General features: G+C 50.5%; 3 protein-coding genes across 3 annotated transcripts in view; 1 reads left to right on the forward strand and 2 right to left on the reverse strand.

Moving 5' to 3' along the window:
• Window positions 1–415: 415 nt before the first annotated feature.
• LOC145339290 (uncharacterized) lies at window positions 416–13,661 on the reverse strand. The gene is made up of 5 exons (XM_080183711.1): window positions 13,553–13,661; window positions 10,910–11,010; window positions 7,645–7,764; window positions 3,557–3,738; window positions 416–1,338 (listed from the first exon to the last, which is right to left on the reverse strand). Exons 1-4 carry the CDS (start codon window positions 13,602–13,604, stop codon window positions 3,565–3,567), a joined length of 447 nt encoding a protein of 148 aa, XP_080039837.1. The 5' UTR covers window positions 13,605–13,661; the 3' UTR covers window positions 416–1,338; window positions 3,557–3,564.
• Window positions 13,662–36,267: 22,606 nt separating this feature from the next.
• On the reverse strand, window positions 36,268–58,461 carry prdx5 (peroxiredoxin 5). The gene is made up of 6 exons (XM_080183709.1): window positions 58,304–58,461; window positions 42,256–42,390; window positions 41,257–41,388; window positions 39,368–39,406; window positions 38,131–38,195; window positions 36,268–36,486 (listed from the first exon to the last, which is right to left on the reverse strand). Exons 1-6 carry the CDS (start codon window positions 58,394–58,396, stop codon window positions 36,381–36,383), a joined length of 570 nt encoding a protein of 189 aa, XP_080039835.1. The 5' UTR covers window positions 58,397–58,461; the 3' UTR covers window positions 36,268–36,380.
• Window positions 58,462–63,826: 5,365 nt separating this feature from the next.
• The window catches only part of trmt112 (tRNA methyltransferase activator subunit 11-2), a 7,080-nt gene continuing 123 nt past the window's right edge, over window positions 63,827–70,783 (forward strand). Inside the window, exons 1-4 of the mRNA XM_080183710.1 lie at window positions 63,827–63,932; window positions 66,283–66,384; window positions 69,487–69,579; window positions 70,674–70,783. The exon at window positions 70,674–70,783 is cut by the window's right edge and continues 123 nt beyond it. Of these exons, the coding sequence (XP_080039836.1) occupies window positions 63,858–63,932; window positions 66,283–66,384; window positions 69,487–69,579; window positions 70,674–70,775 (372 nt within the window). The 5' untranslated portion in view covers window positions 63,827–63,857 and the 3' untranslated portion in view covers window positions 70,776–70,783. The remainder of the gene's footprint in view (window positions 63,933–66,282; window positions 66,385–69,486; window positions 69,580–70,673) is intronic.

The raw sequence follows: 70,783 nt of genomic DNA on the forward strand, positions 1-70,783 counted from the left end.
CTTTCGGACTTGAATAGCAGATTAGCTGTGAAGTCTCACATTCTGATCAGTATTCTGTCAACCGTGTGTGCCTTTATATGTCCTTCTCTGACCAGAACCTTACACTCAAGGAGTGCTCCGAATGCTAGCGGCGTTTACTACCAAATAAACCTGTTGGACTTTAACCTGGTGTTGGGAGACTTCTCACTGTCCTTCCCCGAAGCCACGGAAAGGACCTCCCCTCACAGTGGGGGTGCTGGGAGAGACACAGACCCAAGCCGGGGTTGGTGGGGAGGTAGTGTTAAACAAACTCAAAGTACACGGGGGGGGCCATCAGTCGATCTAATTTGATGGAGCCTGGGCTGGAACTGTAGCCAATGATATGTAATGAAAACATTATCTCCATATTGTAAGAAAAGAATTCGTAACCCTAAGACAGATTGGCTTTGCTTTTATTTTATTGATGCAATTGAAAGCAGTCAGTACAGTACCCCGAATTAAATACCTCTGAGGATATGATAAAGGCTAAACAACAACATTAAATAGTAGCACGCTCTGGGATTTTCAGCTCTGGTTTGTGACGACGTGGGAATTTATCTCCAATGTTTATTCCAAAGTTGTTGGAGGCTCTGCAGGGAAAACCCAGCCCAACTTTTGAGATAACCTGCCAGACTGAAAGATCTTATATTCTCACTGCTCTGCCCATAGTCCCAGACTGCTTTGACAAGCTGCTTCAGAGGAAGCCAGGCATCAGAGATTAGCCCTGGTCGTCAGGAGAGAGTTAATTGTGGTACGCTGGAGGTCGAAGGCTTCCTTGAGGAACTAATTGGGGTGAAGAGGGGTTACGGGAAGAAGTATTTCTATTCCTAGTCCCCGTGGGACACTGTAAAAGGTTAGAGCTGGCAGCCCTGATCCAAGAATGTTAAAATGTTCCTGGTCTAGCCTGTTATTCAACAGAGCAAATCAAAGGGGGCATAGGCATCTATCTGGTTGGGGCACATTCTCTATAGATCTCCCTTCCCGTAGTGGGAGGTGAGGTTGGGTTCATCTCAAGGCCAACAAGTGGCCAGAGGCAGAGAGCTTCAATACATTTCCGTCAACATCTGGCCGTGTAGACCTGCACAGCTCCGTGGCTGATCTCCTGAGAACTCAGACCATGAAGGATTAGATCAGAAAGAAGGGCCATTCTTTAAAAAGGAATAACGGACACTTCACACCAGCTTACAGAACCCAGAGTACATTAGCTATTGAGGAGTAAAATCGTTCCACAGAAGCAAGATTGAGAAATAACATGAAGTTTTGCAGAATTTTATCCTTGGTTCCGATCCATTTGCCATCCTTCCAATTTTCTTGTTAATCCTGAAATTAACAGATGGAATAATATTAATTTTTCCAACATTCTGAAGGTTAGACATTCCCAGTGCAGTTCCTATTGGAAATGTAATCTAGTGATAAATAACAGTGGAACTTTCAATTGCCTCAGGTATTCCTGAGGTGAGCACCATCGACTGGTCTATTCTGGGTGTGCCTCCTCTTCCTTTCCTGATTGGAAAATGTTCGGACACATCCTTTTACGAGAATTTACTCGGTATTTCTTATAAGCACTGAGCCAACAAGATAAAACCTTCTCTGCGACAAGCTGCACGGTGTTTGCGAGCTGCTGTCCACAATTGGGTGCGTTCTCTTCCGAGTGAAAGTGAACGCAAATATTCCAGCGCACCGTATGTTCCCCTAACCCGAGACCAGAGATCAGCAGAACAATATGGAAACAGAGAAGATCGGAGCAGGAGGAGGCCATTTGGCCCTTCGAGCCTGCTCTGCCATTCAATAGGGTGATGGGAAGTAGTCTCAACACCAGGTAAGTGCCTGGTGAAGGAGCAACGCTCCGAAAGCTCGTACTACCAAATAAACCTGTTGGATTTTAACCTGGTGCCGTGAGATTTCTTACTGTGCCGACCCCAATCCAACAACTCCACAACACTCATTTCGATCATGGCTGATTGTCCAACTCAACAGCCTAATCCTGCTTTCTCCCCGTCACCTTTAATCCCATTCGCACCAAGTGCTATATCCAGCTGCCTCTGGAATACATTCAATGTTTCGGCATCAACTACTTCCCGTGGGAATGAATTCCACCGGGCGAAGAAATGTCTCCTCACCTCCGTCCTAAATGGTCTACCCCCAATCCTCAGACCCCCTGGTTCTGGACTCTCCCCACCATCGGGAACATCCTCCCTGCATCTACCCTGTCTAGTCCTGTTACAATTTTATAAATCTCTATGAGATTCCCTCCCTCATTCATCTGAACTCTAGTGAAAGTAATCCTGACCTCGTCAATCTCTCCTCGTCCATCAGTCCCGGGGAATCAGCCTGGTAAACCTTCGCTGTACTCCCTCCAGACCAAGAACACCCTTCATCAGAACAGGAGACCAAAACTGCTCACGATACTCTAGGTGTGGCCTCCCCTGTATAATTACAACACAACCCTGCTCCTGGTCTCGAAACCTCTCGCTATGAAGGCCAACACACCATTTGCCTCTTTACTGCCCGCTGTACCTGCGCGCTTACCCTCAGCGACTTGAGCACCCAGATCCCTCTACTCACATCCCCCTCTCCCAGTTTACAGCCATTCAGGTAGTAATCTGCCCCCTTGTTTTTGCTTCCAAAGTGAATAACCTCACATTTATCCAAATTGTACTGCATCTGCCATGGATTTGCCCACTAACCCAACCTGTCCAGATCATTCTAAAGGATCTCTGCATCCTCATCACAGTTCACCTTCCCACCCAAATTGGTATCATCTGCAAACTTTGAGATGTTACATTTGGTTCCCTCATCCAAATCATTCATAAATATTGTGAATAGCTGGGGTCCCAGCACCGATCCCAGTGGCACCCCACTAATTACTGCCTGCCAATTCAAAAAGCACCCATTAATCCCTACTAGAGTCATAGAGGTTTACAGCATGGAAACAGGCCCTCTGGCCCTAAGCTAATCCCAATTGCCTGGGGGGGGTAGGGTGGGGGGAGCGGGCGCTCCTGAAAGCAGATTTCCCAGTCGGATCTGGGTTGCGTCAGTACTTTGAATCAGAATGGTAATATCAGGACCCCTGAGGTTCTCATCAAAGATGTCATTCTCCCTTCCACAGTCAGGAGTCTCACAACACCAGGTTAAAGTCCAACAGGTTTATTTGGTAGCAAAAGCCACGAGCTTTCAGAGTGCTGCTCCTTCATCAAGTGAGTGGGCAGTTCTGTTCACAATCGGGGTGTATAAAAACACAAACTCAATTTACAAAATAATGGTTGGAATGCGAGTCTTTGCAGGTAATCAAGTCTTAAAGGTACAGTCTTAAAGTGTGAGTGGAGAGAGCATTAAGTACGGGTTAAGGAGATGTGTATTGTCCCCATGATGTGGAGATGCCAGTGTTGGACTGGGGTAAACACAGTTAGAGGTCTCGCAACCTTAAGATGTCTTAAATCTGTTGGACTTCAACCTGTGAGACTTCTTACTGTGTTTACCCCCAGCCCAATGCCGGCATCTCTGCATCATTTCTCCCAGGGAGAATTAGTGATCCTACCTCCTTGTTCAGGATGAACCTCCTCCGGCTGAAGACAGATCACTGGTGCTGTTGCTAGCTGAATCTGCTAACGGTATCAGCATGTTACTGATAGGTGATAATACCTCAGGGCAGCCAGTGATCTCAACCTTGTTGAGCACACAGTTTTCGTACTTCATCATACATGTACAAGTGTCGATTATCTATGGAAATAAAATGTGACAAGGAATAAGCTAACTGCAGTCAAACTTTTCGTCGCATGTTCTTTTGAGATTTTAGAGATGGTGATAGACCTTAGCTACGACATTCCCCTTTGGAAGCAAATTGTCTCTCGGACGGGAAGTCCGAAACTTGTTCTAGAGTGACACAATGAACTCCAGGCATCTTTGTATATTTGGCTTTCCAAGATGTTCCTCAGAGTAAAAGGGATACTTCCGAGAGCATTAGATGTTAGCTGACACTTAAAAGGGAATTCAGTTCCATGATATTGAGAAGACCTTCACGAGAATATAGGGGGCATGGTTAGTAAGTTTGCAGATGGCAACAAGATTGGTGGCAGAGCGGACAGTGGAGAAAGTTATCTCCAATTGCAACGGGATCTTGAACAATTGGGTCAGTGGGCTGACGAATGGCGGACGGAGTTTAATTTAGACAAATGCGAGGTGATGCATTTTGGTCGATTGAACCAGGGCAGGACTTACTCAGTTAATGGTAGGGTGTTGGGGGAGAGTTACAGAACAAAGGGATCTAGGGGTACATGTTCATAGCTCCTTGAAAGTGGACAGAGTGGTGAAGAAGGCATTCAGCATGCTTGGTTTCATTGGTCAGAACATTGAATACAGGAGTTGGGACGTCTTGTTGAAGTTGTACAAGACATTGGTAAGGCCACACTTGGAATACTGTGTACAGTTCTGGTCACCCTATTATAGAAAGGATATTATTAAACTAGAAAGAGTGCAGAAAAGATTTACTAGGATGCTACCAGGACTTGATGGATTGAGTTATAAGGAGAGGCTGGATAGACTGGGACTTTTTTCTCTGGAGTGTAGGAGGCTGAGGGGTGATCTTATAGAGGTCTATAAAATAATGAGGGGCACAGATCAGCTAGATAGTCAATATCTTTTCCCAAAGGTAGGGGAGTCTAAAACTAGAGGGCGTAGGTTTAAAGTGAGAGGGGAGAGATAAAAAAGTGTCCAGAGGGGCAATTTTTTCACACAGAGGGTGCTGAGTGTCTGGAACGAGCTGCTAGAGGTAGTAGTAGAGGCGGGTACAATTTTGTCTTTTAAAAAGCGTTTGGACAGTTACATGGGTAAGATGGGTATAGAGGGGTATGGGCCAAACGCGGGCAATTGGGATTAGCTTAGCAATTAAAATGAAAAGGGCGGCATGGACAAGTTGGGCCGAAGGGCCTGTTTTCATGATGTAAACCCTCTGTGACTCTATAACTTAGCATTCATCAATCGAGGGATTGAGTTTAGCAGTCAGGAGAAAATGTTGCAGCTTTATAAGACCCTAGTCAGACCTCTCTTGGAATACGGTGCTCAGTTCTGATCACCTCATTACAGGAAGGACGTGGAAGCTATTGAAAGGGTGCAGAAGAGATTTACAAGGATGTTGCCTGGATTGGGTGGCATGCCTTCTGAGGATAGGTTGAGGGAGCTCGGTCTCTTCTCCTTAGAGAGATGAAGGATGAGAGATGACCTGATAGAAGTGTAGAAGATGTTGGGGAGGTATAGATCGGGTGGATTCTCAGAGGCTTTTTCCCAGGGCTGGAATGGTTGCTACGAGAGGGACACAGGTTTAAGGTGCTGGGGAGTAGGTACAGAGGAGATATCAGGGGTAGGTTTTTCACTCAGAGGGTAGTGGGTGAGTGGAATCGGGTGGTGGTGGAGGCAAATTCAATAAGGTCTTTCAAGAGACTTCTGGATGAGTACATGGGACTTAATAGGATTGAGGGTTATAGGTAAACCTAGTAGGTGTGGATATCATCGGCGCAACTTGTGGGCCGAAGGGCCTGTTTGTGCTGTAGTTTTTCTATGTTTCGAACCTCATGCCATTCATTTCCAGTAACTGGATATTGAAGAAGCTTATATTACAGCAATTCTCCAGACCCGCTGCTCTACTAGACTAGTGCAGCAGACTGAGCGGGGTGGATGCTGAGTGCACTGGCGTCCAGCTGATTGTGACTCTTCCGGATCCTTTTTTTGTTAAGCCCAATCGGCTCACGCTGACTCCTGGCTCGAGGCTGATCACAACACGGAAATTTTTATCACCGTCTCCCCAGCGCACCCGGAATTGTAGCGTTTTCCCCACCCTGCTGGGAGACCGAGGGTCAAAGCCGGTCCCGTAAGCAGGGACCCAGACGTGGTCACCTGGCTGGTGGGGACAGAGGTCGCCGAGCCCTCCCTACACCACGAGGTAGGGGCACAGCGCTCCCCTTGGGGTGCCTAGCACTTCCCAGGCAAGCGGCGGGGGGGGGGGGGGGGGACCCCACTGCATACTCTGCAATAAGGAGGAATTAGGAAGTGGGGTGGGGGAGGGGGGGTGCAATCGGAGCTGGGAATAAGAGAGAGGGTGACACAGACGGCAGTGCACATGTGCCAATCTCCTACTGACAGATTGGTGGCTCGCTCAGCACACTGACGCCAGCCCCTGCACTCCCCCTGCTGGTGTGAATCGAGTGACCCGAGCCGGGAATCGAACCCAGATCCCTGGGGCTGTGAAGCAGCAGTGCTAACCACTGTGCTACTGTGTAGATAGACCGTTGATAGACAGATAGATAGACAGAAAGGTAGACATATAGATACATAGATAGATAGATAGATAGAAAGATGGACAGATAGACGAACAGACGGATAGACAGATAGATAGATAGGTAGATAGATAGATAGATAGATAGATAGGTAGATAGATAGATAGATAGATAGATAGATAGATAGATAGATAGATGGATACATAGGTAGATAGATGGATAGATGGACCAATGGATGGATAGATGGATAGACAAATAGACGGATAGACAGACAAAGGTAGATAGATAGATAGATGGGTAGATAGATAGATGGATAGATAGATAGATAGATAGATGGGTAGATAGATAGATGGATAGATAGATAGATAGATACATGGATAGATAGTTAGATAGATAGATAGATGGATAGATAGATAGGTAGATAGATAGATAGATGGATAGATAGGTAGATAGATAGATAGATAGATGGATAGATAGGTAGATAGATAGATAGATAGATAGGTGGATAGATAGATAGATGGATAGATAGATAGATAGATAGATGGATAGATAGGTAGATAGATAGATAGATAGATGGATAGATAGGTAGATAGATAGATAGATAGATGGATAGATAGGTAGATAGATAGATAGATGGGTAGATAGGTAGATAGATAGGTAGATAGTTGGATAGATAGATAGATAGACAAGGGGATCAAGGATTAAGGAGAGAAGGCAGGAGAATGGGAATGAGAATCATATCAGCCATGTTTGAATGGTGGAGCAGGCTCGATGGGCCGAATGGCCTAATTCTACTCCTATATCTTATGATCTATCTACTGCCAGGTGAGTCGAAATATCCTTTCTGACCCATTCAATAGTGATTTGAACAGTAGTGCAGTTTGGGTGTACACCTGTACCCTGTTACATTAGTACGAAGTCAGAGCTTTGAGCACCATGTTTCCATCAGGAGGAACCTTGTTACAGGAGCTAACTACACGGTATAACTATAAGGTGGGAGATATAGGAGGGATGTCCGAGGTAGATTCTTTACTCAGAGAGTGGTTGGGGTGTGGAATGGACTGCCTGCTGTGATAGCGGAGTCGGACACTTTAGGAACTTTCAGGCGGTTATTGGATAGGCTCATGGAGCACTCCAGAATGATAGGGAGTGAGATAGCTTGATCTTGGGTTCGGACATAGCTCGGCACAACATCGAGGGCCGAAGGGCCTGTACTGTGCTGTACTGTTCTATGTTTCTGTGTAGGAGCTCATTGTAATTCCCACCACGCTTACCTTGAATGTAAACAGGAGAAAAGATTGAATCGTGTTAATGTAAGCCTTACTTGTGGTGGAGAAACTTTAAATACAATACTTACCGCAACATTTGATGGTTTCAACGTACAGTCTGAAAAAAGGCCAGCAGAATCTTTAGTGCAGATAGTTTCCTGGACGTTCAGTTTTAATGTGACATTCAAGCCTTGCTTAGTAAGAATAACCTGTGTAAAAATAATAGAAGGGAATAGGCAACGCTAAGTATGAATTTGAACAGGAACAATGTGAGATTCAGATTCTAATCAGCGGCAGCATTTATGAAATGATGGTGTGAATAATGTGATTGGAGGGATTGATAGATCCTTGTCTTAATCTGTAATAAAAAAAGGATCATTTGTACATAACTTAAGAAATAGGAGCAGGAGTAGGCCATCTAGCCCTTCGAGCCTGCCCCGCCATTCAATAAGATCATGGCTGATCTGAAGTGGATCAGTTCCACTTTCCCGCTTTCTCCCCTGTCTGTCAGAAACCTATCTACCCGTGACTTAAATATATTCAGCGAGGCAGCCTCCTCCACTTCAACGGGCAGAGAATTCCAGAGATTCACCACCCTTTGAGTGAAGAAGTTCCTCCTCAACTCCGATCTAAACTGCCTCCCCCTTTTATCTTGAGGCTGTGCCCTCTAGTCCTGCTGTCCTTTCTAAGCGGGAAGAATCTCTCTACCTCTACCCTATCCATCCCCTTCATTATCTTATACGCCTCTATAAGATCCCCCCCCCTCATCCTTCTAAACTCCAACGAGTACAGACCCAGTCTATTCAGTCTCTCTTCATAGTCCAACCCCCTCATCTCCGGTATCAGCCTAGTGAACCTCCTCTGCACTCCCTCTAATATATTGTAGTTTAGGCCAACCCTTCAAACCCTCATGCGTGTTCAGCTGGAGGGCAGTTTCCGACTGATGTGTGAATGGAAGGAAAAGCAAAATAGAACGAAAGATTCTCACGCCCTCTCTGATACGTGCTAAAGACCGTTCAGCCCAGATTACAACCACAAATTTGGATTTACTGTTTGGAAAGGTTTTGCGGGAGCAGGGAAATCTCCGGGTGAAGCAACAATCCAACTTAAAATTATTTCTCCTCTTTACGAGCAAAGTAACAAAATACCTTGAGATTCTTAACTTCTAGAGATCTTTGTAATGCATTAACCTGTCACGGTGGGTGGTGGAGATTGGACAAAAGATTAAATAACTACACCAACAGTGCAGTTTTGGCCCCCTTCTCTAAGAGAGGATACACTTGCCACAAAGAGTGCAGTGAATGTTCACCAGAATGATGGCAAGATTGGCCGATGAGGAGAGATTTGGCCTGAATTCTCATTTGGAAGAATGAGAAGGAGAAATCTAATTGAAACAGAATTTTGACAGGGCTGGACAGACTGGATACAGAGCAAAGAACAAAAACATCCCGGGAAACAGGCCCTTTGACCCAACGAGCCCACGCTGCCATTTTAACATTACCAGTCCCCTCCTCCACCCATGACCCTTATCTAATGTTTTATGGCCATCCACATTGAGGGAAAACTAATTTAGGGACAATTTATTACCTCCAGTCAGCCTAAGAGCACACCTTTGGGGTGTGGGAGGAAACCGGAGCACACCCACGTAGACACGGGGAGAATGCGCAAACTCCCACAGACACCGGCCCCAAATCCATGTATCTGCACAGCAATCAGTGATAGTCACTGAGCTGTCGTGTTGCCCAGTATCTGGTCCAGTTTAAGCGCACACACTAACGACATGAAGCACTAGGCCATTCTCGAACATCCAAGAGCAGCCCCAGTACGACCCATCGCGTGTATGCCCCTCGTTGGACAACCAGGCGGACCCACTTAAAACCTGTGAATGCGGTTCACAGAATGCAGAGGTGCGGTTGCTTTTGGCTGGAGGGTCTGGAACGAGGGTGGGTGGGAGGGGAGGGGGGTCATAGTCTCAGGATGTGGGGTCAGGACACAGACGAGGACAAAACACCTTCACTCAGAGGATGGCGAATCTACAGAGTTCTCCAACTCATTGAATCTATTCAGGAAAGAACTAGGTAGATTTCCAGACACTAAATGCAGAAGTTTGATGTTGAGGTAGAACATGATCATATTGACTGGCAGAACAGATCTGAATAACTGCTCCCACTTTACAAAAGATTTTCTAACCGCTAAGTTCTGCGGAGATTACAGCCATGTGTACTTGCGTGTGCTAACTCATACAGCCAGATTACAAGTGCGTTAACCAGTTGTTGCAACATGTAGAAAGGAAATTTGTTTTATAATGACTCAATCCTTCTGGAAGAAGCCAAGTTAAAGTCTCTTTGATTCGGGCAACGAGCTGTGAGGTTGAACAATTTTAGTGAGTAAAGTTTTAAACTCATACTATGAGCAGACACGCTAAACGGTGGCACAGCGGGTTAGCGCTGCTGCTCCACAGCTCCAGGGTCCTGGGTTCGATTCCCGGCTCGGGGTCACTGTCTGTGCGGAGTCTGCACATTCTCCCTGTGTCTGCGTGGGTTTCCTCCGGGTGCTCCGGTTTCCTCCCACAGTCCAAAGGTGCGCGGGTTAGGTGGATTGGCTGCGCTAAGAAATTGCCCCTTAGTGTACTGTGATGTGTAGGTTAGAGGGATTAGTGGGTATGATAGGGGGGTAGGGCCTGGGTGGGACTGTGTTCGGTGCAGACTCGATGGGCTGAAGGGCCTCTCCCTGCACTGTAGGGTTTCTATGATTCTAAATAATCCACACACTCATTCCACCGTGATCAGAATTACTGTACAAAGTCTGAGAACACCAGATTTTATCAAATAAACTGGTTGGACTTAAACCTGGTGTTGTCAGGCTTTGTATTGTGTTTACCCCAGTCCAACGCTGATCTCCACATCAGAATTACTGGTCATATCTGCTTGTTAACTTTCTACAATTTATGCACAAAGAGACCCAAATGTCTCTGAACATTAATTCTTCAATTTGAAAAATATTTTACTTTCCATTCTTACGACCAGGTGAATAACCTCACACGTGTCCACACCGTACACTATTAGCCATTTCCTTACTCAATACCCCTTGGCTATTTCTTTGCATCCTGCTTGTCTCGTATTACCGTGTAACCCTTGGTGTCGCCGGCGAACCTTACCCTGAGATTCCTCGGCTAAGCCTGGACTGTAACGAGTTATGAAATTGCGTTTTAAAAATTATCGCTAGACAGGACATGTCGGTCGCTCCGAAATCAGAGAATGTTGAAACGATCTAAAGTGTTGGAAGATTGAGTTTCGCCGGTTGAGAGAATGGAAGGTGGAATCTCATTGTGGTTTTGGCGGGGGGGTGACAAACCTTTGTTTGTTCCGATCCGGTCACAGAGACGAGATTATCGATGGTGGATTCTTCATTCAGCTGATCGATTGCATCGTCTAAGACTTGCGTGAGAGATTGCCCTGGATGGAGGAGAGAAGTGGAGCCCGGTTAGTACATTCCAGTCAAAAGCAGGGATCCTGTTTCCCCATCCCCGCAACCCTCCAAACTCCGGGCACAGTCGTTCCATAAGAAATAGGAGCAGGAGTAGGCCACCTAGCCCTTCGAGCCTGCCCCGCCATTCAATAAGATCATGGCTGATCTGTCGTGGCTCAGTTCCACATTCCCGCCCTCTCCCCATAACCCTTAATCCCCTCTCTTATCAAAAACCCATCAACCCGCTTCTTAAAAATATTTAGCGAGGCAGCCTCCACCACTTCAACGGGCAGAGAATTCCAGAGATTCCCCACCCTTTTGAGTGAAGAAGTTCCTCCTCAACTCCGATCTAAACTGCCCCCCCTTTATCTTGAGGAAACAGTCCAGATTCAGCCGAGGAATCTCAGGGTAAGGTTCGCCAGCAACACCAAAGGTTACACGGTGATACGAGACAAGCAGGATGCAAAGAAATAGCCAAGGGGTATTGAGTAAGGAAATGGCTAATAGTGTACGGTGTGGACACGTGTGAGGTTATTCACCTGGTCGTAAGAGTGGAAAGTAACATATTTTTCAAATTGAAGAATTAATGTTCAGAGACATTTGGGTCTCCTTGTGCAGTTTTGGTCCCCTTGTGCAAGGATATTTTGGCCTTGGGGGGAGTGCAGAGGAGGTTCACTAGGCTGATACCGGAGATGAGGGGGTTTGGACTATGGAGAGAGACTGAATAGACTGGGTCTGTACTCGTTGGAGTTTAGAAGGATGAGGGGGGATCTTATAGAGACGTATAAGATAATGAAGGGGATGGATAGGGTAGAGGTAGAGAGATTCTTCCCGCTTAGAAGGGACAGCAGGACTAGAGGGCACAGCCTCAAGATAAGGGGGGGCAGTTTAGAACAGAGTTGAGGAGGAACTTCTTCACTCAAAGGGTGGTGAATCTCTGGAATTCTCTGCCCGTTGAAGTGGTGGAGGCTACCTCGCTAAATATATTTAAGTCACGGGTAGATGGGTTTCTGATAGACAGGGGAGAAAGCGGGAAAGTGGAACTGATCCACTTCAGATCAGCCATGATCTTATTGAATGGCGGGGCAGGCTCGAGGGGCTAGATGGCCTACTCCTGCTCCTATTTCTTATGTTCTTATGTTACGTTCTTGTACACAAATTGTAGAAAGTTAACAAACGGAGATGACCAGTAATTCTGATCACGGTGGACAGAGTGTGTGGATTATTTAGCGTACCTACTTGTAGTATTAGTTTAAAATGTTATTTTTCTCACTAAATTTTTCCCCGTTGCGAAGTTTCCCTCCTCCATTTTACCCTTCATCAGTTCTGTGGCAAGTGATGCCCAGCAGACCACCTCCCTGCCCAGTTTCCCGCAGGTTATCGCCCCTATTTTAGCAAAACTAAGCAGAATTAGAGGGGAAACTCCGCAGTGAAGAGACACAACGAATACAGGGTTCTTCCTCTTTCAGAACTTCTGCCCATCAGTCTGACGCCGTGCTGGCCCTCAACAGCATTGCCTATGAACGATGGAATAAATTGGAGGAGGCTTAAATAATCTTTGGGGGTTGAAAACCAAAACCACACAACCCTACTGGGTGGGAGAGGCGAAAAACTGGGGGGGAGAAAGAGCCAATAAGGAAATCATTTTCCAAACCCCCAAAGATTGTGAAGCTTCCTCCAAGACACAATACAACTTCCAGGAAGTCACCTACCTGAGGAAGTCATCGGTCCACCTTGTTGTCTAACGAGGGGCGTGCACACGGTGGGTTGTGCGTGGGCTGCTCTTGGATGTTTCGAGAGTGGCCTAGTACTTTGCGTCGTTAGTGTGCGCTTAAAACTGGACCAGCAGATGGGCACCACGACAGCTCAGTGACTATCACTGTCTGCTGTGCAGACACACGGATTTGGGCCGGTGTCTGTGTGGGAGTTTGCGCATTCTCCCCGTGCCTGCGTGGGTTTTCTCCGGGTGCTCCGGTTTCCTCCCACACCCCAAAGATGTGCTCTTAGGCTGATTGGAGGGAATAAATTGTCCCTAAATTATTCTCCCCTGAATCTGGTTTCCAATGGGGGTACCATAAGCATAGACATGGGTCAAGGGTGGAGGAGGAAAAGCACATTGTCAAGATGGCTCGTTGGGCCAAAGGGCCTGTTTCCCGCGCTGTGTTGTTCTTTGTTATTAGCTTTTGAATCAGTTCTTTAGCCGTGTTTTCACCGATTATTGAAGGTCAACCTCTGAGTGAAGAAGTTACTCCTGATATCGAACTTCATTCCTCCCATTGACTTTTCATCTAAGATCCCCACCTCGTCTACTTAACTCGAACCTTGGGCTGAATCGCAACGCTTTTTTTTGGATTTTAAAGACCGCAATTTAAGCCGTTTGCGTTCGACACTTTGCTAAGCGACATCCAAGAGCAGCCCTCGTCCGACCCACCCCGTGTGTGTCTCCCCCTGTTGGACAACGAGGCGGACTGTTGGGTGTTTCTAGGTGTCATCGAAAATGAGCTTGGACGGACGCGTATCAGTGCTTACCAGAAACCTGGAGAATCAGCAACGCGGAGAGGATGGCGATGAAAGACTTCATTCTGTCTGCGTACAATGGTAGACTATGCTGCTCCACAGGTCCACCTGTATAATCTGGTGGGCCGTGCTTGGGGTTTATATAGATCAGAAGACCAGAGCAATGTGGGTTATTGAGCAACTGTTCAGTCTAATTAATGCAGCTAAATATTAGTTGGGATAACTTATTTATTTCCAGTTGTGTCTTTTGCAACAACTGACATGCGTTGGCAGGCTTTAGTTTCACAACGTGTTAGAGAGGTGACTCACTCTACATTTTAAAAAAAATATTGCTCCTGGTGAGCTTAATCTCCCGCTGAGTCTTCACCAACTTTCCAAACAGCTGGCAGTTGCAAAATCTCTAGTTTTAGCTTGACTGTGGTTTGATTTAATTTGTTCTTCAGCGTTTTCTGCTAGAAGGCATTTGAATTAAAAAAAAAGTATCATTGGGATTCTTTTAACCTGCCTGCCACCTGGTACTTTCCCCGGCAGTCTCCCATCCAAGTCCTGAGTCCGATCGAACTTCCGAGATCAGGTGGAACGGCAAATTGTGCGGAGGGTGTGGAGAGTCTGCAGAAGGATCTAGATAGGCTGGGCGAATGGGCCAGGAAATGGCAAATGGAATTTAATGTTGGCAAGTGCGAGGTGGTCCACTTTGGCAGGAATAATGGTAGGAAGGACTATTACTTACGTGGCGAAAAACTGCAGCAGGTGACGGTGCAGAGGGACCTCGGGGTCCTTGTGCATGGGTCGCAAAAACCCAGCCTGCAGGTGCAGCAGGTGGTCAGGAAGGTGAATGGGATGCTGGCCTTCATAGCGAGGGGGATTGAATATAAAAGTAGGGAGGTCTTGCTGCAGCTGTATAGGGCATTGGTGAGGCCGCAGCTGGAGTACTGTGTGCAGTTTTGGTCGCCGCACTTACGCAAGGATATTTTGGCCTTGGAGGGAGTGCAGAGGAGGTTTACTAGGCTGATACCGGAGTTGAGGGGGTTGAGCTATGAGGAGAGGCTGAATAAACTAGGTTTGTACTCGTTAGAGTTTAGAAGAATGAGGGGAGATCTCATTGAGACGTATAAGATGATGAATGGGATGGATAGGATAGAGGTGGAGAGACTCTTCCCGCTCAGAAAGGACAGTAGGACTAGGGGGCACAGCCTCAAGATAAAGGGGGGGGGCGGTTTAGAACGGAGTTGAGGAGGAACTTCTTCACTCAAAGGGTGGTGAATCTCTGGAATTCTCTGCCCGTTGAAGTGGTGGAGGCTGCCTCGCTAAATATTTTTAAGACGCGGGTTGATGGGTTTTTGATTAGAGAGGGGATTAAGGGTTATGGGGAGAGGGCGGGAAAGTGGAACTGAGCCACGACAGATCAGCCATGATCTTATTGAATGGCGGGGCAGGCTCGAAGGGCTGGATGGCCTACTCCTGCTCCTATTTCTTATGTTCTTATGTTCTTATGAGATCAGGGCGTTTAGGGACTGGATTTAGGCCAGTCTCACTGAGTTATGGAAACCCTACCGTGTGGAAACGGGCCATTCGGCCCATCAAGTCTGCACCGACCACGATCCCACGTATCCCTACATACCTTACCCGCTCATCCCTCTAACCTACACATCTCGGAACACTAAGGGGCAATGGTAGCACGGCCAGTCCACCTAACCTGCACATCTTTCGGACTGTGGGAGGGAACCGGAGGAGAACCCACGCAGACACGGGGAGAATGTGCAAACTCTGCACAGACAGCGACCCGAGCATGGACAAGTTGGGCTGAAGGGCCTGTTTCCATGCTGTATGACTCTAACTCCCGCACTTATGAGGACGGCATTAACCGGGATCTTGGGTTCATGTCACACCATCTATAATCCCCACAATTTCCCTGGGCTTGTAAAGTCTCACCAACGCCTAGTGAGTTGCTAGTTAAAGGTTCAATCTCATGGGATCCAGGGTGAGCTATCTAAATGGATGAATAATCGGCTTCTTGACTGAAGCCAGAGGGTGGTTGTAGAGAGTCGTTTCTCAAACTGGAGGCCTGTGACCAGCGGTGTGCCTCAGGGATCAGTGCTGGGCCCACTGTTATTAGTCATTTATATTAATGATCTGAATGAGAATATAGGAGACAGGTGGTGATGGAGGGATACAGGAGACTGTTTTAAATAAGGATCAGGAGCCTTGGGACGTCCCTGGGAATCAATGATTCCTACGGAGCTCCCAACATATTTTCTGCCTCACTTGTCTTACTTCTGAGCTTCTGGGGATTCCCCTGAATGTTTGCGTAAGATGTTATTGATGTTTTTCTCTTTTAATCCACAGGTGATTCGATCCGCCTTGTTGTCCAACGAGGGGCGTACACGCGATGGGTCGTACTGGGGCTGCTGTTGGTTGTTTCGAGATTGGCCTAGTGCTTCACACCGTTAGTGTGTGCGCTTAAACTGGCCCAGATACTGGGCAAGACGACAGCTCAGTGACTATCACTGTTTGCTGTGCAGATACATGGATTTGGGCCGGTGTCTGTGGGAGTTTGCGCATTCTCCCCGTGCCTGCGTGGGTTTTCTCCGGGTGCTCCGGTTTCCTCCCACACCCCAAAGATGTGCTATTAGGCTGATTGGTCTAACAAATTGCCCCTAAATTAGTCTCCCCTCAATCTGGTTTCCGATGTGGAGTGCCATAAGCGTAGACATGGGTCATGGGTGGAAGAGGGGACTCACAATGTTGAAACGGCGGCGCGGGCTCGTTGGGCCGAAGGGCCTGTCTCCCGGGCTGTTTTTGTTCTTTGTTCTTTATTCTTTGTTCCATTACATCCACTGGGAAACGTGCAGAGGGGGGTGGCCACATCTACGGGAACGAAAGGTTTATGCTTCTGTTGCTGCGATTAAACCCAAAGTGCGAACTTGCCTCCCATGGACAGCACGATGGCACAGTGGGTTAGCACTGCTGCTTCACAGCTCCAGGGTCCTGGGTTCGATTCCCGGCTCGGGTCCCTGTCTGTGCGGAGTTTGCACATTCTCCCCGTGTCTGCGTGGGTTTCCTCTGGGTGCTCCGGTTTCCTCCCACAGTCCAAAGATGTGCGGGTTAGGTTTGATTGGCCGCACTAAGAAATTGCCCCTTAGTGTCCAGGGATGTGGAGGTTAGAGGGATTAGTGGGTATAATATATGGGGGTAGAGCCTGGGTGGGATTGTGTTCAGTACAGACTCGATGGGCTGAAGGGCCTCTGCACTGTAGGCTTCCTACGATTCTCTCTCACAATCTCACCAGCTCGCTCTGCCCATTGACCTCAGGAACAGTGCTATGGAAGCGATTAACTCCTGGAAACAGGAAGGGAGTTCCCATCCTGTCCGTGAAAACCCTCAGGAGATGGTGAGAACACGTTGACGTTGCCAACAAGCTGGGATTAAGTGTTGCAAGAAGGTTCACCACCTCGCACCAGCGGTCAACGTCCAAGAGTCCAACTCCAAATCTCATACGGGTCCAGAAAGAAACTCTTTGGGTGCAGGCAAAGGGAAATGAGTGTCAGCTCCTTCAGAATCACTGCAGTGCCAGGGGGGTACCTCTCTGCTTTCTAACAGAGGCAGAACTAATCTGAGCCTGGCTTCACTGGGGGCTGGGTAAAGTGCTCCTCTTCAGAAAAACCCTTCTGCTGAGGTCTTCTCCCCATCATCTCCCACCCCAAGTACAGCCTGAGGAGGAGCTGATGCTTGAACCCACTCTTGTGTGTTTGGGATTCTCGTTTGCCAGTAAATTTCTCCATTTGGCAAAAGCAAGGTTCTTGTAAGCCTCTTTTCTGGTAAAGGTGGCCCATTTCTCTGTCTGCTTCCGCACTCTGAATCAATGATATGTGGAGATGTCGGCGTCGGAACTGGGGTAAACACAGCAAGGGGTCTCACAGGGTTAAAGTTCAGCAGGTTTATTTGTAGCAACGAGCTTTCGCAACCGAAAATTCTTTGGAAACCAAAAGCTAGTTGGCTACAGATAAACCTGTTGGACTTTAACCTGATGTCGTGAGACTTCTTCTTGTATCCTAACTCAATTCCGAGGCGAAATCTGTCTTTTCAGCTACATTTAAAGTGTTGTCGAGGCGCGTGACATTACTGGGGTGTAGATGATCCTTGATTGGAGATGAACTGTCCGATAGGATTCCAATCTGCTTTTCCTGACCCCGATATAGTATCCGGGTAACCCCGAAAGGGATTGCAAAGGTTTCATGATGAAAATCCACCTTCCTAAGGGTAACGAGAGACGGACGGTGAATGCTGGTTTTGGAAAAAGTGCCCACGTTGTCAGAAACCAGATCAAAAAACGCAATTGGTGCTTAAGTCTTGTTGTTGCTACATGCGATCCTGCTGTAAGCCCTTCTGTGGAATCTTATAATGACCCAGTAATGATAGCTTCATTCCATGGGTGTGCAGACAAACTCACTTACACAATATTGCGCCACTGGATTATTATCAGGCCCCCAGATTCCTCTCCGCATTTTTCGAATTGTGATTGGGAAATCTTTGAACAGCTATAGGATGTGCAAGGCTGGGCGGAGGAGTGGCTGATGGAATTCAACCCGGATAAACGTATACTGGTCCATTTTGGCAGGTCCAATGGGATGAAGGAGTATAATATCAAGGGTAAGACTCTTAGCAGTATAGAGGATCAGAAGGACCTTGGGGGTCCGGGTCCATAGGGCTCTTAAATTGGCCTCACAGGTAGAGGATGTGGTTAAGAAGGCGTATGGTGTACTGGCCTTCATCAATCGAGGGATTGAGTTTAGCAGTCGGGAGAAAATGTTGCAGCTTTATAAGACCCTAGTCAGACCTCTCTTGGAATACGGTGCTCAGTTCTGATCACCTCATTACAGGAAGGACGTGGAAGCTATTGAAAGGGTGCAGAAGAGATTTACAAGGATGTTGCCTGGATTGGGTGGCATGCCTTATGAGGATAGGTTGAGGGAGCTCTGTCTTTTCTCCTTAGAGAGATGAAGGATGAGAGATGACCTGATAGAAGTGTAGAAGATGTTGGGGAGGTATAGATCGGGTGGATTCTCAGAGGCTTTTTCCCAGGGCTGGAATGGTTGCTACGAGAGGGACACAGGTTTAAGGTGCTGGGGAGTAGGTACAGAGGAGATATCAGGGGTACATTTTTCACTCAGAGGGTAGTGGGTGAGTGGAATTGGGTGGTGGTGGAGGCAAATTCAATAGGGTCTTTCAAGAGACTTCTGGATGAGTACATGGGACTTAATAGAATTGAGGGTTACAGGTAAGCCTCATGGGTAGGGATATCATTGGTGCAACTTGTGGGCTGAAGGGCCTGTTTGTGCTGCAGTTTTTCTATGTTCTTTCAACATCCTATTGAATTATAAGGGATAGGATTTATAATCATCTAGAGAGAAATAAATTGATTAGGGATAGTCAACACGGTTTTGTGACGGGTAGGTCGTGCCTCACAAACCTTATCGAGTTTTTTGAAAAGGTGACCAAAGAGGTGGATAAGGGTAAGGCAGTTGACGTGGCGTATGTGGATTTTAGCAAAGCGTTTGATAAGGTTCCCCATTACTGCAGAAAATGTGGATGCATGGGATTGAGGGGGATTTAGTGATTTGGATCAGGAATTGGCGAGCTGATGGAGGACAGAGGGTGGTGGTTGACAGGAAATATTCAACCTGGAGTTCAGTTACTAGCGGGGTACCTGAGGAATCTGTTTTGGGGCCACTGCTGTTTGTCATTTTTATAAATGACCTAGATGAGGGTGTAGAAGGATGGGTTAGTAAATTTGTTGACGACACCAAAGTTGGAGGAGTTGTAGACGGTGAGGATGGATGTTACAGTTTGCAGAGGGACAGAGATAAGCTGCAGAGCTGGGCCGAGAGGTGGCAGATGGAGTTTAATACGGAAAAGTGTGCATAAACTGGACCAGATACTGGGCACCACGACAGCTCAGTGACTATCACTGATTGCTGTGCAGACACATGGATTTGGGCCGGTGTCTGTGGGAGTTTGCGCATTCTCCCCGTGCCTGTGTGGGTTTTCTCCGGGTGCTCCGGTTTCCTCCCACACCCCAAAGATGCGCTGTTAGGCTGATTGGAGGTAATAAATTGTCCCTAAATTAGTTTCCCTCAATGTGGATTGCCATAAAACATTAGATAAGGGTCATGGATGGAGGAGGGGACTGGTAATGTTAAAATGGCGGCGCGGGCTCGTTGGGCCGAAGGGCCTGTTTCCCGGGATGTTTTTGTTCTTTATTCTTTGTTCACTCTGACCTCCCTATCCCCCTCTGACCCTCCCTATCCCCCTCTGACCTCCCTATCCCCCTCTGACCTCCCTATCCCCCTCTGACCTCCCTATCCCCCTCTGGCCCTCCCTATCCCCCTCTGACCTCCCTATCCCCCTCTGACCTCCCTATCCCCCTCTGACCTCCCTATCCCCCCTGACCCTCCCTATCCCCCTCTGACCCCCCTATCCCCCTCTGACCTCCCTATCCCCCTCTGACCCTCCCTATCCCACTCTGACCCTCCCTATCCCCCTCTGACCTCCCTATCTCCCTCTGACCTCCCTATCCCCTCTGACCTCCCTATCCCCCTCTGACCTCCCTATCCCCCTCTGACCCTCCCTATCCCACTCTGACCCTCCCTATCCCCCTCTGACCTCCCTATCCCCCTCTGACCTCCCTATCCCCCTCTGACCCTCCCTATCCCACTCTGACCCTCCCTATCCCCCTCTGACCTCCCTATCCCCCTCTGACCCTCCCTATCCCACTCTGACCCTCCCTATCCCCCTCTGACCTCCCTATCCCCCTCTGACCTCCCTATCCCCCTCTGACCTCCCTATCCCCCCTGACCCTCCCGATCCCCCTCTGACCCCCCTATCCCCCTCTGACCTCCCTATCTCCCTCTGACCTCCCTATCCCCCTCTGACCTCCCTATCTCCCTCTGACCTCCCTATCCCCTCTGACCTCCCTATCCCCCTCTGACCTCCCTATCCCCCTCTGACCCTCCCTATCCCACTCTGACCCTCCCTATCCCCCTCTGACCTCCCTATCCCCCTCTGACCCTCCCTATCCCACTCTGACCCTCCCTATCCCCCTCTGACCTCCCTATCCCCCTCTGACCCTCCCTATCCCACTCTGACCCTCCCTATCCCCCTCTGACCTCCCTATCCCCCTCTGACCCTCCCTATCCCACTCTGACCCTCCCTATCCCCCTCTGACCTCCCTATCCCCCTCTGACCTCCCTATTCCCCTATGACCCTCCCTATCCCACTCTGACCCTCCCTATCCCCCTCTGACCTCCCTATCTCCCTCTGACCTCCCTATCCCCCTCTGACCTCCGTATCTCCCTCTGACCTCCCTATCTCCCTCTGACCTCCCTATCCCCCTCTGACCTCCCTATCCCCCTCTGACCTCCCTATCCCCCTCTGACCTCCCTATCCCCCTCTGGCCCTCCCTATCCCCCTCTGACCTCCCTATCCCCCTCTGACCTCCCTATCCCCCTCTGACCTCCCTATCCCCCCTGACCCTCCCTATCCCCCTCTGACCCCCCTATCCCCCTCTGACCTCCCTATCCCCCTCTGACCCTCCCTATCCCACTCTGACCCTCCCTATCCCCCTCTGACCTCCCTATCTCCCTCTGACCTCCCTATCCCCTCTGACCTCCCTATCCCCCTCTGACCTCCCTATCCCCCTCTGACCCTCCCTATCCCACTCTGACCCTCCCTATCTCCCTCTGACCTCCCTATCCCCCTCTGACCTCCCTATCCCCCTCTGACCCTCCCTATCCCACTCTGACCCTCCCTATCCCCCTCTGACCTCCCTATCCCCCTCTGACCCTCCCTATCCCACTCTGACCCTCCCTATCCCCCTCTGACCTCCCTATCCCCCTCTGACCTCCCTATCCCCCTCTGACCTCCCTATCCCCCCTGACCCTCCCGATCCCCCTCTGACCCCCCTATCCCCCTCTGACCTCCCTATCTCCCTCTGACCTCCCTATCCCCCTCTGACCTCCCTATCTCCCTCTGACCTCCCTATCCCCTCTGACCTCCCTATCCCCCTCTGACCTCCCTATCCCCCTCTGACCCTCCCTATCCCACTCTGACCCTCCCTATCCCCCTCTGACCTCCCTATCCCCCTCTGACCCTCCCTATCCCACTCTGACCCTCCCTATCCCCCTCTGACCTCCCTATCCCCCTCTGACCCTCCCTATCCCACTCTGACCCTCCCTATCCCCCTCTGACCTCCCTATCCCCCTCTGACCCTCCCTATCCCACTCTGACCCTCCCTATCCCCCTCTGACCTCCCTATCCCCCTCTGACCTCCCTATTCCCCTATGACCCTCCCTATCCCACTCTGACCCTCCCTATCCCCCTCTGACCTCCCTATCTCCCTCTGACCTCCCTATCCCCCTCTGACCTCCGTATCTCCCTCTGACCTCCCTATCTCCCTCTGACCTCCCTATCCCCCTCTGACCTCCCTATCCCCCTCTGACCTCCCTATCCCACTCTGACCTCTCTAATCCTCTGGGTCCACGTTGTCAGAAACCAGATCAAAAAACACAATTGATTCTGAAATCTTGTTGTTGCCACATGCGATCCTGCTGTTAGTCCTCCTGTGGAATCTTATAATGACCCAGTAATGATAGCTTCACTCCATGGGTGTGCAGACAAACCCACTTACACAATATTTGCCACTGGATTATTATCAAACCCCCAGATTCTTCTCCACTTTTTTCGAATTGTGATTGGGAAATCTTTGAACAACTTTCAACATCCTATGGATATGGCGTTGCCTCGGCTGGGAACTCCTTGCTGTTAGAACATAGAACATAGAAAACTACAGCACAAACAGGCCCTTCGGCCCACAAGTTGCGCCTATCGTATCCATACCTACTAGACTTACCTATAACCCTCAATCCCATTAAATCCCACATACTCATCCAGAAGCCTCTTGGAAGACCCTATCGAATTAGCCTCCACCACCACTGCCGATTCCACTCACCCACCGCCCTCTGAACAATGGGAAAATCCCCCTTTCTGTAGCTTTTACAATCCTCATGGTCACGTGTGGTCTGATACAATGTAGCTAATCACGAGACGCCCTTCGTTCTAGTCAGGTTAACCATATCTAAGGTCGTAATATCGTTACGTTGAAGGAAAGAGAACTGTTAAAGGATAAATCCGTTAGTCACAGATGTCTTAAGCTTGTCATTTTGAAATCAACTTAAAAGTTCTTAGTTGCGTGTGATGTTAACCCCTTAATACCTCACCCCAATCTTGTGGCCCCACTTGCCTTAGTCCCCTCGCCAGTGGAGGTGCTCACCGGTGAGTGCGCAGGTGGCGCCCTCCAGTGGGGACCAAATGTCTCACCAGCCCTTAGAACACAGAACAGTACAGGCCCTTCGGCCCTCAATGTTGTGCCACTCCCTATCATTCTGGAGTGCTCCATGTGCCTATCCAATAACCGCCTGAAAGTTCCTAAAGTGTCCGACTCCACTATCACAACAAGCAGTCCATTCCACACCCCAACCACTCTCTGAGTGAAGAACCTACCTCGGACATCCCTCCTATATCTCCCACCTTATAGTTACGCCCTCTAGTAACAGCTACATCCACCCGAGGAAATAGTCTCTGAACGTCCACTCTATCTGTCCCCCTCATCATCTTATAAACCTCTATTAAGTCGCCTCTCATCCTCCTCCGCTCTAAAGAAAAAAGCCCCAGCTCCCTCAACCTTTCCTCATACCCTCCAAACCAGGCAGCATCCTGGTAAATCTCCTCTGCACTCTCTCCAATGCTTCCACATCCTTCTTATAGTGAGGTGACCAGAACTGAACACAATATTCCACATGTGGTCTCACCAAGGTCTGGTATAGTTGCAGCATAACCCCATGGCTCTTAAACTCAAACCCCCTGTTAATAAACACTAACACACTATAGGCCTTCTATCCACTTGAGTGGCAACCTTCAGAGATCTGTGGATATGAACCCCAAGATCCCTCTGTTCCTCCATGTGCCCCAGAACCCTGCCGTTGACCCTGTAATCCGCATTCAAGTTTGTCCTACCAAAATGAATCGCCTTGCACTTACAGCCATTGAAGCTCTCCAGGTGGTTGGGGCAAGGCCAGGCATTTCGCACGGGCAGTGCTGGCCTGGTATTGCCAGTCTGGCACCCTGGCACTGCCAAGTGGGTGGAGGAGTGACAGATCTCCCACTACGCACAGTGTACTGGGAGATTGGTGTGCAGTGGAACTTCTACAGTTCAGCAACCACCTTCTCAGGCAAACTGAGGGTCCATCCCCTGTTCCCCTTCCCATTAAGAAGTCTCACCACACCAGGTTAAAGTCCAACAGGTTTATTTGACAGTAAAGGCCACTAGCTTTCGGAACGCTATTCCTTTGTCAGGTGAGTGGGGAGTTCAGGGCAGATAACGGCCCACACAGTTTACAGAATACTGACTAGACTGTGAGCGGAGAAGCTATGACATCTCCTCATTGATGAAGACGAACATCTCCCCACACCCCCACTTCTCGCCGTCAAACAACCGCACAACCTCAAACAGACCACTGTCCGCAGCAAACTCTCCAGCCTTCAGGAGAACAGCGACCACCACACAACCCTGCCACAGCAACCTCTGTGAGACGTGCCGGATCATCGACACGGATGCCATCACCTCACCGGAGAACACCATCCCCCAGGTACACGGTACACACACTTGCAACTCGGGCCAACGTTGTCTACCCGATACGCTGCAGGATAGGATTTAGCCGGCTAACCTGCCTGACACTGGGGGGGAGAACTGGAAAACTTGGAGGGCAAGAGGGCTTTGGTGGGGCGGGAGGGACGGTTATTTAGCCAGTTCTACCAACAGACTGTGGGGTAACAGGTCATTTTTGAGGAGAGAGAGAGACAGATGGGGAGATTTAGGGAGGGAATTCCAGCGGATTCCCCTCCCAGACAGCTAAAGGCCCGGATGCCAATGGCGGAGCGATGGGAATCATTGGGGGATTTTTTTATTCATTCCTGGGACATGGGTGTCGCTGGCTGGGTCAGCATTTATTGCCCAGTTGCCCCCTTGGAGGGGCAGTTGAGAGTCGACCACATTGTCTGTGTCTCTGGGAGTCACATGTAGACCAGACCGGGGTGAGGACGGCAGATTTCCTCCCCTAAAGATGGGTTTTTCCCACAATGGGACATCAGTAGATTCTTAATCCCAGATTTTTTAGATTGAATTTTGTACAATTTTATCTTTTAAAAAGCATTTAGAGAGTTACGTGGGTACGATGGGTGTAGAGGGATATGGGCCAAATGCGGGTAATTGGGATGAACTTTGAGGTTTAAAAAAATTGGGGCTAGCATGGACAAGTTGGGCCAAAGGGCCTATTTCCATGCTGTAAATCAGATAACACCATCCGCCGTGGTGGGATTCAAACCCAGGTCCCCCAGAACATTAGCTGAGTTTCTGGATTAATATCTGAGTGAAACCATGAGGCCATCACCTCCTCTCAGGCTCAAGAGCCAATCAGCACAGTGAAGAAGAGGCCCTTCAGCCCATCGAGTCTGTACTGAATCATGAAACACCCTGGCCTGCCCACCTAACCCCACTTACCGGCACTTGGCCCACGGCCAATGGGGGAGATTTACTGCCTTGAAAGGTTTAATAAAGATTTTGTTACAGGGCGATGTGTGAATCCGCTGCCATTTTCCCCACTAGGTGTCAGACTGAGCCCTGGGATTACACCAGCCCATCGCCTTATTCAATTCTCAGGTCTTCAGAATCTACAGAGACAGGCCATTCTGCCCAAACTGGCCCATGCTGACCATATAACCCATCTAAGCTAACCCCATTTGGCCCGTATCCCCCTAAACCTTTCCTATCCATGTATCTGCCCAAATGCCTTTTAAATGTTCTCCATGTCCCTGCCTCAATCCCTCCCCCCGGCAGCTCACACATACCACCCTCGAGTCGCTCCTCGGGTTCCCGTTAACTCTTTCCCCTCAATCCTCTGCCCCCTAATTCCCGATTCCCCAAATCCCCGGGATAAAGACTGAGTGTGTCCACCCTATCCGTGCCCCTCATGGTCTTATACACCTCGGTAAGATCTCCCCTCGGTCTCCTAGAGAAAAAGGTCCGAATCCAATCTCTCCCTATGAGCTAGGGGAGGTGATGGCCTAGTGGTTTATCACTGCGCTGTTAACCCAGAAACTCAGCTAACGTTCTGGGGGACCAGGGTTCGAATCCCACCACGGCAGATGGTGGAATTTGTATTCGATTAAAAAATATCTGAAATTACCCATCTGGTTTACTACTGTCCCTTATGGAAGGAAATGTGAGGTCCTTACTGATTCCCTGCAGTGTGGAAGGAGGCCATTCAGCCCATTGTGCCTGCACTGACCCCAGTCCTATCCCTTTAACCCTATGGATTCCCCCTGCTAATCACCCTGACACTAAGAGGAGAACTAGAGGAATAATTGAAGGGGGAAAATCTGGGGGCAAGGGGGTGTTTTAGTCAAACAGATCTTGGGGAAAGAAATCATTTTCGAGGAGAGAGAGAGGTGGAGAGATTTAGGGAGGGAATTTCTTAGCTTAGGGCCCACGTTGGATATTTAGTGTCTTAAAGATCCGGAGATGAGGGGGTTGGACTATGAAGAGAGACTAAATAGACTGGGTCTGTACTCGTTGGAGTTTAGAAGGATGAGGGGGGATCTTATAGAGACGTATAAGATAATGAAGGGGATGGATAGGGTCGAGGTAGAGAGATTCTTCCCGCTCAGAAAGGACAGTAGGACTAGAGGGCACAGCCTCAAGATAAGGGGGGGGGCAGTTTAGATCGGAGTTGAGGAGGAACTTCTTCACTCAAAGGGTGGTGAATCTCTGGAATTCTCTGCCCGTTGAAGTGGTGGGGGCTGCCTCGCTGAATATATTTAAGTCACGGGTAGATGGGTTTCTGATAGACAGGGGAGAGAGCGGGAAAGTGGAACTGATCCACTTCAGATCAGCCATGATCTTATTGAATGGCGGGGCAGGCTCGAAGGGCTAGATGGCCGACTCCTGCTCCTATTTCTGATGTTCTTATAAAGATTTTGTTACAGGGCGATGTGTGAATCCGCTGCCATTTTCCCCACTAGGTGTCAGACTGAGCCCTGGGATTACACCAGCCCATCGCCTTACTCAATCCTCAGGTCTTCAGAATCTACAGAGACAGGCCATTCGGCCCAAACTGGCCCATGCTGACCACATAACCCATCTAAGCTAACCCCATTTGGCCCGTATCCCCCTAAACCTTTCCTATCCATGTATCTGTCCAAATGCCTTTTAAATGTTCTCCATGTCCCTGCCTCAATCCCTCCCCCCGGCAGCTCACACATACCACCCTCGAGTCGCTCCTCGGGTTCCCGTTAACTCTTTCCCCTCAATCCTCTGCCCCCTAATTCCCGATTCCCCAAATCCCCGGGAAAAAGACTGAGTGCGTCCACCCTATCCGTGCCCCTCATGGTCTTATACACCTCGGTAAGATCTCCCCTCAGTCTCCTACGCTCCAGAGAGAAAAACATCCTCGTCTGTCCAATCTCTCCTTATAACCCAGGGGAGGTGAGTGGTATTATCGCTCAGACTGTTAGTCCAGAATCTCAGCTAATGATCCGGGGGACCCCGGGTTCGAATCCCATCACGACCCTTTAGTAGTTCCTTGTGGTCTTGGGCAGAGCAGGAGCCCAGACCGAGCTGTGATACAACCAGAAAGGATGCTTTCTATGGGGCATCTGTAAAAGTTGGTGAGAGTCGTAGCGGACATGCCAAATTTCCTTAGTCTCCTGAGAAAGTAGAGGCGTTGGTGGGGCTTTCTTAACTATAGTGTCAGCATGGGGGGGGGGATCCAGGACAGGTTGTTGGTGATCTAGATACCTAAAAACCTGAAGCTCTCGACCCTTTCTACTTCATCCCCGTTGATGTAGACAGGGGCATGTTCTCCTTTACACTTCCTGAAGTCGATGACAATCTCCTTCACTTTGCTGACATTGAGGTCATTGGTGTTTACGGGATCTTACTGTGCAGGTGTTGGTGGCCACGTTAGCTACCTGCTTACTTCCGCTGGAGATCAGAACAGTCAGAGGCAGCCTCAATGAAACAAGAACTTATAGTCATCTAACACCTTTAACTTAATAAAACCTTAAGACCATAAGATTTTGGAGCAGAATTAGGCCATTCAGCCTATCCAGTCTGTGCTGTCATGGCTGATAGCTTTCTCAACCCCATTCTCCCGCCTTTTCCCCATAACCTTTGATCCGCTTACCAATCAAGAACCTATCAATCTCTGTCGTGGGTGGCACAGTGGGGTTAGCACTGCTGCCTCACAGCGCCAGGGACCCGGGTTCGATTCCCGGCTCGGGTCACTGTCTGTGTGGAGTCTGCACATTCTCCCCATGTCTGTGTGGGTTTCCTCCGGGTGCTCCGGTTTCCTCCCACAGTCCAAATATGTGCTGGGTTAGGGTGCTAAATTCTCCCTCGGTGTAACCCAAACAGGCGCCAGAGGGTGGGCGACTAGGGGATTTTCACAGTAACTTCATTGCGGTGTTAATGTAAGCCTACTTGTGACACTAATAAATAAACTTTAAATAACTCCCACAGTGCTTTTCAGGAGCATTTAAACGAAATACGTGGACAAGAAACTACAGAATATAGCCCAGTCCATCACGCACGCTATACAGACAAAGCATACCGCTCATAGAGTACATAGGAGAAAAGGGAAGGAGAGGGTACAGAATGTAGTGTTACAGTCACAGTTAGGGTATAGAGAAAGATCAGCTCAATATTTGATTTGATTTATTGTTGTCATATGTATCGGGATACAGTGAAAAGTATTGTTTCTTGTGCGCTATACAGACAAAGCATACCATTCATAGAGAAGGAAAGGAGAGGGTGCAGAATGTAGTGGTACAGTCACAGCGAGGGTGTAGAGAAAGATCAGCTTAATGCAAGGTAGGTCCATTCAAAAGTCTGACAGCAGCAGGGAAGAAGCTGTTCTTGAGTCGGTCGGTACGGGACCTCAGACTTTTGTATCTTTTTCCCGACGGAAGAAGGTGGAAGAGAGAATGTCCGGGGGGGGGGGGGGGGGGTCCTTGATTATGCCGGCTGCTTTTCCCCGAGGCAGTGGGAAGTGTAGACGGAGTCAATGGATGGGAGGCTGGTTTGTGTGATGGGACTGGGCTACATTCACAACCCTTGGCATTTAATCTACCCACCTGTAGCAAGTTCCGCTGTAACTCAGTAAATTGCGTGTGTTTATTCTCCCTAATCTGTCGCGATAAGACTCACCTCCCTAATCTTACGGCGGTCCCTGCCCTGGGCATACAAATCCCTTTGCTTTAGTGAGTCTCCCTCCGCCTCCCCCCACCTTTCCCAGACTGTTATCTCACTTGCTAATCGCAGTCTCCACTAGCTGTGTGCAGAAGGGGTAGATTCAGATAAAAGGGCCTTGAGCAAACTGCTCCCTGCCATGGGGGAGATCAGGAGGAGATTATAGGCCGCCCTGTGTGTACCCACAGGTTAATGAGTGACCCAGAGGCAGGAGCCCCAGAGAAACAGCTCCATTCAAAGAAAATTCCAGCATAGGAACAGGTCCTTCAGTCCCTGCTGCACTGACCATGCTGCCCCACCGAACTAAAACCCCCTACCCTTCCGGGGACCGTATCCCTCTATTCCCATCCTATTCACGGATTTGTCAGGATGCCCCTAAAAACTCACTCCGTATCTGCTTCCACTCCCTCCCCCGGCAGTGAGTTCCAGACACCCACCACCCTCTGTGTAAAAAAACTTGCCTCGTACATCTCCTTTAAACCTTGCCCCTCGCACCTTAACCCTGTGCCCCCCCGCGTAATTGACTCTTCCACCCTGGGAAAAAGCTTCTGACTATCCACTCTGTCCATGCCCCTGTCTATATCAACGGGGACAAAGTGGAAAGGGTCGAGAGCTTCAGGTTTTTAGGTATCCAGATCACCAACAACCTGTCCTGGTCCCCCCCCCATTGCTGACACTATAGTTAAGAAAGCCCCACCAACGCCTCTACTTTCTCAGAAGACTAAGGAAATTTGGCATGTCCGCTACAACTCTCACCAACGTTTACAGATGCCCCATAGAAAGCATTCTTTCTGGTTGTATCACAGCTCAGTCTGGGCTCCTGCTCTGCCCAAGACCGCAAGGAACTACGAAAGGGTGGTGAATGTAGCCCAATCCATCACACAAACCAGCCTCCCATCCATTGACTCTGTCTACACTTCCCGCTGCCTCGGGGAAAAGCAGCCGGCATAATCAAGGACCCCACACACCCCGGACATTCTCTCTTCCACCTTCTTCCATTGGGAAAAAGATACAAAAGTCTGAGGTCCCGTACCGACCGACTCAAGAACAGCTTCTTCCCTGCTGCTGTCAGACTTTTGAATGGACCTACCTCGCGTTAAGTTGATCTTTCTCTACACCCTAGCTGTGACTGTAACACTACATTCTGCACCCTCTCCTTTCCTTCTTTATGAACGGTATGCTTTGTCTGTATAGCACTCAAGAAACAATACTTCTTGCTGAATGTTGATACATGTGACAATAATAAATCAAATCAAAATCAAATCAAAATCCACTCTGTCCATGCCCCTCATAATCTTGTGGACTTCTATCAGGTCTCCCCTCAATCTCCAGTGAGAACAAACCAAGTTTCTCCAACCTCTCCTCATAGCTAATGCCCTCCATACCAGGGCAACATCCTGGTAAATCTTTTCTGTACCCTCTCCAAAGATTGGGAAGCGGTGGAGATACCCTCTTTGGAGAAAATATGGGACTTCTGAAATGGACCAATAACTGGATCTTGATCAATTGGGCCAGTGAGCTGACGAATGGCAGATGCAGTTTAATTTAGACAAACGCGAGGTGATGCATTTTGGTCGATTGAACCAGGGCAGGACTTACTCAGTTAATGGTAGGGCGTTGGGGAGAGTTCCAGAACAGAGATCTAGGGGTAAACATTCATAGCTCCTTGAAAGTGGAGTCACAGGTGGACAGAGTGGTGAAGAAGGCATTCAGCATGCTTGGTTTCATCGGTCAGAACATTGAATACAGGAGCTGGGACATCTTGTTGAAGTTGTACAAGACATTGGTAAGGCCACACTTGGAATACTGTGTACAGTTCTGGTCACCCTATTATAGAAAGGATATTATTAAACTAGAAAGAGTGCAGAAAAGATTTACTAGGATGCTACCGGACTTGATGGATTGAGTTATAAGGAGACGCTGGATAGACTGGGACTTTTTTCTCTGGAGTGTAGAGGGGTGATCTTATAGAGGTCTATAAAATAATGAGGGGCACATCAGCTAGATAGTCAATATCTTTTCCCAAAGGTAGGGGAGTCTAAAACTAGAGGGCATAGGTTTAAGGTGAGAGATACAAAGGTGTCCAGAGGGGCAATTTTTTCCACACAGAGGGTGGTGAGTGTCTGGAACAAGCTGCCAGAGGCAGTAGGTACAATTTTGTCTTTTAAAAAGCGTTTAGACAGTTACATGGGTGCAGAGGGACATGGGCCAAACGCGGGCAATTGGGACTAGTTTAGTGGTTAAGAAAAAGGGGCAGCATGGACAAGTTGGGCTGAAGGGCCTGTTTCCATGCTGTAAACCTCTGCAACTCTAACTGTTCATCTCCTCTGCCCTCAGGCTCATTTTAACCCAGTAGGGAGTTTGAGGAGTGTGTGCATCGAAGGATATACATCAGTACAGTTAAGGGGTTGCAAAACCTCTCATTATTCCATGTTCCACCTTCAATTCAAAGTTAATCCCATTCATTCCCCCATAACTGCAAACAATCTTCATAAATCCCCTCCCTTACTTGAGAAAGGATAGACTGGCACTGGAGGGGGTGCAGAGGAGATTCATGAGGTTGATTCCGGAGTTGAGAGGGTTGGCTTATGAGGAGAGACTGAGTAGACTGGGGCTATACTGATTGGAATTCAGAAGGATGAGGGGAGATCTTATAGAAACATATAAGATTGTGAAGGGAATCGATAAGATAGAAGCAGGGAGGCTGTTTCCACTGGTGGGTGAAACTGGAACTAGGGGGGATGGCCTCAAAATAAGGGGGAGCAGATTTAGGACTGAGTTGAGGAGGAACTTCTTCACCCAAAGGGTTGTGAATCTGTGGAATTCCCTGCCCAGTTGAGGCTCCCTCGCGATGTTTTTAAGGCAAGGATAGATAGATTTTTGAACAGTAAAGGAATTAAGGGGAGTGGTGAGCGGGCGGGTAAGTGGAGCTGAGTCCACAGAAAGATCTTATTGAATGGCGGGGCAGGATCGAGGGGACAGATGGTCTACTCCTAATCCTTATCTTGGTACGTAGGGGGTGGGAGGGCATGAGGTCCATATAGGTGACTTGAGAGATCTAATGTTCTCCTCCCCCTAGCACAGTGATTAGCACTGCTGCCTCACAGCGCCAGGGACCTGGGTTCGAATCCCAGCTTGGACCACTGTCTGAGTGGAGACTGCGTGCTCTCCCCATGTCTGCATGGGTTTCCTCTGGGTTCGCTGGTTTCCTCCCACACTCCAAAAGGTCTGCAGGTTAGGTGGATTGGCCATGCTAAATTGTCCCTTAGTGTCCAAAGATGTGTGGGTTAGGTGGATTGGCCATGCTAAATTGCCCCTTAGTGTCCAAAGATGTGTGGGTTAGGGTGGATTGGCCATGCTAAATTGTCCCTTAGTGTCCAAAGATGTGCAGGTTAGGTGGATTGGCCATGCTAAATTGCCCCTTAGTGTCCAAAGATGTGCGGGTTAGGGTGGATTGGCCATGCTAAATTGTCCCTTAGTGTCCAAAGATGTGTAGGTTAGGTGGATTGGCCATGCTAAATTGCCCCTTAGTGTCCAAAGATGTGTAGGTTAGGGGGATTGGCCATGCTAAATTGCCCCTTAGTGTCCAAAGATGTGTAGGTTAGGTGGATTGGCCATGCTAAATTACCCCTTAGTGTCCAAAGATGTGCGGGTTAGGTGGATTGGCCATGCTAAATTACCCCTTAGTGTCTAAAGATGTGCAGGATAGGTGGATTGGCCATGCTAAATTGTCCCTTAGTGTCCAAAGATGTGTAGGTTAGGTGGATTGGCCATGCTAAATTGCCCCCTTAGTGTCCAAAGATGTGCAGGTTAGGTGGATTGGCCATGCTAAATTGCCCCTTAGTGTCCAAAGATGTGCGGGTTAGGTGGATTGGGCCATGCTAAATTGCCCCTCAGTGTCAGGGGGACTGGCTAGGGTAAATACATGGGGTTATGGGGATAGGACCTGGGTGGGATTGTGGTTGGTACAGACTCGATGGGCTGAATAGCCTCCTTCTGCGCTGTAGGATTTTATAATAATCTCTCCCTGGTCTCAAATCCACCTCCCAATCTGTTCCCCATATCTCTTTAACCCTTCTTTGAAATATATCTGTCTCCTTCTCGAAACTGTTTAATGATATGGGGCAGTGAGTTCCACAAACTCACCATCCTCTGTGAGAAGTAGCTCCTTCCTCATTCGCAGTTTTAAATCTACTGCTGGTACCCTCTGACCTCTTGTCCTAGGTTGCCCCACAAGTCGGGGGAAGGGAGGAACATTTGATCTCCATTTACTCTATCAATCCCTTTTATAAGCCTCGATCAGATCCCGCCGCCACCCCCCTCCAATCCTGCTAAACTCCAGCGATTACAAGCCCAAACTCTTTAACCTCTCCTCATACATTCATTCCCGGAATCAATCTGGTGAACTTCCTCTTAACTGCTTCCAATCTCACCACATCCTTCCCCAAATCAGGAGACCAAAACTGGACACAATACTAGAGATGTGGTCTCACCAACACCCTGTACAACACTCCTCTACTTTTATATCCAAGTCCCTTGCCAACATTTGCCATCATCCCATTCCTACAGAGTCAGAGAATCCCTACAATACAGAAGACGGCCATTTAGCCCATCGAGTCTGCACTGACAACAATCCAACTCAGACACTATCCTTGTAATCCCCCTGACGCTAAAGGGGAAATCCCACCCAGACCTGTTCCCCGTAACCCCAAGCATTTACCCCACTAATCCCCCAAAACCTACATCTTGGGACATCAAGGGGTAGTTTAGCATGGCCATTCTACCTAACCCCCGCACGTCTTTCGGACTGTGGGAGGAAACCGGAGCACCCGGGGGAAACCCACGCAGACACGGGGAGAATGTGCAGTCTCCACACAGACAGTGATCTGATCGGGGAATCGAACCCTGGCGTTGTGAGGCAGTGGTGCTAACCCACTGTGCTGCAGAACTTCCACATTTCTACAGGTCAGGAAATTGGGCAAACAAGTGGCAGATGGAAATATAATGTGGAAAAGTGTGGGAAGAGTGGAGGCATAGACTTTTCCAGATGGGAAAATGGTTCGGAAATCAGAAGCACAAAGGGACTTGGGAATCCTGGTTCCTGGAATCCTGGATAGAGTGGACGTGGAGAGGATGTTTCCACTCGTGGGAGAGACTAGAACCAGAGGGCACAACCTCAGAGTGAAGGGACGCTCCTTTAGAACTGAGATGAGAAGCAATTTCTTCGGCAAGTGGAATTCATTGCCAGAGGAGGTCAGGTCATTGAGACAGAGATAGAGAGGTTCCTGGTTAATAAGGGGATCAGGGGGAAAAGGCAGGAGAATGGGGGAATGAGAGAAATATCAGCCATGATTGAATGGCAGGGCAGACTCGATGGGCCGAGTGGCCTCACTCTGCTCCTCTATCTTATGGTCTAACTTCCCAGTGTCCTGCTGTTCACTGAATACTTGTGAAATTACTCCTTCCAACACACACGAACCAGAACATCTCTGAAAGCAGCAAGAGTTTCATTTACTGATCACCCCTGGGAAGTGGCTTTGGGATTATTTACCAGATTAAGGAAGTGTGCAGTATAAATATAGGTTGTAGTGGAGCGTGCGCTGACAGGCTGTACTGAGGTTAAGGTTATTTATTAGTGTCACGAGTAGGCTTCATTAAAACTGCCCGAACAGGGGCCTGAATGTGGCGACTAGGGGATTTTCACAGTAACTCCCAGTAAGCCCACTTGTAGCACTGTTAAATTTCGATGGTTTTCTTGGACCTTCCCTTGTCTAATGTTTAAGATTTTTTTTAGTTTTCTGTAAAACCTTTTATTGATGTTTTATTTGCACCTAAAGTTGATTTATTAATCAGAAGTAAGGCTTGCACTAACACTGCAATGAAGTTACTGTGAAATTCCCCTCAGTCACCGCACTCCTGCTCAGGTTACACTCAGGGAGAATTTAGCACCTAACCAGCACGTCTTTCAGACTGTGAGGAGGAGACCGGAGGAAACCCACGCAGACACGGGGAGAACATGCAGACTCTGCATAGACAGTGACCCGAGCAGGTGATCAGGAAGGCGAATGGAATGTTGGCCTTTATAGCAAGGGGGATAGAATATAAAAGCAGGGAGGTCTTGCTGCAACTGTACAGGGCACTGGTGAGGCCGCAGCTGGAGTACTGCGTGCAGTTTTGGTTCCCTTATTTGCGAAAGGATATATTGGCCTTGGAGGGAGTGCAGAAGAGGTTCACTAGGCTGATACCAGAGATGAGGGGGTTGGACTATGAAAAGAGACTGAATAGACTGGGTCTGTACTCATTGGAGTTTAGAAGGCTGAGGGGGGATCTTATAGAGACTTACAAGATAATGAAGGGGATGGATAGGGCAGAGGTAGAGAGATTCTTCCCGCTTAAAAAGGAAACCAGAACTAGAGGGCACAGCCTCAAGATAAAGGGAGGGGGGTGGGGGGGGGGGCGTCAGTTTAGAACGGAGTTGAGGAGGAACTTCTTCACTCAAAGGGTGGTGAATCTCTGGAATTCTCTGCCCGTTGAAGTGGTGGAGGCTACCTCGCTGAATATATTTAAGTCATGGGTAGATAGGTTTTTGATATTAGGGAATTAAGGGCTATGGGGAGAAAGCGGGAAAGTGGAACTGATCCACTTCAGATCAGCCATGATCTTATTGAATGGCGGGGCAGGCTCGAAGGGCTAGATGGCCGACTCCTGCTCCCATTTCTTATGTTCTTAAGCCGGGAATCGAACCCGGTGCTGTGAGGCAGCAGTGCTAACCGCTGTGTCACCCCCATCTCGTAGAATGATAGAATCTCCACAGTGCAGGAGGAGGCCAGTTGGCCCATCAAGTCTGCTGTGCTGTTTAAGCAGTCATGATGTGGGTATGCCGGCGTTAGACTGGTGTAAACACAGTAAAAAGTCTGACAACACCAGGTTTTAGTCAGTACTGTCTGTGCTTTATATGCTCTGTCTGAGGCCAGAACGCTCCATTCACCTGACGAAGGGACAAACCCCGAAAGCTTGTGAGTCTATTATCAAATAAATCGGTTGAACTAAAACCTGGTGGTGTTGTCAGACTTTTTACTGTGCTGTTTAAGATCAGGGCTGGTAGAAAGTTTATTTATTAGTGTCACAAGTCAGCTTCCGTTAACGCTGCAATGAAGTTTCTGTGAAAATCCTCCTAGTCGTCACACTCCTGTTCGGGGTTACACCGAGGGAGAATTTAGCACCCTGACCAGCACATCTTCCAGACTGTGGGAGGTAACCCGCACAGACTCTGTGTACAGTCACCCAGGTAATCCACATTTGACACACAGGCATTTCTTGGAATTGTAAAACACAACAACAGAAGAGGAAGGGGACGCAGAGAACATCCAGTTAAGATATTTTTATTAAAGGATTGTATTCACACAATGTTACATTCGTACTGCCTCAGCAGTCAGTCACCGGTTGGTGGTACTGCCTGAAGCCAGCGCCAGGGGGGTCTCAGACAAGTTGCATGGCGTGGGAGGCCAGACTGCAGGTCAGGCCAGTCCCATCCTGTTCCACCTTCAGATCCTTCACAACTCCATTATCCAGCACCATTACAAACCTGGGACAGAGGGAGAGAAGGATAACGCTTAACCTGACATCCACGCTATATTACAATAGTGCTCCTTCTGCACTTAAACACTCCCAGGACAGGTACAGCACGGGGTTAGATACAGAGTAAAGCTCCCTCTACACTGTCCCCCATCAAACACTCCCAGGACAGGTACAGCACGGGGTTAGATACAGAGTAAAGCTCCCTCTACACTGTCCCCCCATCAAACACTCCCAGGACAGGTACAGCACGGGGTTAGATACAGAGTAAAGCTCCCTCTACACTGTCCCCCATCAAACACTCCCAGGACAGGTACAGCACGGGGTTAGATACAGAGTAAAGCTCCCTCTACACTGTCCCCCCATCAAACACTCCCAGGACAGGTACAGCACGGGGTTAGATACAGAGTAAAGCTCCCTCTACACTGTCCCCCCATCAAACACTCCCAGGACAGGTACAGCACGGGGTTAGATACAGAGTAAAGCTCCCTCTACACTGTCCCCCCATCAAACACTCCCAGGACAGGTACAGCACGGGGTTAGATACAGAGTAAAGCTCCCTCTACATTGTCCCCCCATCAAACACTCCCAGGACAGGTACAGCACGGGGTTAGATACAGAGTAAAGCTCCCTCTACACTGTCCCCCCATCAAACACTCCCAGGACAGGTACAGCACAGGGTTAGATACAGAGTAAAGCTCCCTCTACACTGTCCCCCCCATCAAACACTCCCAGAACAGGTACAGCACGGGGTTAGATGCAGAGTAAAGCTCCCTCTACACTGTCCCCCCATCAAACACTCCCAGGACAGGTACAGCACGGGGTTAGATACAGAGTAAAGCTCCCTCTACACTGTCCCCCATCAAACACTCCCAGGACAGGTACAGCACGGGGTTAGATACAGAGTAAAGCTCCCTCTACACTGTCCCCCCATCAAACACTCCCAGGACAGGTACAGCACGGGGTTAGATACAGAGTAAAGCTCCCTCTACACTGTCCCCCATCAAACACTCCGAGGACAGGTACAGCACGGGGTTAGATACAGAGTAAAGCTCCCTCTACACTGTCCCCCACATCAAACACTCCCAGGACAGGTACAGCACGGGGTTAGATACAGAGTAAAGCTCCCTCTACACTGTCCCCCCATCAAACACTCCCAGGACAGGTACAGCACGGGGTTAGATACAGAGTAAAGCTCCCTCTACACTGTCCCCCATCAAACACTCCCAGGACAGGTACAGCACGGGGTTAGATACAGAGTAAAGCTCCCTCTACACTGTCCGCCCATCAAACACTCCCAGGACAGGTACAGCACAGGGTTAGATACAGAGTAAAGCTCCCTCTACACTGTCCCCCACATCAAACACTCCCAGGACAGGTACAGCACGGGGTTAGATACAGAGTAAAGCTCCCTCTACACTGTCCCCCCATCAAACACTCCCAGGACAGGTACAGCACAGGGTTAGATACAGAGTAAAGCTCCCTCTACACTGTCCGCCCATCAAACACTCCCAGGACAGGTACAGCACGGGGTTAGATACAGAGTAAAGCTCCCTCTACACTGTCCCCCACATCAAACAGCACAGGGTTAGATGACGGAGTTGCAGTCTCTCCAGAGATCTCGAAATGTCAGAGGTTGAAATGCCTGGCATACCTCTTGCAGCGCTTGTTCCCCAGAGCTGCGATTAACTGCTCCTTGTCCAACTCGAGACCAATAGCCTGTGGAGAGGGAGGGAAAAAGTGATTAATGCAGGCGGAGAGGTGTCAGGGCCTGGTACACAGTCTCTTGCCCCATTCCACACCCCTGTACAGACCAGGGGCAATTCCAGACTGACAGCTAACCAGTTTCTTCTGTAACAGCACAGGAGACCATTCAGCCCATCGATACAGCAACGCAAACACTGCCATCTTTGCTAGAGCTATTTTTTGTCTTAAGGTGCTTAATCTGATAAATTCTGCTCTGCCATCAAAACACTGTGGCGAATAACTCACCTCCTGACTACCCCCCCACCCCCAAAGCCTGTCCACTGGGAATCCTGCGGAGAGTAACTCACCTCCTGACTACCCCCCCACCCCCAAAGCCTGTCCACTGGGAATCCTGCGGAGAGTAACTCACCTCCTGACTAACCCCCCAAAGCCTGTCCACCATCTACAAGGACACAAGTCAGGAGTGTGATGGAATACTCCCCACTTGCCTGGATGAGTGCGGCTCCCAACAACACTCGAGAAGCTCGACACCATCCAGGACAAAGCAGCCCCGCTCGATCGACACGCTGACCACAAACACTCACTCCCTCCACCACCGACGCACAGTGACAGCAGTGTGTACCATCTACAAGATGCACTGCAGCGACTCACCAAGGCTCCTTCCACAGCACCTTCCAAACCCGCCACCTCTACCACCCAGAAGGACAAGGGGGGGGGGGGGGCAGCAGACACATGGGGAACACCACCCCCTGCAAGTTCCCCCCCTCCGAGCCACTCACCATCCCGACTTGGAAATATATCGGCCGTTCCTTCACTGTGGCTGGGGTCAAAATCCTGGAACTCCCTCCCTAACAGCACTGTGGGTGTACCTACACCACACACAGGGACTGACTGATGTCCAATCACAATCCTGGAACTCCCTCCCTAACAGCACTGTGGGTGTACCTACACCACACACGGGGAACTGACTGATGTCCAATCACAATCGTGGAACTCCCTCCCTAACAGCACTGTGGGTGCACCTACACCACACGGGGGGGCTGCAGCGGGTTCAAGATGGCGGCTCACCCACCACCTTCTCAAGGGAGGGGTAGTTAGGGATGGGGGATAAATGGTGAGCATGGCCAGTGAGGCTCACACCCTGTGAATGAAGGAAGAAGCTGGAAAAGAGTCTTTGTACTCACGCGTGTGAAAGCTCCAGTGGGATCCGCCAACATTCGCACCTGGAAAAACGGGATAGAAGACAAGATTAATCCAGAAACTCAGCTGATGTTCTGGGGGAACCGGGTTCGAATCCCGCCATGGCAGACGGTGCAATTTGAATTCAATAAAATAAAAATATCTGGAATTAAGAATCTACTGATGATCGTGATTGGAGATTCGACCGAGGTGTTCAAAATCACAAGGGGACTGGATTAAAATTAAAGTTTATTAGCGTCACAAGTAAGGCTTACATTAACACTGCAATGAAGTTACTGTGAAAATCCCCCAGTTACCACACTCCTGTTTGACTACACTGAGGGAGAATTTAGCACTAACCCAGCATGTCTTCTGGAGTGTGGGAGCAAACCCACGCAGACACGGGGAGAACATGCAGACTCCACACAGTCAGTGACCTGAGCCAGGATTCGAACCAGGGTCCCTGGCGCTGTGAGGCAGCAGTGCTAACCCACTGTGCCACCGTGGAGTAGAGAGGGAGAAATTGTTCCCACTTGAATAAAATTGGGAATGAGGGGACAGAGATTTAAAACAGTTGATAAAGGAAGCAGAAGTTCTCCCCCGAGGATGGTCTTTCACCGGGATTCTGCTTTCCTGACCCATCGCTCGATTCCCTCAGGTCTCCAACACCTTCTAATCACAGCCTTGAACGTACCCAATGACCCGGGCGCCCACAGTTCTCCTGGGGACACAACTCCAGAGATTCGCAATCCTTCCCTCAGCCAAGTGAAAAAACTACCCCCCTCATCTCCGTCCAAAGTGGCCAGTCCCTTACCCTGAGACAGCAACCCTGTGTTTTCCACTGCCCAGTCACAGAGAGAGAGCACAAGAAACTACAGAAGGTTGTGAATGTAGCCCAGTCCCATCACACAAACCAGCCTCCCATCCATTGACTCCGTCTACACTTCCCGCTGCCTCGGGGAAAAGCAGCCGGCATAATCAAGGACCCCATGCATCCCGGACATTCTCTCTTCCATCGGGAAAAAGATACAAAAGTCTGAGGTCCCGTACCGACCGACTCAAGAACAGCTTCTTCCCTGCTGCTGTCAGACTTTTGAATGGACCTACCTCGCATTAAGTTGATCTTTCCCTACACCCTCACTGTGACTGTAACACTACATTCTGCACCCCCTCCTTTCCTTCTCTATGAATGGTATGCTTTGTCTGTATAGCGCGCAAGAAACAATACTTTTCACTGTATCCCAGTACATGTGACAATAATAAATCAAAGCGTAAGACAATTTCTCTCACCCCAGGGATCGATCAAAGGCGAATTCATTGCACCTCCTCTCTGGCAAGTAAATCCTCCCTCAGTTAAAGGAGACCCAAACTGTATACAATATTCTTTACACTGGAGGCTTCCTCTGGTTCTCCACTAACAGATACAGGAGCCCCTTCACCCTACACTTCCCCTGTACCCAATCCGATGTCCCCCGCTCCAAGCAGCTCTGTCCAAAGGGCAATCCCAGTGATATTCCCAGAATGGGATCCTCACAGTCCCCATCTGTCTCCCTACTTCTCTCTCAGTCCCCATCTCTCTCTCTCACTCCCTTTCTCTCGGTCCCCGTCTCTCTCTCTCTCCTCATCTCAGCCCCCATTTCTCTCTCTCTCTCTCTCCCTCCTCCTCTCGGTCCCCATCTCTCTCTCTCCCACACCCTTTCTCTTGGTCCCCATCTCTTTCTCTCTCCTCCTCTCAGTCCTCATCTACCTTTCCTCCTCGCCCCCTCAGTCTCCATTTTTCTCTGTCCCCTAATCCCCGTCTCTCTCTCTCTCTCACCCCCTCTCCCTCCCTGACCTGCCTCTCTCTCTCTCTCTCTCTGCCAGCCCTCCCTCTCCCTCTCTCTCCCACACTTACCTTTCCATCAGCTTTCTGCTCCTTCCCCCAGGCAGCCATGACAAAGGCATCGTTGACGGCGATACAGGCGATGATTTCCACCCCCTTCTTCTTCAGTGCCTCATAGTTTTCCACGTAGCTGGGTAGGTGAGACTGGAGGAGGAGAGCGGGGAGAGGGAAAAGTAGACAGAGTGAGGAACCTGGATAGCGAAGCGCAGACAGAGATCCACCACGGACCAAGAGACCAGACAGTGGTGAAGGACTGCCCTGCAAAGCGGTGAGCCCCCAGATTATCACCTCATCCCCCAGCACCAACCGGGGCTCACTGAGCTGCATTCTCCGCAGAAGGTTGTGGGTTCGAATCCCACTCCAAAAACCCCACAAAGTAGTTATCCACCCCCCTGTAAACACCACCTTCCAAACTCACACCCTCTACCACCTAGAGACTGACAAGGGCAGCGGACACACCCAGCTGCCAAGGGGAGGGTCAGCGCCCAGGGAGAGCGCCGCACCGCCGGAGGGTCAGCGCCCAGGGAGAGCGACGCACCGCCGGAGGGTCAGCGCCCAGGGAGAGCGCCGCACCGCCGGAGGGTCAGCGCCCAGGGAGAGCGACGCACCGCCGGAGGGTCAGCGCCCAGGGAGAGCGACGCACCGCCGGAGGGTTTTGTAAACCAATCCTGAGCCATGTTACTGCAGATAAGGCTGATGACTGGACATCGATCGCACGGTGGACTCCTGCTGTTGGCAAATCAGCTGGGTTTAGAACCAACATAAAAGTCATGGACCGCAAATCAGTATCAGTACTGGATATCAACAATGGGAGCTGGTTCTGCGATGCCCCAGACTGCTGAATAGCTGAGTGGTGTGCACTCCCAGGACTGAAACGGGGGGGGCGTCAGGTTGTTGGGGGAGGGAGCTGGGGACCGTTGTTAGAATGCCAATGGCCCCGGAGAGGGGGCGGGTGGGTGAGAGAAGTGTCTGGGAAAGGGGTGGAGGGGATAGAGGAGGACAGCACCTTACCTTGCTACACCCCGGGGTGAAAGCGCCTGGAAGGCCAAACAGCACTCCCTTCTTGTCCTTGAAGAGTTCAGCGGTGTTGACGATGCAGTGAGGGTCTCCCTCGTGGACATCGACAGAGGGCAATTTATCTCCAACCTGCGAGCGGGTAAAAAAGAAGCATCCAAGCTGTTACTACCCAGGTCACTCACCATTCCCTCTCATACCCCACCTTGCCAGGCCTGGCCCCAGGGAGACAGGCAGTGCAGCAGGGTCACAGCACAGGAGAAGGCCACCAACTCACCAATGCTGGTGACAGAACGATGGGCCGAATGGATGAGGGGCACAGCACTGAGGTAAAGGCTGTTTCACAGATGCACAACTTGCGGCAAAAACAATTCCTTCCTCCCCACTTGGGAGTCACAGAATCCCTACAGGACACAAAGGGGGCCATTCGGCCCATTGAGTCTGTACTGACCACAATTCCACCCAGGTCCTACCTTCGTAACCCCACACACTTACCCAGTTAATCCCCTGATACTAAGGGGCAATTTAGCATGGCCAATCCACCTAACCTACACATCTTTGGACACTAAGGGACAATTTAGCATGGCCAATCCACCTAACCCACACATCTTTGGACACTAAGGGACAATTTAGCATGGCCAATCCCCCTAACCTGCACATCTTTGGACACTAAGGGACAATTTAGCATGGCCAATCCACCTAACCCACACATCTTTGGACACTAAGGGACAATTTAGCATGGCCAATCCCCCTAACCTGCACATCTTTGGACACTAAGGGGCAATTTAGCATGGCCAATCCACCTAACCCACACATCTTTGGACACTAAGGGACAATTTAGCATGGCCAATCCCCCTAACCTGCACATCTTTGGAAACTAAGGGACAATTTAGCATGGCCAATCCACCTAACCCACACATCTTTGGACACTAAGGGACAATTTAGCATGGCCAATCCACCTAACCCACACATCTTTGGACACTAAGGGACAATTTAGCATGGCCAATCCCCCTAACCTGCACATCTTTGGACACTAAGGGGCAATTTAGCATGGCCAATCCACCTAACCCACACATCTTTGGACACTAAGGGACAATTTAGCATGGCCAATCCACCTAACCCACACATCTTTGGACACTAAGGGGCAATTTAGCATGGCCAATCCATCTAACCTGCACATCTTTGGACACTAAGGGACAATTTAGCATAGCCAATCCACCTAACCTACACATCTTTGGATACTAAGGGACAATTTAGCATGGCCAATCCACCTAACCCGCACATCTTTGGACACTAAGGGACAATTTAGCATGGCCAATCCACCTAACCCGCACATCTTTGGACACTAAGGGACAATTTAGCATGGCCAATCCACCTAACCCGCACATCTTTGGACACTAAGGGACAATTTAGCATGGCCAATCCACCTATCCCAATCTGCCTAGTCCATCCTTCAAATCCCTCCCCGCCGTCTAGAATCAGATGTAATCCTTGAATCCACCTCCCCGATCCCCTTCCCCAGGTAATAAATCCAGTTGCTCAATCATTGCTCCTGGGCTAATTTCTCCTCTACGGAAGGGGTTTGAGAGTTTGTCGTGTGCAGAGTCTGCTGCTTGGTTTTCTCCGAGTCAATTCAATCGTTCGAAATGAAGGATTTATTGGCGCTGAGGTGTCTGAGGTGTCCCCTCAGGCGGTCACTCAGCAGGTCTGTTATAAGTAAGAGCTTCCCGGGCTGGCCTGGGACGCTGTTAGGAGCAGGGTTAAAGAGGCGTACACCTGACAAACATGTTTACCTCAGCAAGTGGTCACCGGGGAGTAGGCCCTGGCCCAGCAGAGAGACAATCACGGAACAAACTACCTCACTGCAATGCCAGCTCCTGGGAGGAGAGGTAATGCCACACAGGTCAGCCCCCTCTCCACCTCACTCAACAAGCTCAAAGCCCCCACTCCTTTGAAGTTTATTTTATTCGTGTCACAAGGCAGCTTGCATTAATGAAGTTACTGTGAAAATCCCCTAGTCACCACACTCCGGCGCTTGTTCGGGTACACTGAGGGAGAATTTAGCACCTAACCAGCACATCTTTTGGACTGTGAGAGGAAACCCACGCAGACACGGGGAGAATGTGCAGATTCCACACAGACAGTGACCCAAGCCGGGAATCGAACCCAGATCCCTGGCGCTGTGCCACCCAAAGCTTGACGGCCTTTGGACACTGAGGGGCAATTTAGCACGGCCAATGCACCCTAACCAGCACGTCTTTCGGACTGTGGGAGGAAACCGGAGCACCCGGAGGAAACCCACGCAGACACAGGGGGGAGAACGTGCAGACTCCACACAGACAGTCCCCCCGAGCTGGGATTCGAACCCCGTTCCCTGGCGCTGTGAGGCGGCAGTGCTAACCCACTGTGCCACCCTGACACTGGCACATTCTGGTGCTGGGATCATTCTCAGTTCTTCCCACGCACAGCAAACAACGACAGAGCTGTCGTACGAGGAGAGACTAAGTGGGTTAGGATTATGTTTGCTGGAGTTTGGAAGAGTGAGAGGGGGAATCTGTTAGAAACTTATAAAATTCTAACAGGGTTGGACAGGGTAGATTCAGAAAGAATGTTTCCGATGGTGGGGGGAGTCCAGAACTAGGGGGTCAGAGTTTGAGGATAAGGGGTAAACCTTTTAGAACTGAGGTGAGGAGAAATTTCTTCACCCAGAGAGCAGTGGAATTCACTCCCACAGAAAGTAGTTGAGGCCAAAACGTTGTGTGATTTCAGGAAGAAATTAGATATCGCTTTTGGGGGCTAAAGGGATCGAGGGATATGGGGGGGGGGGGGGTGGAAATCAGGATACTGAATTCGATGATCAGCCATGATCATAATGAATGGGAGAGCAGGCTGGAAGGGCTGAATGGCCTCCTCCTTGTTTTCTATGTTCACACAATGAACAGAACAGCACAGGAACAGGCCCTCCGAGCCTGCGCCGATCGTGACACCTGCCTAAACTAAAACCGTACACACTTACACAGTCCGGATCCTTCCATTCCCATCCTATTCAGGTATTTGTTTAGTTGCCCCTTAAAATGCTGCTATCCTACCTGCCCCCACCACTCCCCCGGGCAGCGCGTTCCAGACACTCACCACCCTCTGTGTAAAAAAAAAACTTGCCCCGCACATCTCCTCCTAAACTTTTCCCCAGGTACCCACGTCCCCGAGCGCTTGACTTTTCTATCCTAGGAAACAGCATCTGACTCTCCGCTCTGTCCATGCCACTCACAATCATGTAAACCTCTATCAGGTCACTCCCTCGATCTCTGTCGTTCCAGTGAGAGCGAACCGGGGTTTCCTCCAATCTCTCCTCGTAGCCAATACCCTCCAGACCAGGGCAACGTCCGAGTAAGCCTCTTCTGCACCCTCTCCAAAGCCTCCACAGGGCCGGAATGGAGCACAACATTCCAAATGAGGCCTCGCTGAGATCCCGTACAGCTGCAGTGTGACACGCCAGGCGATTCCGTGTCAGAGACACAGCCCGGGAAAACAAAAATCCGCGTCGGTTCACGGATTCGCAGAGAATGGCACACAGTGGGGTTAGCACTGCTGCTTCACAGCGCCAGGGACCCGGGTTCGATTCCCGGCTCGGGTCACTGTCTGCGTGGAGACTGCACGTTCTCCCCGTGTCTGCGTGGGTTTCTTCCGGGTGCTCCGGTTTCCACCCACAGTCCAAAGATAGAACACAACAGCGCAGTACAGGCCCTTCGGCCCTCGATGTTGCGCCAACCAGTGGAACCAATCTAATGACCCTCTAACCTAAACTAATCCATTATTATCCATATGCCCATCCACTGACCATTAAGTTGGGTGCATTGGCCCTTAAAGTTGGCGAGTCCACAACTGCTGCAGGCAGGGCATTCCACACCCTTACTAGATGGGTGGGTTAGGTTGATTGGCCGTGCTAAAATTGTCCCTAAGTATCCTGAGATGCGTAGGTTAGAGGGATGAGCGGGGAAAATATGTAGGGACACGGGAGCAGGGACTGGGTGGGATTGTGGAAGGTGCAGACTCGATGGGCCGAATGGCCTCCTTCTGTACTGTAGGGGTTCTACGAATCTATGGTTCCAGGAGGCAGCAGGAAAGGTGTGAGGATTTGAGACAGGTTTAATCAGCGGGTGTCAATCTTTGTTCAACCTCACAGATTACAGAATTTTGCACAGTCACCGGGCGTGGTTCCCACAACAATACAGTCATTCAATCATCTCATCTCCAATCTCTGATTATAGAATGGCTTTCTTCCCCGTTAGTCTAACTTCCCCTCCCAGATGGAAAAGGCCTTGATTAGGGTAGATTCCCACCCGCTCAGGCGCAGGGGTAGTCTATTTGTGCACAGCAAGATCCCACAAACAGCAATGTGTTCCAGACCCAGATCACTGCCTTTTAATTTCCCGGAATGATATTGGTTTCAGGAATACATATTGGCCCAAGGACACTGAGGAGAACTCCCCCCCCCCCCCGCTCACTCTCCTTCAGATAGGGGTCAGGGAGAACTCCCCCCACCCCCCCAAACCCTCCTCACTCTTCTTCTGATTGGGGGGGCGTTCTCCCCGGCCCCTCTCACTCTCCTTCTGATAGGGGCTGTGGGATCTTTCACACCCGCCCCAAGAGGGGCGGCAGACCCTCGGGTGGATCTTGATTCTGGAAAATCGGCACCTCTGTCAGTGCAGCACTCCCTCAGCAATGCCATTGGGGCAGGTGGCCTGGATTTCTGAGAGAGAGAGAGAGAGAGAGAAGGATAAAGAGAGAGAGAGAGAGACGGGGGGGAGAGAGAGAGAGGGAGAGAAGGATAAAAAGAGAGAGAGAGAGAGAAGGATAAAAAGAGAGAGAGAGAGGGGGAGAGAAGGATAAAAAGAGAGAGAGAGAGGGGGAGTGAAGGATAAAAAGAGAGAGAGAGAAGGATAAAAAGAGAGAGAGAGGGAGAGAAGGATAAAAGAGAGAGAGAGAGAGAGAGAGAGAGGGAGAGAAGGATAAAAAGAGAGAGAGGGAGAGAGGGAGAGAAGGATAAAAAGAGAGAGAGGGAGAGAGGGAGAGAAGGATAAAAAGAGAGAGAGGGAGAGAGGGAGAGAAGGATAAAAAGAGAGAGAGGGAGAGAGGGAGAGAGGGAGAGAAGGATAAAAAGAGAGAGAGAGAGAGGGAGAGAAGGATAAAAAGAGAGAGAGAGAGAGGGAGAGAAGGATAAAAAGAGAGAGAGAGAGGGAGAGAAGGATAAAAAGAGAGAGAGGGAGAGGGAGAGAAGGATAAAAAGAGAGAGAGGGAGAGAAGGATAAAAAGAGAGAGAGGGAGAGGGAGAGAAGGATAAAAAGAGAGAGAGAGGGAGAGAGGGAGAGAAGGATAAAAAGAGGGAGAGAGAGAGGGAGAGAAGGATAAAAAGAGAGAGAGGGAGAGGGAGAGAAGGATAAAAAGAGAGAGAGAGGGAGAGAGGGAGAGAAGGATAAAAAGAGAGAGAGAGGGAGAGAGGGAGAGAAGGATAAAAAGAGAGAGAGAGAGAGGGAGAGAAGGATAAAAAGAGAGAGAGAGAGAGGAGAGAAGGATAAAAGAGAGAGAGAGAGGGAGAGGGAGAGGAGGATAAAAAGACAGAGAAAGTGAGTGAGAGAGAGAAGGAAATAGAGAAATGAAAGGGAGAAGTACAGCAAGAGAGAGTGGTTTAATTGCGAGTATGAGGAAGGAATTTGAAGGGGGGGAATTCTATAATGTGGAAATCTGCTTCCTTCCCGGTCTCTTGTGGCGAGGCTGCCATGGGAATGGGGCACGGCTGAGCAATAAACCTAGAACTTGAGCAATCTCTTAGCACATGAAGATAATCTGTAGCAAATGTTTGCTCATTCTGAAGCAACAAGCCCCTCCTTCGTGTGACCACAACAGATAAAATTGCAAATCTCTACCCACAACTGGGAAACGGAGCGTGACAAAGCAGTTTGGAGATCAGATACGAGGGGAGAGGCAAGATTGTCACTGAGTCAATCTCTCAATTCTCGGCACTGACTGTGGGCGAATGGAGTAACACTGATTTAAATATCAGTCTGCGATTGAGATTAACCAACTGGATAAGCTTAGCAATCGGCCATTCCCCACTTCTTTGACCCTCTCCAAACTGCTTGAAAGAAAATATGGGCTGGCACAGTGGTTAGCACTGCTGACTCACAGCACCAGGGTCCAGGGTTCGATTCCAGCCTTGGACAACAGCGTAGAGTTTGCATGTCCTCCCTGTGTCCATGTGGGTTTCCTCCAGGTGCTCTGGTTTCCTCCCACAGTCCGAAAGATGTGCAGATTAGGTAGAGATTTGGCCATGCTAAATTGTCCCTTAGTGTCCAAAGATGTGTAGGTTAGGTGGATTGGCCATGCTAAATTGTCCCTTAGTGTCCAAAGATGTGTAGGTTAGGTGGATTGGCCATGCTAAATTGTCCCTTAGTGTCCAAAGATGTGTAGGTTAGGGTGGATTGGCCATGCTAAATTGTCCCTTAGTGTCCAAAGATGTGTAGGTTAGGTGGATTGGCCATGCTAAATTGTCCCTTAGTGTCCAAAGATAACATAAGAACATAAGAAATAGGAGCAGGAGTAGGCCATCTAGCCCTTCGAGCCTGCCCCGCCATTCAATAAGATCATGGCTGATCTGTTGTGGCTCAGTTCCACTTTCCCGCCCTCTCCCCATAACCCTTAATCCCCTCTCTTATCAAGAACCCATCAACCCGCTTCTTAAAAATATTTAGCGAGGCAGCCTCCACCACTTCAACGGGCAGAGAATTCCAGAGATTCACCACCCTTTGAGTGAAGAAGTTCCTCCTCAACTCCGTTCTAAACCGCCTCCCCTTTATCTTGAGGCTGTGCCCCCTAGTCCTACTGTCTTTTTTGAGCGGGAAGAGTCTCTCCACCTCTATCCTATCCATCCCATTCATCATCTTATACGTCTCAATGAGATCTCCCCTCATTCTTCTAAACTCTAACGAGTACAAGCCTAGATTATTCAGCCTCTCCTCATAGCTCAATCCCCCCAACTCCGGTATCAGCCTAGTAAACCTCCTCTGCACTCCCTCCAGGGCCAAAATATCCTTGCGCAGGTGCGGTGCCCAAAACTGCACACAGTACTCCAGCTGCGGCCTCACCAATGCCCTATACAGCTGCAGCAAGACCTCCCTACTTTTATATTCAATCCCCCTCGCTATGAAGGCCAGCATCCCATTCGCCTTCCTGACCACCTGCTGCACCTGCAAGCTGGGTTTTTGCGACTCATGCACAAGGACCCCGAGGTCCCTCTGCACCGTCGCCTGCTGCAGATGTGTAGGTTAGGTGGATTGGCCATGCTAAATTGTCCCTTAGTGTCCAAAGATGTGCAGGTTAGGTGGATTGGCCATGCTAAATGCATTACGGTGGGGGTGGGGGGCTGTGATGTTTTTTCAGAGAGCCAGTGTAGACCCAAGGGGCCGAATGGCCTCTTGTTGGGATTCTATGAGGCACAGAGGGGGATGGGTGGCTGAAAGGGTGCAAATCAGACAAAAGTCTGGCACAGTGACACACTGGTTAGCACTGCTGCCTTACAGTGCCAGGGTCCTGGGCTTGATCCCCGGCTTGGGTGACTGAGTGGAGTCTGCGCATTCTCCCTCCCGTCTGCGTGGGATTCCTCCGGGTGCTCCGGTTTCCTCCCACAGTCCGAAAGACGTGCTGGTTAGGGTGCATTGGCCGTGCTAAATTCTCCCTCATTGTACCCGAACAGGCGCCAAAGTGTGGCGACTAGGGGATTTTCATAGTAACTTCATTGCATTGTTAATGTAAGCTGACCCAAGACACCAATAAATTAACGTTAAACTTTACAAAGAGACATCAGGGAACAGGAGTCCTAAAGCTTGGTTGAAAAGGTTGGTTTTGAGGAGACAGAGCATCTCAGGATCTCAATTGGAGACAGAGAGAGAGAGAGACAGACAGAAACAGAGAGAGAAAGAGAAAGCGAGACAGACAGACACACACACACACAGAAACAAAGAGAGAGAAACAGACAGACAAACAGAAATAGACAGAGAGAGAGACTCTTGGTGAGACCACATGTGGAATATTGTGTGCAGTTCTGGTCACCTCACTATAAGAAGGACGTGGAAGCATTAGAGAGAGCACAGAGGAGATTTACCAGGATGCTGCCTGGTTTGGAGGGTAGGTCTTATGAGGAAAGGTTGAAGGAGCTGGGGCTTTTCTCCTTAGAACGGAGGGGGATGAGAGGCGACTTAATAGAGGTTTATAAGATGATGAGGGGGATTGATAGAAATAGTCTCTGAACATCCGCTCTTCGGATGACACTGACACACACACACAAAGAGAAAAATAGAGAGACAGAAAAAAAAGAGAAAATAAAGAGAGAGAGAGAGAGAGAGGTAATTCCAAAGCTTAGGGCCCCCCCCAGGCAACCAAAGACACAATCACCAACGGCAGAGCGATGGGAATCAGGTGGGGCTGTGCAAGAGCTCAGACTTTGAGGAGCTGCAGGAATGCAGGTGTAGAGAGAGAGGGTGTTGGCCCTGGAGGGCTTGGAGTAGGGGTGGGGAGACCTCGCAAAAGGGAGCACTGGTAGGAGTAACTCACACACGCAAAACACTGGGCAGGTATCCAGTTACAGGGTTAGGTGCTTGCTACAGCGCGAGGTGGGGGGAGGGGAGTCACAAGTCTCTCTGCGTCTTGGGATCTCAAATGGAGAGAGGGAACAGCACAAAGCAGACCACTGTTTCCCTCAAACAAAAATCCACAAACCAGTTACAGAGGAAACCTTCCTGACTGGATTAAAGAGAGAGAGAAAGTGGAAACAGTTCTATGATTTCTGAGCCACCATTGGGAAATCTTTCTTTCCAACTATTTCTAATTATAAATACTGTCCTTCTGCATTTTATCTTCCAAGTTCACATTTCAGGTTTACATCTGACAGTCTCACATTTAAAGAATAACTGTCCATGTGTCCTTTGTTCTTGGCTCTGTGACCTTAGCCAAGGGAAGGTCTTTGATGTTGATTTCCTCCTTTTTCAGCGATTCACACAGAGGTCTGTCTGTACAACCAGTTATACCCACTCCCACTTTGTGGTCTGAGCTTAAAGGAATGTTTCCTCATGTTTTCAAAATGAATGGAGGTCACCTTGTTACAAATGAGTTAAGAGGCCATCAGCCTAGTGGTGAAGGTGTGGCGATGATGACTTTGGAGAAGACAGAAAAGCTGGTGACTAAAAACCAGCAAGTGATCAGCATGGAGAGTACAGAATTGCACAGTTTTTGTTGCGGGGGGGGGGGCGGGGAGGAGGGTGGAAGGGAGAGAACAGGAAGCATCCGGTAAAGTTTACAGCACATAAGCAGACCACTCAGCCCATCGTATCCAAGTCAGGCCGATGAGAAACTAGCCCCATTATAGGGAGAGAAGGTGGCCGAGGGGTTACCGCTAGACTACTAATCCAGAAAGTCAGCTGATGTTCTGGGGACCCGGGTTCGAATCCCGCTACGGCAGGATGGAATTTGAGTTCAGTAAAAAATATCTGGAATTAAGAATCTACATTGAGGGTAAAACCCATCCGGTTCCCTTTAGGGAAGGAAATCTGCCGTCCTTACTCCGGTCTGGCCTACACATGACACAGCAATGCTGCTGACTCTCAACTACCCTCCAAGGGGCAACTAGGGATGGGCAATAAATGCTGGAACCAGCCAACGAAGCCCGTGTCCCACGAATGAATAAAATAAAACTTTCCAGCCCCTGGAATCTTATTGAAAGCTGCAAGGCCTTGTAGGGGGTTCAACGGGGTGGAGGCAGAGAGATTGTTCCCTACTGGGTCAGGGGAAATCCAAACACCTCCCCCCACCCCAGAGAGGTGGGAGGGGGATCAGGATTAGGGGGACGAACATTTAGGATTGAGATGAGGAGAAAGATCTTCACTCAAAGGGGGGGGTTTGTGAACCTTTGAAATTCTCTCCCCCAGGTTAGGTTGAAGGGAGATGGCAAGCAAATCACATACTCTCTCCCCTCTGGCAGTCCAGCTCCTCTGTCGAAGGGATATGACATTATTAAACTAGAAAGAGTGCAGAAAAGATTTGCTGGGATGCCACTGGGACTTGAGTTATAAGGAGAGGCTGGATAGACTGGGACTTTTTTCTCTGGAGTGTAGGAGGCTGAGGGGTGATCTTATAGAGGTCTATAAAATAATGAGGGGCACAGATCAGCTAAATAGTCAATATCTTTTCCCAAAGGTAGGGGAGTCTAAAACTAGAACATGTAGGTTTAAGGAGGAGAGAGATATAAAAGTGTCCAGAGGGGCAATTTTTTCACACAGAGGGTGGGTGAGTGTCTGGAACGAGCTGCCAGAGGTAGTAGTAGAGGCGGGTACAATTTTGTCTTTTAAAAAGCATTTAAACAGTTACATGGGTAAGATGGATATAGAGGGATATGGGCCAAATGCGGGCAATTGGGAAAAGCTTAGTGGTAAAAACTGGGCAGCATGGACAAGTTGGGCCAAAAGGCCTGTTTCCATGCTGGAAATCTGACTCCACAACCCTCTGGATCACTGTGCCAAGTAGGCGCCAACAACCTAAGTTGGAACGATGCCCGACTGTGCTGGAACAAGCAACTCAAGAACAGCTTCTTCCCTGCTGCTGTCAGACTTATGAATGGATCTACCTCGCATTAAGTTGATCTTTCTCTACACCCTCGCTGTGACTGTAACACTACATTCTGCACCCTCTCCTTTCCTTCTCTATGAACGGTATGCTTTGTCTGAATAGCACGCAAGAAACAACACTTTTCACCGTATCCCAGTACACGTGACAATAATAAATCAAATTAAAACATGCAGTGACAGGAGGGGATGGCGCTAATGAGGGAAAACAGGAGAGCCAGTGGAAGTGTATTAGGAATTTTCCGGAGCAGCGATTAGGTATAATTGGCAGGATGGGACTTGTGGCATCCTGCGGGGATCGGCCTCGGGGTCTGGACTATTCCCCGTCTGAATTAACCAGCGAGACGGGGTGGTGTGGGAAGTCACCCAGTCACACTGGGCAAAGGTAGGCAGCAGTGTGTGTGTGTGTGTGTGTGTGTGTGTGTGTGTGTGTGTGCTGTCAATGGTAACTGTTGATAAGAACGAGCAGAAACTGGGAACATTGATTTCAATAAAAGGGGAAATGCGAAGGCAGCTAACCTGACATTTGAGGACTCTGGGTCTGTACATGACGGAGGAGGGGGGACTCTTGTTGAAACTTGCAGAATACCGAAAGGCCGGGATAGACAGAGATAGAGGCTCGCCTCCCAGTTTTCCCTTCTGAAGCCTCTATGATGAGTCCGTCAGCCCCTCTCACTCGCTCTGGAAACCAGCACAGCCAGAAAGCAGAGACTATAGAAACTGGGGAGAGGGTACACACCACAATCGATAGGCACCAGCTTTATCCAATGTTGGCAGCATTGATCCAGTCTTCCTTTCTCCACCTCCCTCCCTGCCATCACCACATCCTATTCCTCCCTCCCTCGTCTGTTTATCCAGCTTCTCTCTCCCCCCACCCCTCCCCAACTTAAATGTATTGACACTATTCCTCGACCCTTCCCCGTGGGAGCGAGTCCCACATTCTCCCCCCACTCCCCCCGTGGGAGCGAGCCCCACATTCTCCCCCCACTCCCCATAGCAGCGAGTCCCACATTCTCCCCCCACGGGAGCGAGCCCCACATTCTCCCCCCCCACTCTCCCCACAGGAGCGAGCCCCACATTCTCCCCCCACACCCCCCGTGGGAGTGAGCCCCACATTCTCTACCCCCCCCCCACTCCCCTGTGGGAGCGAGCCCTGCATTCTCCCCCCCCTCACTCCCCCGTGGGAGGGAGTCCCACATTCTCCCCCCACTCCCCCTGTGGGAGCGAGTCCCACATTCTCCCCCCACTCCCCCCGTGGGAGCGAGTCCCACATTCTCCCCCCACTCCCCCCGTGGGAGCGAGTCCCACATTCTCCCCCCACTCCCCCCGTGGGAGCGAGTCCCACATTCTCCCCCCACTCCCCCTGTGGGAGCGAGTCCCACATTCTCCTCCCACTCCCCCCGTGGGAGCGAGTCCCACATTCTCCCCCCACTCCCCCTGTGGGAGGGAGTCCCACATTCTCCCCCCACTCCCCCTGTGGGAGCGAGTCCCACATTCTCCCCCCACTCCCCCTGTGGGAGCGAGTCCCACATTCTCCCCCCACTCCCCCCGTGGGAGGGAGTCCCACATTCTCCCCCCACTCCCCCCGTGGGAGGGAGTCCCACATTCTCTCCCATTCCTTGGCAAAAAACATTTCTCCTGAATACCTTAGTTGGATTTATTCGCAACTATCGTAAATAGACAGCCTCCTGAGCCTGCAGTTGAGAACAGAATTGGATGCGAGCCGAGGAGTACTTATGACGCTCTCTCTAACCACAGTGCAAGTCCAAAGCTGCACTGCAAGTAACAGGAGTTATGCAAAACAGACACCAAACAGAATGAGGTGTTGTCCACAACAAACATTCAAATCAGCCCCTGCTTCTTCCTCTGAAGAGGCAGCTCACACAATCCCAGCAAAAATCACCAGTTTAAGAACATAGGAGCTCAGAGCAGGAGTAGGCCATTTGGCCCCTCGAGCTTGTTCTGCCATTCAATAAGATCATGGCTGATCTTTTTGTGGACTCAGCTCCACTTACCTGCCTGCTCACCATAACCCTTAATTCCTTTACTGTTCAAAAATCTATCTATCCTTGCCTTAAAAACATTCAATGAGGAAGCCTCAACTGGGCAGGGAATTCCATAGACTCACAACCCTTAAATCAAATGAATTAGGGATGGTTCCAGATGCTTTGGTTTATTATTGTCACATGTACAGTGAAAAGTATTGTTTCTTGCGTGCTAGACAGACAGTTCATAGACAAGGAAAGGAGAGACTGCAGAACGTAGTGTTACAGTCATAGCTAGGGTGTAGAGAGAGATCAACTTAAGGTGAGGTAGGTCCATTCAACCTATCTCACCTTTGACAGCAGCAGGGAAGAAGCTGTTCTCGAGTTGGTTGGTACATGACCTCAGTATCTTTTTCCCCTGACGGAAGGTAGAAGTTTAACAGTTTAAGAGCTTAAAGCCACTCGAAACCAGCTGCTTAAGTTGCGCAAGGAGGGATTACACACACGAGGCTTCCAGTCCCTGTAACCTTAAGGGTGGAAGGGAAGTGTGATCCACATTCCCAAAATATTCAAAAGCAAAGAGGAAGAGAGAGAGGAAAGGATTTTCCGCTGGTGGGGAGATGGGAACACTCCCCGTGGGAATGGGGCATGGGAAAATCCAAGGAATGGGGCATGGGAAATCCATGGGAATGGAATCAGGGAACACTTCTGCCCACCAAAACAGCAAAGTTTGGCGATCTTCTCAGTACAGGTGAAGTTCATTAACTTTAAAAATCAGAGACTGATAAATTTGGGTGAGAAATGGCCAGATTTAGGTGGGTAGCCTGGGATTAGATGGAGAGATTTTTATATCTTTTTCCCGAGGGAAGAACTTGGAAGAGAGAATGTCCGGGGTGCGTGGGGGTCCCTGATTAGGCTGGAAGCTTTTCCCGAGGCAGCGGGAAGTGTAGACAGAGTCAATGGATGGGAGGTTGGTTTGCGTGATGGGACTGGGCTACACTCACGACCCTTTGTAGTTCCCTGCAGTCTTGGGCAGAGCAGGAAAAAACAAAGAACAAAATCAGCCCGGGAAACAGGCCCTTCGGCCCAACGAGCCCGCGCCGCCATCTCAACATTACTAGTCCCCCTCTCCCCCCACGACCAAACTGTGATACAGCCAGAAAGGATGCTTTCTATGGTGCATCTGTAAAAGTTGGAGAGAGTCGTAGCCGACATGATATTAAGAATGGAGGTATTATGGTTGGAATGGGGTGAGACAGATAGATTTGGGTGGGTGTTAAGGAGGGAGATGGATATATTTGGTGGGTGGTCTTGGGGGGGTGGAGGGGTAGATGGATAGATTTGGGTGAGTGTTAAGGATGGGGGTGAAACAGGTAGATTTGGGGGGTGTTAAGGAGGGAGATGGATATATTTGGTGGGTGGTCTTGGGGGGGGTGGAGGGGTAGATGGATAGATTTGGGTGAGTGTTAAGGATGGGGGTGAAACAGGTAGATTTGGGGGGTGTTAAGGAGGGAGATGGATGTATTTGGTGGGGGGTTGTGGGGGAGGCGGGGGAGATGGATAGATTTAGGTGAGTGTTAAGGATGGGGTGAGACAGATAGATTTGGGTGGGTGTTAAGGAGGGAGATGGATATATTTGGTGGGTGGTGTTGGGGGGTAGATGGATAGATTTGGGTGAGTGTTAAGGATGGCTTGGTGACCCGCCAGCCAGTGGCAGGTCAGTCAGTGAGGGACTGAATGGTCAACCTCCAGCTCCCAATGCTGTAAGATCTCTGATGCTCAATCTCTGAGGTTGTGTGGGTGCCTGGGCAGGGGGGGGGAAGAAAATATCAGGTTGCTGCAAGGGTTGGAGGCACAGGGTCAGGGTGCTGGGAAGAGGGGCTCAGGGCACTCAGAGGGTTGAGGGTGCTGGGATCAGGAGTCTGGGAGGGAGGGAGGGGTCAGGGTGCTGGGGACTGTCAGGGTTTGGGGGGGTCAGGATGCTGGGTGGGTGATCAGGGTGCTGGGTCAGGGCGGGTGATCAGGGTGCTGGGTCAGGGCGGGTGATCAGGGTGCTGGGTCAGGGCGGGTGATCAGGGTGCTGGGTCAGGGCGGGTGATCAGGGTGCTGGGTCAGGGCGGGTGATCAGGGTGCTGGGTCAGGGCGGGTGATCAGGGTGCTGGGTCAGGGTGGGTGATCAGGGTGCTGGGTCAGGGTGGGTGATCAGGGTGCTGGGTCAGGGTGGGTGATCAGGGTGCTGGGTCAGGGTGGGTGATCAGGGTGCTGGGTCAGGGTGGGTGATCAGGGTGCTGGGTCAGGGTGGGTGATCAGGGTGCTGGGTCAGGGTGGGTGATCAGGGTGCTGGGTCAGGGTGGGTGATCAGGGTGCTGGGTCAGGGTGGGTGATCAGGGTGCTGGGTCAGGGTGGGTGATCAGGGTGCTGGGTCAGGGTGGGTGATCAGGGTGCTGGGTCAGGGTGGGTGATCAGGGTGCTGGGTCAGGGTGGGTGATCAGGGTGCTGGGTCAGGGTGGGTGATCAGGGTGCTGGGTCAGGGTGGGTGATCAGGGTGCTGGGTCAGGGTGGGTGATCAGGGTGCTGGGTCAGGGTGGGTGATCAGGGTGCTGGGTCAGGGTGGGTGATCAGGGTGCTGGGTCAGGGTGGGTGATCAGGGTGCTGGGTCAGGGTGGGTGATCAGGGTGCTGGGTCAGGGTGGGTGATCAGGGTGCTGGGTCAGGGTGGGTGATCAGGGTGCTGGGTCAGGGTGGGTGATCAGGGTGCTGGGTCAGGGTGGGTGATCAGGGTGCTGGGTCAGGGTGGGTGATCAGGGTGCTGGGTCAGGGTGGGTGATCAGGGTGCTGGGTCAGGGTGGGTGATCAGGGTGCTGGGTCAGGGTGGGTGATCAGGGTGCTGGGTCAGGGTGGGTGATCAGGGTGCTGGGTCAGGGTGGGTGATCAGGGTGCTGGGTCAGGGTGGGTGATCAGGGTGCTGGGTCAGGGTGGGTGATCAGGGTGCTGGGTGCTGGGTGAGGGTGGGTGATCAGGGTGCTGGGTCAGGGTGGGTGATCAGGGTGCTGGGTGCTGGGTGAGGGTGGGTGATCAGGGTGCTGGGTCAGGGTGGGTGATCAGGGTGCTGGGTCAGGGTGGGTGATCAGGGTGCTGGGTCAGGGTGGGTGATCAGGGTGCAGGGTCAGGGTGGGTGATCAGGGTGCTGGGTCAGGGTGGGTGATCAGGGTGCTGGGTCAGGGTGGGTGATCAGGGTGCTGGGTCAGGGTGGGTGATCAGGGTGCTGGGTCAGGGTGGGTGATCAGGGTGCTGGGTCAGGGTGCTTCCCCAGTCTCACTGCCCCCAGGGAGGGTTCTGGTGAAGGTGACCCCTGTCCCTGACCCCGCACTGACCTCTGACCTGCCCTTACCTTGATGGGCATGGCTGCGGCGAGATTGCGGTGAATCTTCCTCGAACTGATCCTCACTACACCCCAGAGCGTCTGGCACAGCAGCTGCCTCATTGCCCGGCCTTTATGCAGTTCTCTGAGCGCCCGCCCTCCAACTTAACCAGTCCCCCGGCGGCTGCCTCCCCCACCTCCGGCCCGCCGTCTCCATGGCAACCACTCCGCCAAACCGCATGCGCACAGCTTCCCGGTGACCTCATCGCCAGCTCGCTCACTCAGGATGACTGGCATAGAGCATGCGCACTTCCCTATCAGCGGTGACTGGCACAAAACATGCGCACTCCCCTATCAGCGGTGACTGGCACAGAGCATGCGCACTCCCCTATCAGCGGTGACTGGCACAGAGCATGCGCACTTCCCTATTAGCGGCGACCGGAATACAGCATGCGCACTCCTCTATCAGCGATGCCTGGCTACAGAACCTGGTGTTGTAAGACTTCTTACTACAGAACATGCGCACACTGCGCCATCAGTGGGGCCTGGCACATGCGCACTTCTCTACCAGCATGACTGGCTACAGAGCATGCGCACACTGCTCCATGGGCGGAGCCTGGTGTAGAGCATGCGCACTGCGCTCCTCTATGGTGGCACAGTGGGTTAGCACTGCTGCCTCGCAACGTCAGGGTCCCGGGTTCGATTCCGGGCTCGGATCTCTGTCTCTGCAGAGTCTGTATTTTCTCCCCGTGTTTTTCACAATAACTTCATTGCAGTGTTAATGTAAGCCTATATGTGACACTAATAAATAGACTTTAAACTATCAGTGGTAACTGGTCCACTCCTCCTCCATCACCCCCAACACCTTCCCGTGCAATCGCAGAAGGTGCAACACCTGCCCCTTCACCTCCTGCCTGTTCACCCTCCCTGGGTCCAAGCACACTGCTTCCAGGTGAAGCCACACTTCGCCTGTACCTTCTCCACCCCCGCTCTATCGCATTCGCTGCTCCCAGTGCGGTCTACTCCACATTGGAGAGACCCCAACACAGACCGGGTGTCCGCCTTACTGAACACCTTTGGACTGTCTGCAAGCGAGATCCTGCCAATTCAATACCACCCTATTCTCCTGTCCACATGTCTGTCCTTGGTCTTTTGCAATGTTCCAGCGAAGCCCAACACAAACTGGAGGAACACCACCTCATCTTCTGACTGGGCCTCCCAGACTGAACATTTCAGCAACTTCAGAGCATAAACACTCTCCTCCATTCACCTTTACCCCATTTCCACTTATTTTATTTCATTTCTTCCTCAGGTCTCATTCATTGAATTTTCTAGAATCCCTACAGTGCATCAAGCTTGCACCAACGACAATCCCACCCAGTCTCTATCCCCGTAACTGCATTGACCTTGCTGGTCTGACATTAAGGGGCAATTTAGCATGGCCAATCCACGTAACCCGCACATCTTTGGCCACTAAGGGACAATCTCGCTGTGGGAGGAAAACCCACGCAGACACGGGGAGAATGTGCAGACTCCGCACAGACAGTGACCCGAGCCGGGAATCGAACCCGGGTCCCCGGAGCTGTGAGGCAGCAGTGCTAACCCACTGTGCCACCGTGCCAATTCACTCTCACCTCCACTTCTCCATTCTCGCTCACCATCTTGTCTCCAAACCCCCCTGCTTCAGAGCAACTGCCACATTCCTTAGATAATCCTTTAACAATCTGTCCCTCTGCTCTGCACACATTCTGATCGCTGAATTGACACTTTCAGCACCTTCCTCAGCCTCCTTCATCCTCATTTCCTTTGCCCTATTACAGCCCCCCTGCGTCCCCACCACCCCCCCCCCCCCCCCCATCTCCCACTGAGATTTTCCAGCATTTTGTTTCAACTTCCAGCTCCCGCAATATCTTGCCTTTATCGATAAGTGCTGACTAGCAGAGAGCGTGTCCACTCTGTCTCTGCCACTCCCCACCCAGTAAGAGGTCTCACCACACCAGGTTAAAGTCCAACAGGTTTATTTGGTAGCACGAGCTTTCAGAGCGCTGGCTGCCCCCCTTGGTCAGGCGAGTGGGGAGTTCTGATCACAAACAGGACCATATAAGTTCGTCCAGTCAGCGTTCCAGAAAGCTAGTGGCTACCAAACAAACCTGTTGGATTTTAACCTGTGAGACTTCTCACTGTGTTTACCCCAGTCCAACGCCGGCACCTCCACATCACTCCCCACCAGCCAGGTTTCTGGTTACAAGGTGCCACAGCTCATCCGCCCCCCTCTGTGCACTTTGATTCTAGGTGCCTGCCAAGAATACGGGAAACAGAAGTTGCGCAATGTTCAGCACCATTCACCACTCCCCACCCGCTGAGGCAGTCCGGGTCCAAAGGCAGCAAGTCCTGGATAATATCCAAGCTTGGGCTGGCACGCCCTGGGCAGCGCGGTGGTTAGCCCTGCTCCCTCACAGAAACTCGGCAGCTCCGCCAGCAGCAGCCAAGCCTCCTCCGGTCATTTGGACTGGAACCCGGCGCTGTGAGACTTCTCACGGCGCCAGGGACCCGGGTTCGATTCCCGGCCTCGGGGTCACTGTCTGTGCGGAGTCTGCACGTTCTCCCCGTGTCTATGTGGGTTTCCTCCGGGTGCTCCAGTTTCCTCCAAAGACGCGCTGGTTAGGTGCTAAATTCTCCCTCGGTGTAACCCGAACAGGTGCCTGAGTGTGACGACTAAGGGATTTTCACAGTAGCTTCTTTGCAGTGTTAATGTAAGCCTTACTTGTGACATTAATAAATAAACTTTTCTAAAAAGTGGCGAATAAGCTTAGATTTAAACAGTTAAAAGTAGCAATTTTTTAAAACATGTTTTCGTATATATATATATATATATATATATATCCATATATTTTATATATAGCATATATATCGCCAGCTTGGTAATGGCTCCTGCTCTGACCAAGTAACATTACTGGCTGTGACGCACCTTGGGATGCTTGTCCGCTACGACTCTCACCAACTTTTACAGATGCCCCATAGAAAGCATCCTTTCTGGTTGTATCACAGCTCGGTCTGGGCTCCTGCTCTGCCCAAGACCACAAGGAACTACAAAAGGGTTGTGAATGTAGCCCAATCACATCACACAAACCAGCCTCCCATCCATTGACTCCGTCTACACTTCCTGCTGCCTCGGGGAAAAGCAGCCGGCATAATCAAGGACCCCCCCCACACACACCCCGGACATTCTCTCTTCCACCTTCTTCCGTCGGGGAAAAAGATACAAAAGTCTGAGGTCCCGTACCGACCGACTCAAGAACAGCTTCTTCCCTGCTGCTGTCAGACTTTTGAATGGACCTACCTCGCATTAAGCTGATCTTTCTCTACACCCTCGCTGTGACTGTAACACCACATTCTGCACCCTCTCCTTTCCTTCTCTATGAACGGTATGCTTTGTCTGTATAGCTCGCAAGAAACAATACTTTTCACTGTAACCCAGTACATAGAAACATAGAAACTAGAAGCAGGAGGAGGCCGTTCTGCCCTTTGAGCCTGCTGTCCCCTTCATTTTGATCATGGCTGATATCGAATTCAATATCCTGACTCATAAGAACATAAGAACTAGGAGCAGGAGTCGACCATCTGCTCCCTTGATCCTGCTCCACCATTCAGTAAGATCATGGCTGATCTTTTCGTGGACTCAGCTCCACTTACTTGCCCACTCACCATAACCCTTAATTCCTTTACTGTTCAAAAATCTATCTATCCTTGCCTTAAAAACATTCAATGAGGGAGCCTCAACTGGGCAGGGAATTCCATAGATTCACAACCCTTTGTGTGAAGAAGTTCTTCCTCAACTCAGCCCTAAATCTGCTTCCCCTTATTTTGAGGCCATGCCCCCTAGTTCTAGTTTCACCCACCAGTGGAAACAACTTCCCTGCTTCTATCTTATCGATTCCCTTCATAATCTTATATGTTTCTATAAGATCTCCCCTCGTCCTTCTGATGAGTATAGCCCCAGCCTACTCAGTCTCTCCTCATAAGCCAACCCTCAACTTCGGAATCAACCTAGTGAATCTCCTCTGCACCCCCTCCAGTGCCAGTATATCCTTTCTCAAGTAAGGAGACCAAAACTGTACACAGTACTCCAGGTGTGGCCTCACCAGCACCGTATACAGCTGCAACATAACCTCACTGTTTTTAAACTCCATCCCTCTAGCAATGAAGGACAAAATTCCATTTACCTTCTTCATTACCTGCTGCAAACCAACTCCTTGAGATTCCTGCACAAGGACACCCAGATCCCTCTGCACAGCAGCATGCTGCAATTTTTTACCATTTAAATAATAGTCCATTTTGCTGTTATTCCGACCAAAATGGATAACCTCGCATTTACCAACATTGTACTCCATCTGCCAGACCCTCGCCCACTCTCTTACACTATCTATATCCCTTTGCAGACTTTGTGTTCTCTGCACACTTTGCTCTGACACCCATCTTAGTGTCATCTGCGAATATTGACACACAAAACTTGTTCCCCAACTCCAAATCATCTATATAAATTGTAAACAATTGCGGTCCCAACACTGATCCCTGAGGCACACTGCTAGTCACTGATCGCCAACCAGAGAAACACCCATTTACCCCCCACTCTTTGCTTTCTGTTAGTTAACCAATCCTCTATCCATGCTAATACATTACCCGTAACACTGTGCACCTTTATCTTACGAAGCAGTCTTTGGTGCGACACCTTGTCAAATACCTTCTGGAAATCCAGATACACCACATCCACAGGTTCCCCATTGTCCACTGCACGTGTAATGTTCTCAAAGAATTCCACCAAATTAGTCAAACATAACCTTCTCTTCATAAACCCATGCTGTGTTTTACCAATGATTCCCCCCCCATATCCCTTGATCCCTTTAGCCCCAAGAGCTATATCCAATTTCTTCTTGAAATCACACAACATTTTTGCCTCAACTACTTTTTTTGGTAGTGAATTCCACCGCTCTCTGGGTGAAGAAATTTGCCCTCAATAATAAACTAACTCGGGATGGGTGATCAACGCTGGGCCTTACCCAGCGACATCCACATCCCCGTGAAGGCTTAGAACAAAATGTCCAGAACAAATTTCTGACACAGAATCTGACAACACAGCAACAGCCGAAGGGTTGGCAGGGGAGAGAGACGGGGACAGTGATGGCTTTGAGCTCGTTGAGATTTTCCAAGGTTTGTGGATGCTAATAACTTCAAAAAAGACAAAAGAAGCAACTCTGTTGATGGGAAAACACCTTTTCTATAGGATCAGACCACCAACACAATTGAGGAGGCCATTTGGCCCATTGGTTCTGTGCCAGCAAGTCTCAATTTGGAAATGTTGTGCATTATGGCACTTCAAATGCGCATAAAAATGTTCCAAACACCTTTTAAATCATTTCAGTCAATGAGTTGGTGATAAATCAAACAGGAGTGGGAGAAGGGGCCATTAATTGGTGTTCTGTATTGAGGTTCCCCAAGTGTTGAAGGTGTAGGAACATTAGTTCAGGGGCGAGGTTGTTGAGGGGGAAGGGAGAGGGTGCGGGACAACTTCCGGCAAGGAGCCGCCATGAAGCTCCTGACCCACAACCTGCTGAGCTCGCATGTCCGCGGGGTGACCCGCGGCTTCCCGCTGCTGCTGAGGGTGAGCCAAGCTCCCGGGGGGGGATTGAGGGCCGGGAGACGAGCTGGCCGAGCCCCGGGGGGTTTGGAGCCGGAATAACGGCGCCGGGCGCCATGAGTCGGAGTAGGACTCACTGTTTCCACACTGTGGCTGGGAGGGTGAATTTCACCTTGGGTTGGAGTGAGACTCACTGCTCCCACCCTCTGGCTGGGAGGGTGAATCACACTCCTGGGTTGGAGTGGGACTCACTGCTCCCACCCTGTGGCTGGGAGGGTGAATCGCACCCTGGGCTGGAGTGGGACTCACTGCTCCCACCCTGTGACTGGGAAGGTGAATGGCATCCTGGGCTGGAGTGGGACTCACTGCTCCCACCCTGTGGCTGGGAGGGTGAATCACACCCTGGGTTGGAGTGAGACTCACTGCTCCCACCCTCTGGCTGGGAGAGTGAATCACACTCCTGGGTTGGAGTGGGACTCACTGCTCCCACCCTGTGGCTGGGAGGGTGAATCACACTCCTGGGTTGGAGTGGGACTCACTGCTCCCACCCTGTGGTTGGGAGGGTGAATCGCACCCTGGGCTGGAGTGGGACTCACTGCTCCCACCCTGTGGCAGGGAGGGTGAATCGCACCCTGGGTTAGAGTGAGTGTTACTTCACCCTCCTGTGTTTGGGAGGGGTGTACTCAGGCTGGGCTGGGGTGTTCAGCAATAAGAGAGATTGTATTAAAAGTTTGGTTCAAGCCCCCAGTTCTGGTGCTTGTGCATCCCTGATCTTAATCGCCGCACCATTGGTGGCCATATCCTCAGCTTGCCTGGGATGGGGTGGTCTAGACTATAAGACATGGGAGCAGAATTAGACCATTCAGCCCATCGAGTCCACTCCGCCATGGCTGATATTTCTCTCATCCCCCATTCTCCTGCCTTTTCCCCTGATCCCCTTATTAATCAGGAACTGATCTATCTCTGTCTCAATGGCCTGGCCTCCTCTGCGGCAAAGAGTTCCATAGATTCCCCCACTCTCTGGCTGAAAAAATTCCTCCTCAGCTATTCCCCATTTATTTTCGAAATGTGGGAAATGCAGAAACACAAAAGGACTTGGGAATCCTGGTTCAAGATTCTCTTAAGGTTCACGCACAGGTTCAGTGGGCAGTTCAGAAGGTAAATGCAATGTTGGCATCCATGTGGAGAGGGCTAGAATACAAGAGCAGGGATGTACTTCTGAGGCTGTATCAGGCTCTGGGGTCAGACCCCATCCGGAGCTTTGGGAGCAGTTTTGGGGCCCCGTATCTAAGGAAGGGTGTGCTGGAAAGGGCCCAGAGGAGGTTCACAAGAACAATCCCTGGAATGAAGAACTTGTTGTATGAGGAACGGGTTGAGGACCCTGGGTCTGTACTCGTTGGAGTTTAGAAGGATGAGGGGGGGGATCTTATTGAAACTTACAGGATACTGCGAGGCCCTGGATAGAGTGGACGTGGAGAGGATGTTTCCACTAGTAGGAAAAACTAGAACCAGAGAGGGCACAACCTCAGGGTAAAGGGACGATCCTTTAAAACAGATTTACCTTAAGACCATAATTCTTCTGCGGAAAAGAGTTTCACTCTTTGAAGAAATTCCTCCTCATAAAGGATCATCCCTTTACCCTGAGGTTGTGCCCTCTCTGGTTCTAGTTTTTCCTACGAGTGGGAACATCCTCTCCACGTCCACTCTATCCGGGCCTCGCAGTATCCTGTAAGTTTCAATAAGATCCCCCCCTCATCCTTCTAAACTCCAACGAGTACAGACCCAGGGTCCTCAACCGTTCCTCATAGGAAAAGCTCTTCATTCCAGGGATTGTTCTTGTGAACCTCCTCTGGACCCTTTCCAGCACACCCTTCCTTAGATACGGGGCCCCAAAACTGCTCATAATGCTCCGAATGGGGGTCTGACCAGAGCCTGATACAGCCTCAGAAGTACATCCCTGCTCTTGTATTCTAGCCCTCTCCACGTGGATGCTAACATTGCATTTGCCTTCCTAACTGCCCACTGAACCTGTGCGTTAACCCTAAGAGATTCCTGAACCAGGATTCCCAAGTCCCTTTGTGTTTCTGATTTCCTAGGCTATTTTCCAAATGGGAAAATGCGTTATCTCCCCTTGAAGACATTCCTGTAAACTGACACCTTTGGGTTGACTGTCCCAAGCTATCCAAAGTTGTTTTCCTGTCATTTTGACAGCTTATTGTGGTGAAATGATGCAAATTTGAAACCGCGAGTGAGTGCGTTGTTTCAGAACCCCCTGTCGGGAGGTGGGGAACGCGGTGGGGGGTGGGAGGGGGGGGCTCTGAGCTGATACCGAGCTGCTGGTGTTTAACACCTTCCGTCTGTCTCATTTCCAAAGGCCACAGAAGTAAAGATCAACAGCGTGGAATTCAACCAGGAGTTTATATCACGAATGATTCCCAAGATGGAGTGGGGAGCGCTGGTCGAGGCAGCAGAGAGTGTGAGTAATTCTAGTTTAACAAACTAATCACTCATGTGAACCGGTGAAGGAGCGACCGATATCTTTCCAAGTCAGGATGGCGAGCGGCTCGGAGGGGGTGTTCCCCATGTGACAATAATAAATCAAATCAAAAGCAGACACGTGTATACAGTGAAAAGTATTGAATCTTGCGCACTATACAGACAAAGCATACCGTTCATAGAGAAGGAAAGGAGAGGGTGCAGAATGCAGTGTTACAGTCACAGCGAGGGTGTAGAGAAAGATCAGCTTAATGCAGGGTAGGTCCATTCAAATAATGTTGCCCTTGTCCTTCTAGGGGTGGCACAGTGGGTTCGCACTTCTGCCTCACGGCGCCAGGGACCCGGGTTCGATTCCCGGCTCGGGGTCACTGTCTGTGTGGAGCCTGCATGTTCTCCCTGTGTCTGCGTGGGTTTCCCCTCCATGTGAAAAAAACATAGAATCCCGACAGTACAGAAGAAGGTCAGTCAGCACTGACCACAATGCCGTCCAGGTCCTATCCCCGTAATCCCACATATTTCCCTGCTAGTCCCTCCTGACACTAAGGGACAATTTAGCACGGCCAATCCACCCTAACCTACACATCTCCTGGACTACAGGAGGAAACCAGAGCCCCCGAGTGTGCTGGTTAGGCGCTAACTTCTCCCTCAGTGTAAGCTGAACAAGCGCCAGAGTGTGCCAACCAGGGGATTTTCACACTACCTTCATTGCAGTGTCAATGTAATTCTACTTGTGACATTAATAAAACTTGAAACATAATGAGGCCATTCAGCCCATCGCAACACCTTCCAGATCACCGCTCAGTGTGTGCTCTTTAAAAAGAAATCCTCCTCTTGGGAGCTGATGGCTGAGTGGTGTTATCGCCGGACTATTAACTCAGCTAATGTTTCTGGGGGACCCGGGTTCGAATCCTGCCACGGCAGACGGTGGAATTTGAATTCAATAAAAAAAAATCTGGGATTAAGAATCTACGGATGACCCATTGCGGGAAAAACCCGTCCGGTTCCCCTTTAGGGAAGGAAATCTGCCGTCCTTACCCCGGTCTGGCCTACATGTGACTCCCAGAGCCACAGCAATGTGGGTTGACTCTCAACTGCCCCTCCAAGGGGGCAACTAGGGATGGGTAATAAATGCTGACCCAGCCAGCGACACCCATGTCCCAGGGATGGATAATAAAAAGAACCCCCTCCCCTTGTGATGAGGGCTTTGCCTTACAAAGAGAGAGTGAGCAGTTTGGACCGAGAGTTTTGAAGAATGAGGGGAGATGTTATCAGGAAAGATTAAGTAGTCTGAGTTCCTTGGAGTCTAGAGGGTGAGGGGTGACCTTTCTCAAACATAGAAGGTGCTGAGGGAGCTTGACAGGGCAGATGTGAGATGCTAACCTGTGTGGCACCGTGCCAATGTTCCCTCTTGTGGGACAGTCTAGCACGAGAAGTCATCGTTTCCAACCCCCCCCCTTATCCACAAACCCAGATGAGGAGGAGTCTGGAATTCACTGTCCCAGAGCGCGGTGGGTACCGGGACATTGAGTACGCTTGGGGAAGAGGGAGAGAGATTTTTAGTGAGTCGTGGGGCTGAAGGGTGACGGGGAACTGAGGCCGAGGTGAGATCAGCTACGATTGTGTTGAATGGGGGCTGAATGGCCTTATTCCTATTCCCAGATCCTGTCTTTCTCTCCCGCCCGCGTCGCCTCCAGTCACACCCTGAACCAGACCTTTGGGAGAATCGGAAAGCACCTCCTCACACAACGGGGGAGGCGGAAATCTGGAACCACCACCACCCCCCCCCCACCACCACAACACCACCACCATCCCCCCCCCACCACCACAACACCACCACCATCCCACCCCCACCACCACAACACCACCCCCCCCCACCCCCCCCCCAACCACCACCCCCCACCACCACCACCATCCCCCCCCCCAACCACAACACCACCACCATCCCACCCCCACCACCACAACACCACACCCCACCCCCCACCCCACCACCATCCCACCCCACCACCATCCCACCCCACCACCATCCCACCCCACCACCATCCCACCCCCCCACCACCACCACGACACCACACCCCGCCCCCACCCCCCCACCATCCCACCCCCCACCACCACCACCACACCACCACCACAACACCACCACCATCCCCCCCCACCACCACCACCCCCCCACCACCATCCCCCCCCCACCACCACAACACCACCACCATCCCCCCCCACCACCACCACCCCCCCACCACCATCCCCCCCCCACCACCACAACACCACCACCATCCCCCCCACCACCACAACACCACCACCATCCCCCCCACCACCACAACACCACCACCATCCCCCCACCACCACAACACCACCATCCCCCCCCGACCACCACAACACCACCACCACAACACCACCACCACCCCCCCCACCACCACAACACCACCACCACCCCCCCACCACCACAACACCACCACCCCCCCCCCACCACCACCACCACAACACCACCACCATCCCGCCCCCCCACCACCACGACACCACACCCCCCCCACCCCACCACCATCCCACCCCCCCCCACCACCACAACACCACACCCCCCCCGGGGGGGAGTGGGAGCTGAGATGGGTTTTATTTTGGGGTAAACAGGATGAGGGTCAGGAGCTGGGTCAGATTGGGATGGAGCTGGGATTGGGTTGAGAGACCGGGAACGGGCTGAATGAGAGCGCAGTGGCGTTAGCGCTGCTGCCTCACAGCGCCAGGGACCCGGGTTCGATTCCCGGCCTCGTGTCACTGTCTGTGTGGAGACTGCACATTCTCCCCGTGTCTGTGTGGGTTTCTCCTGCGTGCTCCAGCTTCCTCCCACAGTCCGAAAGTTGTGTAGGTTAGGTGGATTGGCCACGCTAAATTGTCCCCTAGTGTCAGAGGGACTAACAGGATAAATGTGTGGGGTTATGGGAATAGGGCCTGGGTGGGATTGTGGGTTGGTGCTGACACGATGGGCCAAATGGCCTCCTTCTACACTGTAGAGACTCTATGAATTGCTGCTTCCTGCTCCCACAGACTGGGACACACCTTCTCACGTTACCCTTCTCTCTCTCTGAGACAGATCGGACACCGGAACGACCTTCCTCAGGAACTCCCGCCGGAACCTGAAAGCAACGAGGAATTCCTACAGAAATTGCACCATGTCCTGTTGGAGGTAAAACAGCAGGAAGACCGGGAGCACCCTGTGTTAGATAGGGAATAGTGTAGAGGGAGCTTTACTCTGTATCTAACCCCGTGCTGTACCTGTCCTGGGAGTGTTTGATGTGGGGACAGTGTAGAGGGAGCTTTACTCTGTATCTAACCCCGTGCTGTACCTGTCCTGGGAGTGTTTGATGGGGGGGACAGTGTAGAGGGAGCTTTACTCTGTATCTAACCCCGTGCTGTACCTGTCCTGGGAGTGTTTGATGGGGGGAACAGTGTAGAGGGAGCTTTACTCTGTATCTAACCCCGTGCTGTACCTGTCCTGGGAGTGTTTGATGGGGGACAGTGTAGAGGGAGCTTTACTCTGTATCTAACCCCGTGCTGTACCTGTCCTGGGAGTGTTTGATGGGGGACAGTGTAGAGGGAGCTTTACTCTGTATCTAACCCCGTGCTGTACCTGTCCTGGGAGTGTTTGATGGGGGACAGTGTAGAGGGAGCTTTACTCTGTATCTAACCCCGTGCTGTACCTGTCCTGGGAGTGTTTGATGGGGGGACAGTGTAGAGGGAGCTTTACTCTGTATCTAACCCCGTGCTGTACCTGTCCTGGAAGTGTTTGATGGGGGGACAGTGTAGAGGGAGCTTTACTCTGTATCTAACCCCGTGCTGTACCTGTCCTGGGAGTGTTTGATGGCGGGGGACAGTGTAGAGGGAGCTTTACTCTGTATCTAACCCGTGCTGTACCTGTCCTGGGAGTGTCTGATGGGGGGACAGTGTAGAGGAGCTTTACTCTGTATCTAACCCCGTGCTGTACCTGTCCTGGGAGTGTCTGATGGGGGGACAGTGTAGAGGGAGCTTTACTCTGTATCTAACCCCGTGCTGTACCTGTCCTGGGAGTGTTTGATGGGGGACAGTGTAGAGGGAGCTTTACTCTGTATCTAACCCCGTGCTGTCCCTGTCCTGGGAGTGGTGGGAGGTGGAGGAGAGAGAGAAGTGTTTGATGGGGGGGAGAGACAGGTGGAGGAGCCGGGAGGTGGTCTGAGGGAACAAATTGAATGCACAATACTGGCGTGGGTTAGTGACGGATAATCCCCGCTCCGTGTCTCGCAGGTGGAGGTGCTGGAAGGAGTCTTGAAGTGTCCGGAATCCGGCCGGGAGTTCCCCATCACCAAAGGGATTCCCAACATGTTGCTGAACGAGGATGAGGTGTAGGCTTGTTA

The sequence above is a fragment of the Carcharhinus amblyrhynchos genome, unplaced genomic scaffold (assembly GCF_965287045.1).
Source record: "Carcharhinus amblyrhynchos unplaced genomic scaffold, sCarAmb.v2.hapA scaffold_384, whole genome shotgun sequence".
NCBI classification, from domain to species: Eukaryota; Metazoa; Chordata; class Chondrichthyes; order Carcharhiniformes; family Carcharhinidae; genus Carcharhinus; species Carcharhinus amblyrhynchos.

Coding starts and splice junctions, on each gene's coding strand:
- LOC145339290 (XM_080183711.1), bottom strand. CDS start 13,604: ATGAAGTCTTTCATCGCCATCCTCTCCGCGTTGCTGATTCTCCAGGTT. Junction 11,011..13,552: donor GCTGATTCTCCAGGTTTCTG/GTAAGCACTGAT, acceptor TCCTCCATCCAG/GGCAATCTCTCACGCAAGTC. Junction 3,739..7,644: donor TGAAACCATCAAATGTTGCG/GTAAGTATTGTA, acceptor TTATTTCCATAG/ATAATCGACACTTGTACATG.
- prdx5 (XM_080183709.1), bottom strand. CDS start 58,396: ATGAGGCAGCTGCTGTGCCAGACGCTCTGGGGTGTAGTGAGGATCAGT. Junction 41,389..42,255: donor TCACCCCGGGGTGTAGCAAG/GTAAGGTGCTGT, acceptor CTCCTCCTCCAG/TCTCACCTACCCAGCTACGT. Junction 39,407..41,256: donor AGCAGAAAGCTGATGGAAAG/GTAAGTGTGGGA, acceptor CCGTTTTTCCAG/GTGCGAATGTTGGCGGATCC.